At 38.2% G+C, this 72,089-nt stretch overlaps 1 protein-coding gene, 1 long non-coding RNA gene and 1 pseudogene across 3 annotated transcripts; 2 read left to right on the top strand and 1 right to left on the bottom strand.

Moving 5' to 3' along the window:
* The first annotated feature begins 8,665 nt into the window (after positions 1-8,665).
* On the top strand, positions 8,666-14,596 carry LOC101718561 (histone-lysine N-methyltransferase SETD2 pseudogene; annotated as a pseudogene).
* A 7,295-nt stretch (positions 14,597-21,891) lies between these two features.
* On the top strand, positions 21,892-26,423 carry LOC110346624 (uncharacterized). Its single transcript, XR_002390783.2, has 3 exons — positions 21,892-22,445; positions 22,808-22,897; positions 26,098-26,423. It is a non-coding gene; the product is annotated as an uncharacterized LOC110346624 (long non-coding RNA).
* A 7,029-nt stretch (positions 26,424-33,452) lies between these two features.
* Cd163 (CD163 molecule) lies at positions 33,453-57,135 on the bottom strand. 2 transcript variants are annotated; one of them, XM_021248018.2, is made up of 17 exons: positions 56,969-57,135; positions 55,831-55,917; positions 54,522-54,842; positions 51,346-51,666; positions 49,431-49,751; positions 48,588-48,905; positions 44,398-44,712; positions 43,987-44,301; positions 43,515-43,607; positions 43,121-43,435; positions 41,220-41,540; positions 38,826-39,143; positions 38,610-38,636; positions 38,310-38,417; positions 37,472-37,567; positions 35,707-35,762; positions 33,453-33,659 (listed from the first exon to the last, which is right to left on the bottom strand). In XM_021248018.2, the coding sequence occupies exons 1-16, from the start codon at positions 57,012-57,014 to the stop codon at positions 35,716-35,718; spliced, it is 3,369 nt and encodes a 1,122-aa protein (XP_021103677.1). In that variant the 5' UTR covers positions 57,015-57,135; the 3' UTR covers positions 33,453-33,659; positions 35,707-35,715. The 2 variants fall into 2 exon arrangements, with proteins under 2 accessions (XP_021103677.1, XP_087069641.1); XM_087213515.1 differs by having other exon boundaries at positions 41,220-41,545; positions 43,126-43,435; positions 56,969-57,134.
* Between the last annotated feature and the right edge of the window lie 14,954 nt (positions 57,136-72,089).

Genomic DNA, 72,089 nt, shown 5'->3' with positions numbered 1-72,089 from the left:
ATATGGTAATTGATTTGCAATACCCCACCCCTCACTACTTTCTTTAGATAGGTTCTTGCTTAGTCACTAAATTGCCAAGGCTGTACTCAAACTTGCAGTGCCATTAATTGCCGTGGGAAAAGGGAGATATTCACAATTTTTTTCTCTGATTCCACTTCCCTGTTTATTTGTATAGACTGATAAATAGTCCTTTACAGAGTTCTTTATTTTGGCAGTAATCTTTGTTAAAGATATTTCCCAGACCTGATCTGATATCAACAGTGTGTGTTTTTCTACACGATTAATGTTGTGTTGGAATGATCTCAGTCTGGGTCCTTAGCTATGCTGTGTTTTCACCTTGACCATCATTCTGATGTTTCTCAGGCACTCTGTTTTTCTCTGGGTCATAACTGTATCGAGACAGCAAGTTTACTGTTTCTATTTCTGTTTCATGATTCTCAGAGGAAGAAGGTCTGAGAGAAGAGAAACTCCTGAATGTAGAGGAGGAAACCAGAAGTGAGGATACTGAGCTCAGAGACTCGAGTGTCAAAGAATCAGTGTGCCTGAACTGAAACTTGTATATGTTGGTTCAAGCTAGGACTTCATTCTATGTTTACTATCTGTGTCTATATAGGATAATGCTACCCTCTGCTCCATTTTTACACCTCCTGTCCATAGTAAGCATTTTGGTGCTTCTAAACTACTTCTACGTAATCAAGAAATCCTTGTGAACATCTAGAGATGTCAACACAAACTGCTTTTACCATATTCATAACTTGGCTACTTTAACCCAAGTGTATATAGTCTTCTGGTTGCAACCCCAATGAGTGACTTGTAGTCAGACTGGGGAAGATGCTCACATAGTTCAGCCTGAGACCTGAGGTTTCTCTCCCCACAGATGAGCTCACAGTAAAACACTTGGCTATTCCAGAAATGTGCTATGCTAATGGTTTCATCTCTTCTTGCATAATTTTAACACTTCCCCCAGTGATTCTAAATTTTTTTTTCACATAGAAGCAGAAGCAGATGTGACAGGACTTTCCAAGTAAAAAGAAATAAATCCAAACTATTAAAACTCAGGCAAACATCTCAGGGAAATACTCAGAAGAGAAAAGTACAGAAATTAGTTGGAAGCAGAATGTTTTTAAGTTCTTAATGTAGAAACATTGGCTGTGATGAGTCTCAGAGCTGTGGTTATGGGTTACTGATTAAAGAACACATTTCTTACAGACTCTTTTATTTTCTGGTACTGGAGATTGAAACCACAGCCTTTGCACTGACTAACCCCCTCCACCTTCTTGAGACAAGCTTTATCTAAGTCACTAAATTGCCTAGGCTGCCCTCAGATTTGCAATTTTCTTGGCTTGCCTCTTAGAGTGCTGGGGTTACAGGTGTGGACCATGCCTGGCTATCTCATATGTTCTCAACCACAGCAAGCTTTTTAAATTTTATTTTATATTATTTGTAATTGTTGTGCTGGGAATCAAACTCAGGGCCTCATATGTGTTAGGCAAACATGCTACCACTGAGCTACACCTCTAACCCTAAAGTGATACTGTAAAATATTTTACCCCTTAGTACAGTTAGGTTTTAGCTGGGGAAACGATTCTCAATTCTCTGTTCAAACTTCCTCTGGCTATGGAAAAAGATGTGAAACTTTCATCTCTTGGTAGAAAATCGAAGTGGGGGAATTAGACTAGGGTCACAATGAGTGACATTCTCTAAGGTGTGGACTTTTCTTGTTCCCTCAGCGTGTTATCAGCATGAGTGTGGATGTTCTCCTCAACTCATATCCTAGAGGGCACTGATGCATGGAATGTTGGGAAGTGGTTCTACTCTAAGTAGGAGTTTTAATCTCTCTAAACTGCTCTCTATTTCAGTGTTGTAATTACTTGTTTAGAAAAACAATGAAGTAAATGTCTAGGTTCATTCTGTGAAGACGAGGAATTCAAATGATCAACTGGTAAGCACAATTCAAATGATAAACTGTCATGTACAGGAAGTGCCTAATCATATTCTCAAATTCCACCTGAGGGTGCACCTGTTAGAGAAAAAAAGTGGGGATGAAGTTGCTAATTTCTGACCTGCTGTAGTAGGCTCAATTAAATCACACATTGTACAGAGTAGTGCCAAATTTTCCACCCTTCTGATCTTGCAGGGAAAGTTGTTCTGCTACATAATATGACTTGTACATGTCTCAGTTCTCCAATCCTTCCAATAAGAAGTAAAGTGAAGTGCGAGCACTATGGACTCTCTGCAGTACTACTAATGGCTATGGGGCGTGTTTGGGAGGCCACACCTCCAACTACTACCTTCCTATAAGTGTGTTTTTGTTTAATTCTCAAGCTCTATTTTCTGCCGTTCCTCATGTTTCCAGTCTTGCCTCTGCCTTATCTCACCTAACATGTGTGGACATTTCACTGTTTCTTCTTACTCCAAAATATTACTTTAAAAGCACTTATGGATGTTTTGGTGTTAAAGGGCAAGTGAGAAAGAGTATACTCTAGGCAAGGTGGAAATATCAGCAAGCTAACCTGACCTTAATATCCCACTGCAGTTATTCCCCAGGCTTTCCACTCCAGCGAATTTCCTTGGATATCTTTTCTTTTTTACCCTGAGACCATTACTTTATACACAGTCTTCCCTCTTTCCTTTGGCCTTTCTTAATTACTTTCTTGTTTATGTTTTGGAATGGGTTCCATATAGCATTCTGAAATTTATCCCTGTTCCTCAGGTCCAGAGGGTTAACAGGAAAGTAAGCTGATAAAAGTTCTCCCCTCAGCAGAAGCAAAGCAGGAGAATTTTGCTTGCTTCATAGTGTATGCTTTGTTCACAGAAAGTCAGAGGATGGTTTTCTCAAACAGTCACTGCTTGGACAATCTTGATTCCCTGACCTCACATTTGAACATTCACAGACTGACCCCACTGTAGAGTTAGTGGATTTTGCTCATCTGGCTTTCTGCCTGTCTTGTGCTTCGGTCCAACAGGGACTTCCCAAATTTCTGAATAGGATCATAATATAGATTTAACAATCAGATCATTCTGGTTGTAGGTGCTAAAGGAAACTTTTTCCACATAGCAGATTTATTGTAGGAATACAAATCCAATTGTAATAATGGGACACTCACTGACTTCTTATATATTTATTTATTTATTTATTTATTTTTGGTACTAGGAGTCAAACTCAGGACCTTGCTCTTGTGAGGCAGGCATGGTGCCACTGAGCTAAATCCCCCCAGCCCACTGACTTAACATACAGTACGCATACGACATTAACTTTACTCTTCTCCAGAACCACTCTCTTTTCCTGAATGTAAAAATAACTACTGTTATTTCTTTTCTTTTCTTTTTTTTTTGCTACCAGAGGTTGAACTCAGGTCCTTGTGCTTGCGCAGCAGGCGGTGAAATCACTGAGCTAAATCCCCAGCCTACTGTTATTTCTTTTGATGTAGGAAAATTTTGTTACAAACCACTGTGGTGATAAATGTAAATGCATCTAATGGTGCACAAAAAAACATCCTGCACTTTGGTAGTATCTGATTAACAGTAATGCAAGAATAACGTCTTGCTGATCTCCACTTTGCAGGAAACTGTGGTATGACTCATATATTTTAGATTGCTCTGAAAGATCTACAGTATCTGCAGAATTTCCTGAACTAGCAGCCTCACCTTAGATGAATCATAGAGATAAAAGGGCATTTAATTTCATGAATTTGAATTTGATTTGCATAAGTGTATGAAGTTATAATGTTTCATGTAGTTTGGCTCAAAATTGAAAACTACTTGTAATATGCTAGGAAAATACATCTCAAGCGGGATAATTTGTTTCACATGCCATACCAAAAGTGTGAACTACCGGGGGCTGCCTACTGTAAAGTCAACTCTGGTGAACAGTAATGATAGGGAGTGAGTATCCAAAGAATTGATCACTCAGTGTGAGTGCAGTTTCTGGGCAGGGGAAGCCTAGATTGCCCCAGTGAGTGGAGGGCAGCAAGCTGGGCTCAGGCTGGTGAAAATCTCCAACCTGGGAAGCCAACTGCATGGGAAAGAATGAGTGTAGTAAGCAGGAAAGTTCTGATGCTCTATCTTCCCAATTCATTTTATCACTTGATGGTAACCACAGAAATCTGTGGCAACAATCTATGCTGCTCACTGTGCCCATGACTCACACTTATCAGGGAAGTACAAAGGTTACCATGTTTTGAAGTGAAGCAATAAAAAAAAAAAGTGTGATTGATATAGTTGAGTGATAAATTAGTGAAATAGAATGTAAATTTACCAAGCTGTAAAGAGAAAAAAGAAAGGTAGAAAATATCACTGAAATGGTAAAGAATATCGAGACAGCATCTACTTATCAGGAGTCTGAGCAGGAAAGAAACAAACTTGGTAAAACAACAACAATAACAACAACAAAAACAACAAAGAATTGCAAAGTTAATAGGTAGAAATTTCACAGAAAAACATGAAGTTCCATTTGAAAAGACTTACAGATGTCTACGAAAGTAAGGTAAACAAAAGCAATGACACATACATAAATTACAGAGATATTTAACAAGAACCTGAGTAAAATTTTCAAACAGCACATCCCTCTGCCAGGAAACAAGAACCAGATTGACTCTAACCTTGTGGCAAACAGCAGCCCTTATATGATGACAGGCCATGTCTCAGAAGCATTCCAAAAACAAGAACTTTGAATTTAACATTTTGTATAGCAAAAAACGTCATTTTGAAGTGAAGCAGAAATATAAACTAGATAAGTTCACAACTTTATAAAATACATATGATGCTGCTATCAAAAAAGAAAGCATGAAATTAATTCCTTAATAAGTATTAGGGAATCATAATATTTTTCAAAGATCAAGCTTAGTTAATCATAGGTGTAGATAAGATTTTTGTTAAATTTATTGCAGCTATTAATGAATAATTATTATTTTACACACATAGTAAAAATATCACAACAGAAAACAGAAAAAAAAGATTCTAGTTTACTTATTCTTGGCATGTCGTCTATTTTTATGAATTTATCCATTTCATCTACATTATCTAATTTTTGGCATACAATTGTTTATAAAATTTCTATAGAGTTGTCAATAATCCTCTCATTTTCATTTATAATTTTAGTAATATGCGTCTTTTTTCCTTTTTTCTTTACATCATCTACTTGACAGTTTGTCAATTTTATTGACATTTGGTAAAACCAAGCTTTTCATTTTATTATCATTGTCTATTGTTTTTCTACTTTTGTTTATCTTTTCTCTAATATTTATTATTCCATCACACTGCTAACTTTGGGTCTAATAGTTCTTCTCTTCCTAGATTTTTCAGTTGTAAAGTTATTTACAAAGTATTTTATAGCCTTGCTGTAATTACTTATTAGTTACAGAATTTTTTTTTGCTTGATTCTGTGGTAATTTGGTAATAAATAATACAATGATAGTTTGAAATCTTTCTTCTAATCTCTATACCTTTTATTTCCTTTTCTGCTCTTATCTAGGACTTCCAGGATGATATTGAAAAGGACTGGTGAGAGGGAGCATTCTTCCATGGCTCCTATCTTAGCGGGGAGGCATGGAATCTTTTACCCTAAGTTGAGAAAGTTTTACCTCTACCCATAATTCACTAAGAGAGTTTTAAAATTCTTTTCTTTCTAATCATGTATGAATATTATATTTTGTCAAATGTGTTTTCTGCACATGTTGCTATAATCTTGTGATCTTTCTTATTGATTATTTTGATATGATGCATTACACTAATTGATTTTTGGAGGTGGAATCCTTGTATACCTGAGATAAATCCCACTGGGTCAAATTGTACCCTTCTTTAAATACATTATTAGACACCACAGTATTTACTAACTTTACAGTTGTAGTCATGAGAGATCTTGGTCTTTTTCCCCCTTGTAATGTTTGTCTCTTTTGGTGTTAGGCTAATTCTGTACTGGGTTCACAGGATGAGTTGAGAAATACCTTCTGTCCTTTAGTCTTTTGGAAAAACAACCATGAGTCATAAGTCCCTGTTATTTGATCCATCTTGTCTGGCATTTTGTAATACCCCAAGTAAACCAAAAACCAAAGTTTTTCTGCTTACTCAGGCTTCTCACCTGGTGCTAAGATTATTATGGAAGCAAACACTTTTGCATTTGGACTTACAGGGTGGACCTTCTCAGCATTCATGTCTCTCCCGCCCACAGTAGCCAAGCTCTGAAATGCACCTGTAGTTGATCTTTGGTGGCTGTTTTATGCCGCTTCCTCAGTGGTTATCAGACCTCTTCTTGGTATTAGTGCTGGATGCTAGGACCAAGATATTTTCCAGCACATGTTACGTAAAATTTTCACTTTACTTTTTTAACAAGAACAAGGAAGTAGGTTTTATTTTGTTTGATTGATTGCTTAGTTTTTCTTCTTTGAAACAAGAGGCAGAGTTGTTTTGATCCCACTCTTTCCTCAGAGTCCATGCAAGTTTTGCCTGTCCCTTAAGGTGAAAGGTTGCTGCACCATCTCTGCCAGCTTAAGATTTTCACTTCTTACAAGAGAAAGTTTGGGAGAAGGCAGGGCTTTGCTTTTCTCTTGCAGGAATTGCTGATCGCCTCTCCCCGCTCCTGGGTCACAGAAGTCTATGTTAGGTCTTGTGCTGCTCCAGATCCTTCTGGTGAGCTCCCAGTGGAGACCGTGGAGAAGATCTTCTGAGTGGTGTGAAATACCTTGGTGTCTTGCCCAGCACCTCTGCCATTCCAGACAGACAAGGCAGCCTATGCTTTCTTTAGCAACTCATTAAACTTCATCTTATGTCCTATTATTTGAGTGGGCTGGTCTTCAGGAATTCGAATTACTTGGATAACTTCTGACTGGATTCAGAAGAATAAGCTGAGAGGAGAAAAATAGTATGAATTTGTGGTTGATCTTTTTTTTATTATTGAGGGAAGAAGAGCATTCTTTGTAACTCTCTAAAATCTTAGTGGAAGGGGAAGTCTCAATGATTATTATATTAAAGAATTTTCCCATTTCTGGAAGATTTTCATCTCTAAGTCTCTTTCTGTTGTATATTTTATGTCCCTCATTTTATCTATCCTAACTCTAGCCCTTGTATCATCATAAAAATCATATTTGATTAAATGCCAATTTTTAAATATAATTTTGTTCTGACTTGATATTACCTTCATTCAGAAAACAATTTTTCCTTTTAATTTTTTTTCTGTATCATATTCTTTTTATTTATTTATATATATATTAATTGGTACATTTTAGGTACAAAATACATTTACACTTATCATTGAGTGTTTGTATCAGAACATGATGTATCTTAGTTCTTATTTTTTCTCCCATTACCTGTGCACCCTTCACCCCCTCCACCCTTCCCTATTTACACAGAGTTTGATTCCATTTTTTTCCCTTTCTCATAATTTTTCCTTTCCCTTCTCCCCTTTCCCCTTCCTCTCCCACCATCCCCAAACCCTTGGACCTTTTTCTTCCTTTTAATTTTTAAGGCAGATAGATTGAATCAAAACAAATTACTTTGGGTGGTAATTTTGCTAAGGTTAAGATTATTTCTGGCTTATCTTTTGGGGATTCAGCTCTCCTGAAATTTCAACAGAATCTGGGGTTTAGGGGATTGGTACTTGAAAGATCATGAATTATAATCTTATTTTCCACAGTCTTGGGAGCCCACTGAAAACTAGTTTTTTTAAACTTTATTTTAATTGTAGTTGTCCACAAAACAACTATAACTTGGTTCTCTTATTTTATGGTTTGCATGAGCATGTGTGTGTGTAAGACATTTAATTATATAAATAATTATAATTTTTGTGTATTATTTCACAACTATTTTTATATTAAATTTGGTTAAGTTCACAGTAATACTCTGGGTTGCAAGCTGTGGCTCAGCTTGATCCAACTAAGTATACTCTTTCACACTGGCCATATTGGAAGCATTCCCTGAGGTTTGTTTAGCCATCAAATGTGCCCACTCTAGTTGTCTATTTTCCTGTTTTGTTGCTGTTGTTTGTTTAATCTATTTTCACTCTAGCATAGCCCTTTCCCTATTCTATGTTCCTTGTTACCCTTGTTAAAGATTGCCTGAATATATTTATGGAAACATATAAGCTCTGCAATGTTATTTCACAGTAAAAAGAGAAATTTTGTCATTTGTGACAATACAGATGAACCTCAAAGAGATTGTGCTAAATGAAATAAGCCAAATAGGGAAAGATAAATATTGTATGACATGTATGAAATCTAAAGAGGATGAACTCACAGAAACAGAGGAAAAGGGTGGTTTCCAGCAGTTGAGGGTAGGGAAAATGTTAACTAAATGGTACAAACTTTCAGTTATAAGATAAACAAGTTCTGGGGAAAGTAATGAATTCAAGTGGTAATGGATGTGCTAATTAATTTGGTTGTGGTAATCATTATATAATATATAATATGTCAAATCACCACATTGCATATTTGAAATACATTCACTCTCCTTGTCAATTAAATATTTTAAAATAAAAAGAAAGAAGATCATGGAATGATATTTCTGAGGTGATATTAGAAAAAAATTATCTATATATATATCTATATGCAATGAAAATATTATAGAAAAATAAAATCATATTAAAGACATTCTGTGTGAATGTGAAAAGAAATGATTTAACAGATTTTTACTATAATAAATTCTAAAGAAAATACTTCTGGCTGAACTTAATATGTCTACAGGAAGTAATGATGAGTGCAATAAATGGGAAAAATTAGAAACTATCAAAGAACTTATTTTTTTCTTATATGGCTTAAAATACATATGACTGACACAAGTATCATAACATTTATATATATATTACATATACAATAATAACTCTTAAGATATTAATAACTAGTATCCTCTGTTTTTTGTTTGTTTGTTTTTGGGGTTTTTTTTGGTACTGGGGATAGAACTCAGAACTTTGTGCTTGGGAAGCAGGCGGCAGCACCACTGAGGTAAATCCTCTGCCCCTAGTATCCTCTGTTTTAACATTCTTATATTTTACCTAAAGTGCAATAATATAGAAACTAAAATAAAAATATTTCACATATTAAATTAACACATAGAAGGAGAAAAAACTTGAAAAAGGATCCAAAGAGAGATAGCATACAGAAAATACAGACCAAATTAATAGCACTAAATCCAACCATATAATAGCTACATTAAATCTAAATTGACCAAATCTTCAATGTGTTTTAAACAATAACTTACTAGGACAGACAAAATAAATAATAGTGAAAATACTTAACTTTGGAGAGGATGGATTTCCCATATTGGTAATGGAAATATGGCTGATTGGGAAAACATTTTGGCAATTTCTTAGAAACTATATACATATTTATCACACAAAGTACTGATTGCACTCATAGGAATTTATTCCCAAGATATTAAAAAACAAAAACATTAACAAAAAAACTCATATAAAATGCTCAGAACAGGTGTATTTCTAATAGAGCAATGGAAAGAGCTCAAATGGCTTCAACAATATGAAAGGCTGAACTACTACATCCACACATTGGAACATGATAGCAATAAAAATGAAAGAACTATTCATACTTTCAATAATCTACCTGGACCTCAAAGGCATTATAATAAAAAAGTCAATCTCAAAAGGTATAATTCCATTTCTATAGCATTCTCTAAATAGCAAATCTACAGAGTTGGAGAACAAATTAGGGGAGACGGGAATTGGGGAAGAGTCCTACCTCTTCCATTTTCTGTAAGATGTTGGGTAGAATGATTGTTAATTCTTATTTTTTGTAGAACTCTCCAGTATAATAATCTGGGTATTGATAATTGTTTTGAGTGAGTTTTCTGAATGAAAACTCAATTTATTTAATTTTTATTTGAATATTGAGATGATTTATTTAATAAAAGTGAGTATACATATATTTTTAGGAGCGATTCACTTGATCTAGGCTGTAAGCTGTTAAATTCATCAGTAGGGCTTATCTTTTTACAAAAAATTTTATTGGTACATTTTAGGCATACTATACATTTAGATTTCTCATTGGGAACTTGTACCTGTACATGATGTATCTTGGTTGTTATTTTTTCCCCATTCCCTGCACTCCCTTCACCCCTCCACCCTTCCATATTTACAAAGACTTTCTTTCCATTTTTTCCATTTCTCATCATTTTTCCTTTCCCTTCTTTCCTTTCCCCCACCCCTCCCACTTCCCCTACCCCTTTGGACCTTTTCTACCTATTTCACATTATCAATTATTCATTCTAATCATTGGGACATTTTAGGTATACAATATAATGACATTCATCATTGGAAATTTGCACCTTTACATAATCTCTCTTGGTTCTTATTTTCCCCCCTTCCTCTGCCCTCTTTTCAACCCCTCCATCCTTCCCTATATACAAAGACTTTGTTTCCATTTTTCCATTCTCTCATATTAATTCCATTCCCTTCTTTCCTTTCCCCTACCCCTCCCACTTCCCCTTCCTTTTTGCCCCTTTTCTTCCTATTTCACATTATCTATTATACATTTTAGTCCTTATTTACACTTTCAGTTTCTCACACTAGAGAAACTATTTGGTATTTATACATGTGTGTCCTATTAATTTCACTTAAGAGCATTGCCTCAATGTGCATCCATTTAGCAATAAATGTCTCTAATTTCTCATTTTTTATTGCTGAGTAGTACTCCATTTTATAAAAAACCTCACATTTTCTTGATCCAGTCTCTGACAGCAGTTATGGAGTCTGTGGTGCACACAGGTATCAGCTAAGTGCAGAACAATATGGTGGGAACCGTAATTACTGGCAAGGCAATGGCTACTGGGATCCAAGATAAGCAGGTAGACCTCCTGGATCTGGGGTCACTTATGACCGAATTCAAGGGCAGGTTCCAGATTCCTTAACAGATGATGGTGAAGAGGAAGAGAATTGGGACCAACGGGGTGAATCTCACTTTTTAAGCCAGTCTAATAAATTTCTTCTGTCCCTTCAGAAGGACAAGGGGTCGGTGCAAGCACCTGAAATAAGCAGCAATTTCATTAGGGACTCTTTAGCTGTTAATGAAAGAAAAACTTTTTCAAAAAACCTAGAAAAAAGTGATATTAAAGATCGAGGGCCTCTTAAAAAAAGGAGGCAGGAAGTGGAAAGTGAGTCTGAAAGTGATGGTGAGCTTCAGGACAGAAAGAAAGTTAGAGTGGGTATAGAGCAGGGAGGGACCTCAGAGCCCCCAGGTTCAGAGCTGATTGGGCCTTCTTGTGTCATGGATGACTTCAGAGACCCACAGCCATGAAAGGAATGTGCCAAGCAGGGGAAGATGCCTTGTTACTTTGATCTTATTGAAGAAAATGTTTATTTAACAGAAAGAAAGAAGAATAAATCCCACCGGGACATTAAGCGAATGCAATGTGAGTGTACACCTCTTTCCAAAAATGAAAGAGCTCAAGGTGAAATAGCATGTGGGGAAGATTGTCTTAATCGTCTCCTCATGATTGAATGTTCTTCTCAGTGTCCAAATGGGGATTACTGTTCCAATAGATGGTTTCAGAGAAAACAGCATGCAGATGTGGAAGTTATTCTTACAGAAAGGAAAGGTTGGGGCTTAAGAGCAGCCAAAGATCTTCCTTCGAACACCTTTGTCCTGGAATATTGTGGAGAGGTCTTGATCATAAAGAATTTAAAGCTTGGGTGAAGGAATATGCATGAAACAAAAACATCCATTACTATTTCATGGCTCTGAAGAACGATGAGATAATAGATGCCACTCAGAAAGGAAACTGCTCTTGTTTCATGAATCACAGCTGTGAACCAAACTGTGAAACCCAAAAATGGGCTGTGAATGGACAGCTGAGAGTTGTTTTTTTTTTTACCACCAAACTGGTTCCTTCAGGCTCAGAGTTAACATTTGACTATCAGTTTCAAAGATATGGAAAAGAAGCTCAAAAATGTTTCTGTGGGTCTGCTAATTGCCGGGGTTACCTGGGAGGAGAAAACAGTCAGTATCAGAGCTGCTGGAGGGAAAATGAAAAAGGAACGCTCTTGTAAGAAGGATTCAGTAGATGGAGAGCTGGTGAAGGAAAATGATGGAAAATGGTGAAGGTCTTTCTGATAAAAACCAGGTGCTCAGTTTATCCCAGTTAATGGTTCGGATTGAAACTTTGGAGCAGAAACTTACCTGTCTCAAGCTTATTCAGAATACACACTCACAATCCTGCCTGAAGTCCTTTCTGGAACGACATGGGCTGTCTTTGTTATGGATCTGGATGGCAGAGCTTGGCGATGGCCAGGAAAGTAACCAGAAGCTTCAGGAAGAGATCATAAAGACCTTGGAGCACTTACTCATTCCTACTAAAAATATGTTGGAGGAAAGCAAAATACTTCCAATTATTCAGCGTTGGTCTTAGACCAAGACCACTGCTCCCCAATTGAGTGAAGGAGATGGGTATTCCAGTGAAAATACATCTTGTGCACACCCCCCCCTCAATACACCTGGTCCTTCTACCAAGCTGAGCACAGAAGCTGGCACAGACACTCCCAAGAAACTCGTGTTTCACAGACTTAAAATTATAAGTGAAAATAGCATGGATAGTGCAATCTCTGATGCACCCAGTGAGCTGGAGGGTAAAGATGGCAAAGAGGACCTTGATCAGCTAGAAAATGTCACTGTAGAGGAAGAGGAAGAGATGCAGTCATGACAGCCATTCCCTGAACAGCTGCCTGAATTCAAAGTTGAGAGTGAAACCACTGTGGAGGCCAGTAAACTTCCCACATTGGAACCAGAAGCTGACACTGAGACGGAGCCCAAAGAGAGCAGTGGCACCAAGTTGGAAGAACCCATTGCTGAGGAAACACCATCCCAGGATGAAGAGGAGGGCGTGTCTGATGTGGAGAGTGAAAGGAGCCAAGAACAGCCAGATAAAACAGTGGATATAAGTGATTTGGCCACCAAGCTACTGGACAGTTGGAAAGACCTAAAGGAGGTGTATCGAATTCCAAAGAAAAGTCAAACTGAAAAGGAGAGCACAGTAACTGAGCGAGGAAGAGATGCTGTTGGACTCAGAGATCAAACAGCTGCCCCAAAGACTCCTAACAGGTCAAGAGAGAGAGATCCAGATAAGCAGACTCAGAGTAAAGAGAAAAGGAAATGAAGGGGCTCCCTCTCACTACCTTCTTCAGCCTATGAGCATGGAACAAAAAGGTCAGATGACAGGTATGACACACCAACTTCTAAAAAGAAGGTATGAATTAAAGACAGCAATAAACTCTCTACAGAGGAACGCTGAAAGTTGTTTGAGCAAGAAGTGGCTCAGCGGGAGGCTCAGAAACAGCAGCAGCAGCTGCAGAATCTGGGAATGACATCACCACTGCCCTATGACTCTCTTGGCTATAATGCCCCCCATCACCCCTTTGCTGGCTACCCACCAGGCTATCCCATGCAGGCCTATGTGGACCCCAGCAAGCCAAATGCTGGAAAGGTGCTCCTGCCCACTCCCAGCATGGACCCTGTGTGTTCTCCTGATCCTTACAATCATGCTCAGCCCTTGGTGGGACATTCTACAGAACCCGTTGCCACCCCTCCACCAGTGCCAGTGGTGTCACATGTGGCAGCCCCTGTGGAAGTATCCAGTTCACAGTATGTGGGCCAGAGTGATGCTGTGGTACACCAAGACTCCAGCGTTGCTGTCATGCCAGTACCAACCCCAGGCCCAGTCCAGGGACAGAATTACAGTGTTTGGGATTCAAACCAACAATCTGTCAATGTACAGCAGCAGTACTCTCCTGCACAATCTCAAGCAACCATATATTATCAAGGAGAGACATGTCCAAGTGTTTATGATGTGACATCTCCTTATTCACAGACAACTCCACCAATTGTACAGAGTTATGCCCAGCTAAGTCTTCAGTATATCCAGGGACAGCAAATTTTCACAGCTCACCCACAAGGAGTGGTGGTACAGCCAACTGCAGCTGTAACTACAATTGTTACTCCAGGGCAGCCACAACCTTGGCAGCCACAACCTTTACCGCCACCTGAAATGGTTGTGACAAATAATCTACTGGATCTGCCACCCCCGTCTCCTCCCAAATCAAAAACCATTGTCTTACCTCCCAACTGGAAGACAGCCCGAGATCCAGAAGGGAAGATTTATTACTACCATGTGATCACAAGGCAGACTCAGTGGGATCCGGCTACTTGGGAAAGCCCAGGAGGTGATGGCAGCCTTGAGCATGAAGCTGAGATGGACCTGGGAACCCCAACATATGATGAAAACCCCATGAAGACATCAAAAAAGCCCCAGACAGCAGAAGCAGACACTTCCAGTGATCTGGCTAAGAAAAGCAAAGAAGTGTTCAGAAAAGAGATGTCTCAGTTCATCGTCCAGTGCCTGAACCCTTACCGGAAACCTGACTACAAAGTAGGCAGAATCACAACGGAGGATTTCAAACACTTAGCTCGAAAGCTGACTCATGGTGTTATGAACAAGGAGCTGAAGTACTGTAAGAACCCTGAGGACCTGGAGTGCAATGAGAATGTGAAACACAAAACCAAGGTGTACATAAACAAGTACATGCAGAAGTTTGGGGCTGTTTGCAAACCCAAAGAGGACATGGAGTTAGAGTGACCAGTGGGGCCAGGGTGGGAGGATGGCTGATCAGACAGGCCAGACCGGGAGAAGAAATTCCGTGGGCCTCTGTCCCACCCCCACCGTCAGGCTGTGCTACTGATGACACATCACCCTGGGAACTCAAGCCTGCAGGTGTCACCTGAAAGCCACAGATGACCCCTAGTTTCAAGCAGTTGGGCGGTGGTTAGAGGTCATCAGAGGGAACAGCCCAGGGAAGACCCTGGCCAAGCCTGACTCGACCCCACTTTCCACCTGGGTCTCCTCCTTGGCGGTGCTGTCAGTGCACAGACCCATGCGTGTCCTCACCCAAGACCCTTTACCCTGACAATCTGTATTATATTTTAAAGTATATGTGAATATATGGAAAATAATTTTTTTTCTTGGTTTTTGTTTGGTTTTTGTTTTGCTTTAGCCTCTATGTGCTACGATCACAGAAAGATTTTGTAAGGGTGGTTTAAGTTCTCCTGCAAGGTTTAATTTGTTATCGTGTGAATATTCCAAAGCAGGCTGCTTTGTGGTTTTGGCTAGCCCTGTGCTCTGTTGATAAGATTGATTTACTGCTTAAAATCACTTTACTTTATCCAATTTTTACTGAACTTTTTATGTAAAAAATAAAATGAATTAAAGGAAAAAAACCAAAAACACAAAGGGGAGGAATCCAACAACAAAAAAAGTCATGGAAATGATAATGCATATCAGCTATAACCATCAATATTAATGGACTCAATTCATCAACCAAAAGAAAGAGACTGGCAGAATGGGTCAAGAAGCAAGATCCAACAATATGCTGCATACAAGAAACACATTTAATTCAAAAAGAAACTCATAGACTGAAAGTTAAAGAGTGGAAAACAATACTCCAAGCAACAGGATCCCCCCCCCCAAAAAAAAAACAGGAGTAGCTAACCTCTTTGCACATCAAGTGGATTTCAAACCAACACTGATTATGAGAGGCAAGGAACGGCACTACATCCTTGTAAAGGGAACAATCCAACAGGAAGTGATCACAATCCTAAACATATATGCACCAAACACTAGTGCACCCAACTATATAAAACAAATACCAATGGACATGAAAAATCAAATGAGTACTAACATAATATTAGTGGGGGACCTCAATATCCACTATCACAAATAGATCAACTAGACAAAAAATAAGCAATGAAATACTAGAACTCAATCAAACTCTTGAACAAATGAACTCAACAGATCTTTACACAGTGTTTCACTCCACAAAATCAGAGTACACGTTCTTTTCAGCAGCACACGAGTCATTCTCAAAAATAGATAACATACTCACTCATAGAACATGTTTAAGTAAGTGCAAAAGAATTGAAGTTATCCACTGTATATTATCAGACCGTAGTGTGATGAAATTGGAGATCAATAGCAAAAGAAACTGCAAGAATTTCATAAACACATGGAAATTGAACAACACACTTCTGAATAACCAATGGGTCACAAAGGAAATTAAAGAAGAAATCAGACAGTTCTAACAATTAAATGACAATGACAATACAATATATCAGAATATATGGGACACAATGAAAGCAGTTTTACGAGGGAAATTCATAGGAGTGAATACTCATATTAGGAAAATAGAATGAGCACAATTAAACAACCTGTTGCTGCTGGGGATTTAGCTCAGTGGTTCTGCCAATTGTCTCACAAGCACAAGGTCCCAAGTTCGATCCCCGGTACCAAAAAACCAAAACAAAACAGAAAAAACCTTGATGCTGAACCTCAAGCTTCTAGAAAAAGATGAGCAGGACAAACCCAAAGGTCATACATGGGAGGAAATTATAAAGATCAGGGCAGAAATCAATGCAATGGAGACCAAGAAATCAATACAAAAAAAAACAATGAAACCAAGAGTTGGTTCTTTGAAAGAATAAACAAAATTGACAAACCCTTAGCCAACCTTATCAGAAAAAGGAAAGAAAAGGCCCAAATCCTCACAGTTAGAAATGAAAAGGGGGAAATTACAATGATCCCAGCAGAAATCCAGTGGATCATCAATACCTACTTTGAGAACCTATACGCCAATAAGATGGAACATAGAGAAGAAAAGGACAGATTCCTAGATACATATGAATTACCACAGATGAATGAAAATGACTTAAAAATTTTAAATGACCCAATATCAACCATTGAAATTGAAAATGAAATTAAAAACTTACCAACTAAGAAAAGCCTGGGTCCTGATGGCTTCACTGCTGAATTCTACAAGACATTTAGATAGGAACTACTGCCACTACTGTTTAAAATCTTCAATGAAATTGAAAGGGAAGCAATACTCCTGAATTCATTCCAGGAAGCAAATATCACCTTGAACCCCAAAGCAGAGAAAGACCCAACTGAAAAAGAGAACTATAGGCCAATCTCACTAATGAACACAGATGCAAAATTCCTTAATAAGATACTGGTAAATATAATGCAGAACATCATCAATAAGATCAAACAACCTGACCAAGTGGGATTCATCTCAGGGATGCAGGGATGGTTCAACATCTGCAAATCAATAAATGTAATACATCATATCAGTAGAGCCAAGGAAATAACCTTATGATCACCTCAATAGATGCAGAAAAAGCATTTGACATAATCCAACATGCATTCATGATAAAAAAAAGCCCTACAAAAATTGGAATAGACTATCTCTATCTCAATATGATAAAAGCCATCTATGAAAAGACAACAGCCAATATCAAACTAAATGGTCAAAAACTGAAATGCTTCACACTAAAATCAGGAATAAGAACAGGATGTCCACTATCACCACTCCTCTTCAATATAGCGTTGGAAACATGAGCCACAGCAATTAGACAAGAGAAAGAAATAAAAGGAATAAAGATAGGAAATGAAGAAATCAAATCATTATTTGCAGATAACATGATACTATATATAGAAGACCCCAAGAACTCCACCAAAAGTCTTCTACACTTAATAACCAAATTCAGTAAAGTAGCTGGATACAAGGTCAACACACAAAAATCAATAGCTTTCCTCTACATGAAAAACAGACTCACTGAGAGAGAAATAGGGCAAACAATTCCTTTCACAATAGCATCCAAAACCTGAAATACCTAGGAATCGAAAGAAGTCAAAGGCCTCTTCTCTGAAAATTATAGCACTCTGAAAAGAGAGATTGAAGATAACATCAGAAAATGGAAAGACAGACCTTGCTCCTGGGTAGGAAGAACCAACACAGTGAAAATGGCCATACTTCCAAAACTGCTATATAGATTCAAGGCAATCCCTATTGAAATTCCAGCAGCAAACTTCATGGACCTTGAGAAAATAATTCAAAAATTCATTTGGAACAAGAAGAGATCCAGAATAGCAAAAGCAATTCTAGGTAACAGAGATATGGTAGAGGGTTTTACAACCCCCAACTTGAAACTATACTAAAAAGCTACTGAGATCAAAATAGCATGGTACTGGCAAAGAAACAGACCTGAGGACCAGCGGAACAGCTTAGAAGATAGAAACAACTCCACACACACTCAGCCACCTCATCTTCCATAAAGGAGCCAAATACCCTCACTGGAGGAAAGATAGCCTCTTTAATAAATGATGCTGGAAAAATTGGGTTTCAACTTGCCAAAGATTAAAACTAGACCTATATCTCTCACCATGCACTAAACTAAAACCGAAATGGATTAAAGATCTAAATATTACCACAGAAATGCTGAACCAGCTGGAACAGAGATTAGGTAGCACTCTTGAAGACATTATTGTAGGAAAACGCTTTATGAACAAAACCTCAGTTGCCCATGAACTAGCACAAACAATCAACAAGTGGGATCTTTTCTTATTAAAAAGCTTCTGCACAGCAAGGGAAACCACTGGCAGTGTGAAGAGACAACCCACAATGTGGGAAAAAATCTTCATCTGCTTTTCCTCAAAGGTCTAATATGTAGAATATATAAAGAATTTTAAAAAATCAGACCTCCCAAATTTAAAGACCCAATCCAAAAATGGGCATCTGAAGTGAACAGACATTTCTCAGACAAAGAAGTAGAAATAGCAAATAAACATAATGAAAAAATGTTCAACGTCACTGGTCATTTGAGAGATGCAAATTAAAACAACCCTGAGATTCCACCTCACCCCAGAAAGAATGGCTGCTATTATGAAATCAACCAATAACAAATGCTGACGGGGCTGTGGGGAAAGAGGAACCCTGCTCCACTGCTGGTGGGAGTGTAGACTGGTGCAAGCAATGTAGAAATCAGTTTGGAGACACCTTAAAGAAGTAGGACTGGAAGTCCCATTTGAGCAGGTATTTCCCTGCTGGGTATCTTCCCAAAAGAATTAAAAGAATCATACCACAGTGATATATGTGCATCCATATTCATAATAGCAAAATTTGTAATAGCTAAAACTTGGAAGCAGCCCAATTGCCCATCAACTGGAAAGTGGATAAAGAAAATGTGGGGTTCCCCTGGGCAATTGCTCTGTGGTTTCCATAACTGTAGATCAGTTTCCCTTGGCCAGTATTGAATCCAGAGCCTTCACACTGAGCTACATCCCTGGCTCTTTTGTTTTGTTTTGGTTTGTTTTGTGTTTCAAGGCTAGGTCCCGGTCACTACATTGCACAGACTGGGCTGGAACTTTCAATCCTCCTGCTTTAGTCGCCCAGAATGCTCATCTTCTGGAGTAGCAGTTAAATAACAGTTTACATGGAACGTGGAAATCAATATATGGAAATATATTCAAGCTATTTAGAGACTGAAAGTGTGAAAAAAAGTTCTAAGGGATCACCTCTACTGTCCAAACCAGATGGGATCATCTATTGCCAGGTGTGTTCATTGAGGTGCTCACCCTCTCCTGTGTTCAGATGTCTCACAAAGGTAACAAGAATCTGGAAATGTGGGCAGAGGGAGGGAATTTAGTGGCCAAGGTCCAGGAGGCTGTGGAGGACTTAATTTAACCCTTGGAGCCATTATCAGTCTTGCAATTATGAATCCCTTTTTCAGTAAAGATTTTGTCAGGTGGTTGGATCTTCCCTACTCCTCTGGAACTGCCCTCGCCTTCCTGGGTCCCCACTTGGACTGTGGAGGCTTCCCACAGATGTCTCCAGTCCAGAGCCCCCCATGACCCCCAGGTGGACTGGGAAAGGGTGAGTCCAGGCCCAGTGGCCATGCTGAGACTCTCAGAAACCAGTGCCTTTGCTTGGCCTCAGGAAAACACCCAGCTGCAGGGGTTGGAATGTGACTCTAGGAATCCAATGAGAAGGGCTTGGGTGGGCGGGGCCCACGGGTCCACTGAGAATGGTGCCAGATGGCCAGCCCTGGCCAGAGTTCGGGTCACTCAGGGAGTCCTTCAATATGTTGCTCTCTAACACATCTGACTGTGTTAGCCCAAATAGAAAGTTAAAATGACCTACAGAGAAAAATATAGATGATATTTTTATAATTCTTTATTAAATAAAAATATAGTAATCTCCAGTGTTACTTAAAATAGAAAATTAAAATGACCTATAGGGAAAGATTAAGACAATTTTTGCATAGCTTTATTCATTACATAAAATATATAAGTTAATATAATTACACGGTGAGGTACCTGGGGCTTTTTTAAAAATGATTTTTGTCTTTATCATTCCCTACTTTGTGTGTGTGTGTGTGTGTGTGTGTGTGGTGCCATGGATCAAACTCAGGACCTTGCACTTGCAAGGCAGGCCCTGTGCCACTGAGCTGAATCCCCGGCCCCCTTGGCGCATCTTACAGCTAGAAAAATATGTTGAGGAGAACCAGAAACACTGTACAAGGGCTCTCTCCAGGCTGGCTCATCCATCAACGCATTGATTGAACACAGTGGCTTTGCTACCTTGTAGCCGCTTCGCGGGAATCACACTGAGCAGCTCAGCAGTGGAGACACGTGTGGAAAACACTCAACATGGTCACATTGAAGCGGTCATGTGGTGGAAAGTGTTGTGCTGACATCCACATAGGAAATCTTAGCTTAACATCAATATAGCTCAAAAGAACCCTAAATTATTATTGTAATGTATTATGCTACATTAATAAATTATGATAATAGTTAACTGATATGAGTAAAGGAAATTCTAATGATCATATTCCTACTAATATTTTTAAAAGAATTCTTTACAAAAGTTTGAAAGTATATTTAATAAAAAGAGAAAACATTTTAAGAGCATAATAAAAAAAAGAAAATGTGGGGTTTTTTATAAAATGGAGTACTACTCAGCCATAAAAAATGAGAAATTAGAGATATTTATAGCTAAATGGATGCATATCGAGGCAATAAGATCTTAAGTGAAATAAATAGGACACACATGTGTAAATACCATAGCTTAGCAAGACCCTGTTTTAAAATAAAAATTAAAAATCAAAAAGATTGCAAATGTAGCTCAGTCTGAAGGCCCTGGGTTAAATCTCTAGTACTGCTGCATACATACACACATACATACATACATACACTCATACATATACATATACACATACACATACATACATACATACATACATACATAATGTTATCTTGCTTTCTTCCCTTCTGCAGTGCAAAGACTCCAAAAATATGGCTCCTCGACCTGGGATTTCCCAGCCTTCCAAAATCTTTATGCTTTATAAATTACCCAATTGGTGGCACTCCATTACGACAACGGGAAGCTGACAACCAGGTGATGTTATGGCTTCATCTCTGCCATCTTTCACTTCCTCTTCTCGTTCCCTAATTGTTACCAAGGAAAAGGGAGCATGTTCTGGTGATGTTCACAGAAAACCACAGACTGATAGCCTGCTTAGATCAGAAGGTACCTGCTCTACCTTGTATCTGGGTGATCCCCAAAGCCTCATGAGGTCATCAGTGGGCTTTTGGAGGTGGATGGGTCTAAGGTGTGTGTTGCTGGGGTTGATTCATGGTGCAATGCTAGGATGAAGGCTGCCTCGCCCTGGGTGTGAGCGCTGCCCACCCTAAACTTGCACAGCCTGGTAAGATGTAAGGGACAGAAAGAGAGTTGCTGCTTGTTGCTAGTTTCTTGCTGCTGCTTGTCTTTTCCCCTTTCCTGCCTGTTCTGCGATGCACTTCAGCCATGCCACCCTGCCTTGGAGCCAGCTGATTAGGGACTGAAAACTCCATTTGGCTAAAACTGTGAGTCAAAATAAACCTTTACTCCTTTAACTTTGGGCATAATTATTTTGATTCAGCAATGAAAAAGTAACTAAGCATCATAATCTCCATCTTGGAAGATAAACTCTTCTCTCCCGATTGACACACTTGACTGCCAACATATTCTTACAATCTGTTGGACAAATATGGTATTCCTGATATGAATAAGTACACTGAGAGAGAAAATGTCAGAAATTCTAGGAAAGAGCATAAAATCTTTTGTGGCGACAATATATTCTTTCTTGGTTGTCCCAGTTAGGTGTTACTCTGCTGAATAAGACCAACTCCAAGGCTGAGAAGTCAAGAGAAATAGGCCCTTCCACTTGTACATGTGAATGTGGTTCCACTGCAGCCAGACGCTCTTCTTGAGTAGCTATGCGGTACTGTGCCCTCTTGGTCATTCATTCTAGTATTTTAAGTTTGGTGAAGCTATGGAAGCTATCTTTGTCCCTTGTACAGATGGGATGAAGCTTACCCAATCCCCATCCAGATCTTCACTGCTCCCATTGTGTCAGCATTTGTGACCTCATCACTGTGGTCACCTAGGGGATGAGAAGTAGCTGGGGTAGAGAATTTCATGCTCTCTTCCATCCCAATGGCGGAGATTGAACCAGGGACCAATTTATACCCAAATGATTCTCCTTGGTCCTTTGTCCTAATTGTGATAATACATGTATTATTTCTTTGTCAGTTATACTCTCTTTTGGCCTTTGTGATAGAACTCTGCATTGAAAATCGTAAGTACCATAGGGGCCTTGGAGCACAGGATAACTCTAGTGACAGATGTCTGTATGGAGGGAGAGGGAGGATGTCTATTATACTGTGGGAAACAAGAAAACAGTGTCTGCTCTTCTCTGATCTCTGAGATCCAGTGTCTGGAGGCTGAGAGGTTTTAGAAATCACAATCTTGAATATGCAAGCAGACATAGAATGGGACTGGATTGGGAAGTTTTTTGTTGGTTTACTTGTAAGCCTGAGGAAGCAACTTGCTGACTGAGAGTAACAGGACATTATAGAGAGATGAGGAACCCTGTGTAATCTGAGGATATGTGAACAAGTTTCCGGACAATGGACTCTGACCAAAGGTGCTTTGTTTTAGTCTTGCTCTGATTCAGGCATGCTCCACATAATACAACTTTTGAGGACAAAGATGGCAATGAGATAAAGATGGACCATCTGGAAGAGCCAAGTAAGCAAATTTTGCTGCTTACCTCTGGATTCTTTTGGCCATAGCTGGCCATTCTAGTCATTTCCACAGACTCTGCTGGGTAACTGGGCATTCCAGGTTCCACGCAAGACCCAATGAATTCAGCAGGCTCTTCCTGTTCTGCACGACTCTCCTTTCCCTATGCTTAGCTTTAGGGCTGTGACCTTTATTTCTAAAGAAATTTGCTTTTAAGCAAAGGTTTGGTTCTGAGCCCTCATTAACTCTTGTTGGTTGAAATGTTTCTCTTTTGTCATCTATACATGGGATTTATTTTAATCAAAATTCCCTCCTAAGTGAGTCAGTGACTAAGCCAGAATTGTGTATGTTAGAAAGTGGAAGAAAATAAGGCTGTTCTCCAGAAAATGTCTATAAATTTACCTTTGTGATAGAGAAGAGGGAAGAAGGACTTTGTGAAGATGAGGTCATCATGCAAGGATATTGAAAATCTATTTTTCCTGGCTGACATTTTGAATACTTCTTGCCTATAACTCTTGCAGATAACAGGAACTTTTTTTTTTTTTCTTTGCGGCTCAGGGCCTTCAACATGGAAATAACATTCTTCATCACTGAGATACATCCCTGGCCTGCGATCACAATCCCCACAGGCTATGTGTTATGGAACTTGCCCCTTTGTCAAAAGTTAGCTGTGCTCACTTTTCCCTGTTTGAGGACTCTTGTGACATCACAGGAAGGGAACACCTGTATTCTGGGGCTCTCTGGCCTCCCATGACTTTTTCTTCATGAGCATGTCCTGTAGACACTCATCCCAGGTTTCCCTCATGTAAAATGAACATGCCTTATCTCCAAAAGTCTATTGTGCTGCATTGAGGTATTAAAAATAAGTGAGTTGAGGCCAAGAATTTAATTCAGTCGTTCCGCCACCTGCCTTGCAAGTGCGAGGTCCCGAGTTTGATTCCCGGTACCAAAAAAAAAGTGATTATCTGAATACATATTTAGACTTGGGAAAAATTTTTTGTTTTTAAACTTCAGGGAAGAATGATATTCTATAGTTGAATTTGTCGCATTCCCAAACACAACTAAATTAGGCGATAGCTTTAGGTGAACACATTCAGAATGTTTAGTCCCAAACTGTCATTTCTGTAAATGATAAAAGGAGGTATGATAAAAAATATGGTGGAAACTTACTTTTTATTAGAGATAAGGTCTTGCTATGTAGTTCAAGCTGACCTTGAACTCACTATATAGCCCAGACTGGCCTCAAACGCAAGGTGATCCTCCTGCCTCAGCCTCCTGAGTGCTGGGATTACAGGCATGTGCCATCACACCCAGCACTTACTTTTTAAAAAAGTTACAATAAAAGATACATTGTCATTAATCACTCTCAAAATACCCCCCCACACACACACTTTGAACACACTTATTCTTTCCATTTTCTGAAGCAGTTCTGGAAGTCCTGCTTCATGTCTCTGTTTGAGCTGTCTGGCTGACTTGATGTTCTGAATCAATTCAGAAGATTTACAAAATGGAATTTTAATGTTGAAGGAAAGTTCCATGTGCCGTGGTGCCAGATCCTGCACACCCTAATATTGTACAAGCCTGCTTTTCTATTTGATAGCACAGTAGCAGCATTCATATATTTTTTATCACACCTCATAAAGACACAAAAAATTTTTAAAACTGCTTCCAAAATTGGCAATGATGAGAGATAAGCATATTGGGAAAAAGGGAAGGCATTTTGAGGAAGTTTAATGGCAGTGAGTCTTTTCTGTAATAGTTGTTTAAACATTCACCATATATTTTGATCATGTTGCACATATTATGAGAATACATAATTTAATGCAGTTGGCTAATTTAAGTAAATTGCCTCAAAACTTACACGAGTTCACTGTAATTCTCAGATATTTGTACAAATGCCTCTACTATGTAATCCATAATTGAATTCCACCCTCTGTTAATGTTCTTGAGACCCATCTTTGCCCTTAGATACCAAAGCCAGAAAATTAAGGGTTAAAAAGAGGTCAAGAGGTAGGATTTTATCTGAAACTTCCTATTCCAGCAATTTGTGAATGGGCATTTAACCCATGGAAAGGTAAGGAGACATCAATTTATTATTATTATTTGTGTGTGTGTGTGTGTGTGTGTGTGTGTGTGTGTGTGATACTGGGGATTGAACCTGGGTCCTTGCGCTTGCGAGGCAGGCAGTGGAACCACTGAGCTAAATCCCCGGCCCCAAGGAGATGTCAATTTATGACCTAGGGCTTCTTGTACCTGAGCAAGGAATGGAAAGATGAGTACAGCTGTTCTTTCTAGGAGTTCAGAACATGACGGGGCTCTTACCTCTTTGATGCAGTTTTCCCTTTGCAAGGCATTTCTCGGGATTCTCTGTGTCCTCGCAGATGCTGGGAAATCCTGGGGCGCTGGATGTTATGTCCCCTCCTACACTATTCTCAGTGCTGATGCTGCACACAGCTTGTGCTACGAAGAGCACATTCCCCAAATTTGAGTGTTAATTTTCTCGACTATCGACTGGTTTTTTACTAATTATGTGAACCAAAATATAGGGAGTTGGGTGAGCTACTAAAATATGGGCATTCTGGTGAGATTTTCCTCTTATGCTCACCATTACCTCTAACACAATAGATTGATTTTTGTTATAGATAAATAGCACTTTGGGCTAGAGGGGGAGAGCATAATTACATATTTTCTTATCAACTAATAGAGCTAAAAGCACTGGTGCTTATATAGACAACATTAGCTATAATATTTTTAATTAGCTAATGCAAAAAAATTATTGTTTTCTCTTTGCTGTGGAAGTAAGATGAAAGTTGTAAGCTCTTTGATGTCTACTGACTTCTAGATTTTAGAGAACAGCAACTACTTAGGGACAATTTATAAACATTGGCATTGTCTGCAGAGAAATCTGGAGAATCAGAGCAAAATTACAAAGAAGGATTTGGTCTTTTATTGGGGGATAGATAACCTGGAAGTATTTTCTTTCATCCCATTTGTTCTGTATTCATCTTATAAAATAATAATTTTCTGGGACAAGTATTTGGCAGACTATGGGTCAAAGGTCGTGTTGTCCTATGCTAAGAGGAGTTCTCTAAGTGTCTGAAGGTACAAAGACATGTTGAGTCTTTTGCACATTTCTACTCTCTAAGATCAGTATCTTCCTTCTTCCGGCTCATATATGTAACCAAGAGACTTTCTTCTTGTTTCAGTGTGTCCTATGGAGTCATTAAGCACAGAAGTTCTGAGGAGAAAGGAAGATGAGACTGGAAAAGAACCCTCGATACTCGTGAGAATAATAAGAGCGTTCCGGGATTCCAAGGCTGAGATCTGCGCTCCTGGGCCATCAGTTTGAGAATAACCACTCCTGTAATGAGTCACCTGTGGCAGTGGGTCACAATCAGGAGTGAGATTCTGAGTTCTCCCATTATCTATGCTTACGGGGGGAAAAGAATGTAATAAATATTTTGAAACTCTCAAAAAAGTTCTATTTTACAAGGAAATTTCTGTAAAATTTCTGGCTTCTTCCACTGTTTTATTCAATCCAAATCTCAATCCAGGTGAAACCGCAGGTGAGTGAGTGACAGGCTGTCTTCTGATGCTAGACCAACTCGCAGAGTCATTCCTGCAGGTAAAGATCAGGATCACTCTATAGCTAAGCAGCATTAGAATCCAAAACTGCAGCTTTCTTCTCTCTGATCAGGATGACCTCATAGCACCATCACTTAAACATTTAAAATGTTCTGTCTAGGTTATATTGTTTTCTTATATGACTGCTATAATTCTTGCAGTAGAATATGGTGCCATGGGGATGGATGGGGGAGGAATTGCTATAGATTTTCTTTTCCTCTTCAAATTGTGATGGCTCCTATGTTACTCAGCTTCCCATCACTGTGTCAAATGCATAACACTTAGAAAAGGATTATTTTAGTTCCCAGTTTTGGACCAGTGCATGTCTAATTGGCCCTGTTTCTTTTCGCCTATGGCAAGCCTGCACACCATGGCACAATTGCATGGCAGAGCAAGAACATTTACCTCATAGCCAAGGAGTAAAAGAGAGAGAAGGAGCGGGTGGATGCCCTTCAAGGGCAAGACCCCAATTATTTGAAAACCGCTCACTAGGCCCTACCTCTTAAAGTTTCGCCTGCCTCCCAATAGTGCCAAGCTGGGGATCAAGCCCCTGGGGCATAAGTATACAAACCATATCACCCTCCAAAATCTTATTTCTTGACTATCCAGTGAAATGAAGTTTTACCTCTCCTCTGTCAGCACAGATGTTCTTTTCATGCAATTTCCAACATATAATTCACTGTCATGTTTACATATCATATATATGTTTGCCTCTGCTTTTCCTCTCTTTTCATCTTTTAACTATATGCAATAACTGTGTTATCATAGATTATTAGGTCATCCAAGTGGAAATCTCTAGCAGATGTATTAGAGGTATAATAGGGACTGGAGGAGGGACCAAGGGAAAGGAGAGAGAGAGACAGACAGATGGACAGACAGAGACAGAGAGACAAACAGAAAGAGAGACAGAGACAAGAGAGAGATCCCATAGAATAGTTTTGTGAGGTGAAAGGAACTTTTTGTAGTAGAAATATAAAACTTCTGGTCCTCTCAGAAAAGTTCTATGAGAGGTTTCTACATAAAATAGGAAGTTAAAATAGTTTGGAAAAGTCTCTTCATTCTGATAATAATAACAATTTGTGATAAGGAACCACAAAATCCAAATTCACTCTAAGATATGTAAAGTGGACGTGGGCTATTAGTCTCTTGTGTCTACATCTGTTTGTTTGGGGTGTGTGCCATTTTCTACATTCGTATGCTATCTTTTTCTCTTCATGTGCCTGAGTTTTCTGGAGGCATTTCTTCTTATTCACCTTACATTTTATTTTACATTGCCTTCCATTTCCATGTTTTTAATTAATAGTTATTGATTTTTTTGAAAAATCTTAAATAATTTTTCCTATTCTCTTTATTTGGAGGCTTATGTTTGTCTATCTATTACTTTGTCTCCTAGGGGTAATTCTTATTGAGTAATTTCTTTTATACTCTTTAGTCTATACGATCAACGAATTTCTTACCAATATTTTTCATTCTTTGTATTTCTCCACTTTAAAAGGAGAAAATGAAAGTCTGAGGCACTCTTGCCCCACTCCCCAAAATGAAATTTTAGAGTAATGTGATTCTCCTGAATTCAAGGATACCAGAGGCTTTAAAATCAGACATCAAACTAACAGCTCTTTAGGTATTTACAGCAGGAAGTGGTTTACTACAGAAAATTAATACACCTGCATCTTTGTGAGCAAGTTCCAAAACCCCCAGGAAGCCACTGTGAGAGATCAGAAAGAGCCCTAACTAGAAACCAAATTTACTAGCAACACAGTCATAGCAATTCTAGCTCCAGAAAGTACATTTCTGTCATTTAAGTCATCCATTCTACGGCACTTTGTTGCCAATTCAAGGAGATTAATACAGATTTTGATACTGAGAAGTGGGGTGCCGTTTTATCAAAGCCTAAAAATTTGGAAATGGCCTTGAAAGTAATGAGTAGATGCTAGAACAGTTTTGAGATAATATGCTATAAAAAAGGGGATTGCCTTAAAGAGGCTATGGGCAGAGAAAGAGGATGCTAAAGGCAACTCTGGTAAAATCTCAGATGGAAACAGGGAACATATTATTGGAGAGGTATTACTTTAAAAATTCATTAAAAATGAAAACACACTTGGCACAATTGTGTCCTCATGTTTTGGGGAAGGTGGAACTTTTGAACAATAGCCTTGGCCATTTAGATGAAACTGTAAGCAAAAGAACAACCAGGCTTCTTCCTATTGCTTCTGGTGGAATGTGATAGGAGGAGGAGAAATTAAAGAAATCATTAAGTAAAAAGAAAGAAGGTCATGAAGATTTGGAAAAGTCTCAGCCTATGCAAAACTCAAAAAACTCAGAAAGACTATTGTGTTGAGAATATCAAGAGTGTGGGGGGAAAGCCCCTTCATGGAGAGATTATCCATGACTTTAAATGGTCACCTCTGCAAAAGCCAGTACTAGAGATTGAATTTCACCAGCAGAGGCACTATCATCTTGGACCAAAGGGAAGAGAGATGGGACAACATTTTTAAAAAAGATTATTTGACTTTTTGGATCTTTATATTGGAAAAATAAAGATATTTGACTATGAACATCCCTTATTCTTCAAGAAAAGATAAGACTGATCCCAATATGATTCAGAGTTCATGAAGGTATAACAGAAAGATGTTTCTCTTAATTTCAGGGGATGGGAGGAGTTACTCAGCTTCAATATTCCAGACTTCTCCAGCCCAGCACCTGTGGGGCAGGGAGACCAGGAATGCTGAAGGGATGAAGCTACTACCTAGGGCTCTGAGAGCAAAGCTGCCATCCCAGTGACTACACAAGGAGGATTATCATCAAGCCTTAAGACCTGGTAGAATGTGCCTTGCAAGGTTTTGAACTTGGTTAGGACCCATCACTCTTTCCTTCTTTCTTATTTCTTCCTTTGGGAATAGTGATGTATATTCTATGCCTGTCCTACCCTTGTATTACAGAAGCATAAAACTTGTCTGCTTTGACAGGTTCACAGCTGGAGAATTATTTTTCCTCAGGATGAATTGTACTTTGACTCACCTCTATCTAAGGTGAAACTCTGGACTTTAAAACTGGTGCTGGGATGAGACTTTTTAGGGTTGTTGTCAAAGGGTGAATGAATTTTACATGAGAGAAGAACAGGAGTCTTGGGGAGCTAGATGCAGTAATGGTACAGGCTGAACTGTGTCCCTTCCAAATTTATGAGCTGAAGCCATCACCCGCCATGTAGCTGTATTTGGGGATAGGTTCTTCACAGAGGGGATTAGAGTTAAATGAAGTTATGAGAACCAGACCTTAACACATGCATTGGTGCTTTTATAAGAAGATATGCTAGGGATCTCTCTCCACATGTGCTCAGAGGAAAGGTGACATGAGAAAACAGAGAGAAAGCAGTTGTCTACAACCCAGGTAGAGACACCTCCATAGAAATCTGATTTTTTCAGCACTTTGCTCATGTACTAAGTATCTTAAGAGAAACATATTTATGTTATAGTTCTGGATGACAGAAATGTGAGGTAGTGTCTCAGTGGGTTCATTCCCTCTTTCTGCTGGTCGCTGACTGTGCCAGACATCCTGGGCCACCTCACCCCATCCTGGGCTTCTGTTCCCCCCAGCATTCCTCCCTGTGTCTTTGTACTCACATGTTCTTCTCACGAGGAAAAATCATCTTAATCCCATCAAAATTTATTGTAACTTGATTACATCTGCAAAAATTCTGTTTCCAAATGAGGTCACAATAACAGGTACCAGAGGATAGGTCTTAAACATGCCATTTTTGAGGGGGAAGAAACACAGTTAGTAATATAATTTTTTAAATTTTGAAAATGTGCCATGGTGATGAATGGTGATGAAATCAGAAAAAGTTGAAAATAGTCAAGCAGTAAATGAAAAATCTTTATTATTTTTGCAACTTATTTGCAAATCCTAAATTATCCCAATATAAAAAATTTGTTAAAGAGAGAAATGAAAATGTACTTTTGTGAAAGGATGCCTGTAAGAATTTTAAGGAAATATGCTTAAAACAGGAAAATTAGAAAGCTTCCCTACATCTGTAACACAAACATACTCTGTGTAATTATTGTAAGTCTCCAAAATACATATAATAAAGGTTTTTAATTATATAATTTCTCATTAGACATCTTTGCATGAAGCCTTTATCTTTCAGTGTGATCACAGTAAATCAAATTATGGTAGTAGGTGAGAGATTCCCTTTTACTTTCCATCTATGTGGCCTCATGATAAATGATGCAGCAGAAATTCAGTGTAAACTCTCACGATGAAGAGGAAGCAAGAAATTGTAAGTTCAAATATATACAAATATTTTCTTTTTAGTTTTATAACTTTTATTCTTAACTGAGAGACCCCGAGAGAAAATAAGAGCATAAGTGAAAATAGGGTTGCAGATGTCAGGGATATGTACAGGCTATTTAGGTCTGCCTGTCAGGGGACACTAGGGCCCTCTCAACAAGAGACAAGTCTGCGAAGCATGTGGATAGCAGGAGGATAAGGCATTTGTTTCCAGTCTGAGAGACCAAGAGTGGTTACAGAAGAGCACGTAGAGCTACAAAGATCTAGAACCCCCCTTGGCCAGGCAGGAAAGTTCCTATTTATGAACCTGTTGGGACCAATGCTACATAATTCTAGGGAAAAATCATTTGGTTAGCCTAGTTCTCTTGCCTACAGCCCAGCTACAGAATAACTCCAGTTTGGCCTCAGGTCACAACTGAGACGTCAGTGATCCAGTGATGCTGTGATTCTCCAGGACAAGAAACAGCCTGGGAGAACAAACATCTGCTCAATTCCTCGTTGTTCTTGGACTGTTAACATCTTGTTTGCCGGAGATGTACTGAACTCTCTGCAAGCCTTCCGTTACACCTTGTTTATCCCAATGTGAACTATTGAACTCTGTGCAAGTCATTTGTTACATTTGTTTCTCCCGATGTACTGAATTCTCTGCAAGTCATTTGTTACGAGGTACTGAGTAAAAGGTGTGGTAAACTGGGGGCTTTTGTTTTTGCTGCCCAGAGCAGCACTGATCAGACCCAAAGCTCAGCTTCTTCTCCGTCTCATTTTTCTACTTTTCTTGTAATTCGCTGTGTGCTGCCGTGGCTCGCAGGAGAACAGGACTCACTGCAGAGGTTCTGGTAATGTCCCCTTCCCCTGTCCCCTACATGAACCAAGCTGGAGAAGTGAAAAAGTCAATAGCAGCACCACCAGGTGATACAGTCATATAGTAACTTACGGTAAGACAACGTCTGTATCTCTGACTCACTCAACACCCAATAAATGCATTTGTCTGGAGTAACAATGTAGATATTGTACATGCATGGAAGTCTGGAGTGAATGTGCTAACGTGGCAACTTTATGTACTAAGCCACTCAGTGAGAGCTCACTGTGGCTACAGCATGTTAAAATGATCACCCAGTGTTTGAAGATTCGTATTTTCAAGAGAATCAGAAATTTAGATATCAGTAATAGTTCAGTTAACAGTTCAAAGAAAAAAAGCCACATTTAGAATGACAAAAGGAAACTACTTAAGAGGCAATTAATTAAAATATTAGAAATGGTATAAAACAATGTGAAACAGAGAGAGCACTGTACACACTTCTTGAGAATGTTGATGAGCCCAGTCATCATGGAATAATTTATGGATGTTGTTCAGAAAAACAGAAACAAAATTACCATAGATATCACAGTGTTACTTCTAGATATATATTCAAAGAAACTAAAATCAATATGTCCATGGAGAAATCTACACAGCCACGTTCATAGCAGCACTGTGCACAATACCTATGATATGAAATCAAGCAAGATGTTTTCATCAGATAAACATAATGTGTATGAAAATACAGTGTAACACTCTTCAGTCTTTAAAAAAAAAGAAACCTTATCATTTGCAACAATGTTTAAATGAAAGACACATAGCAGAAGATCTCATTTATATATGGAAAGTAAAATTGGTGAACTCATAGGCTAGAGTAGCATGGTGGTTATTAGGGATTAGAGGGGATGTCAGGGAAATGTTAGATATACAAAATATCAGTCACATAAGAGGAATACATTCAAGAGATCTATTATACCACATGGTGACTCTAGGTAAAAATAATCTATTTTATCCTTCAAAATTACTAAAAGAAGTTGCTTTAAGTGTTCTCAATAAAAAAACATGATAACTATGGGAAATCATTTTTGCTAATTAGCTTTATCTATTCTTCAATGTATACATATTTCAAAATATCATATTTACATGACAAATATCTATGTTTACCTGCCACTGAAAAACATGAATCAATTTTAAAAATCAATTCCATAGAACACTGATATTCAACAAAAATCTAAGCTTAGTTTTCAGCTACTTTAAAGTTATCTTTTAAGTACATTAATATTTAACGTGGATAAGTTAATTTTAGTAACATATGAACTTACTCCATACTAGTTCAGAGAGAAAAAACATAACATATGCACCACTTCAGCTTCAGAAATATATATTTTTTCTTTTCTTTTGGCACTCAAGATCGAACTCAGGACCTTTCAGGACCAAGGAAGGCAGCAGCACTGAGCTAAATCCCCAGCCCCTCAGCAATATTTTTCTAAGGAATAAGGAACTAAAACACTGTGACTTTTAGCCTTACTGTTTCAAGTGATGTTATGCATTTCATGTCAGTGAACATAATTATGTTACAAAAAGCAGCTAAAGAACCAATGAAAGTCATTCCTTGTAGTCATTAGATCCTTCACCATCATTAACTTTCTCTTTCTTAAAAAATGTTAAAATAAAAAAAATTATTTTTTGTTATTTGAAAATTGTTATTTAAAGCAAACTAGAAAACAACAAATAGTATATGCAAATAAGACATCCAATGAAGACATTCTACTTTACTTAAGAAACCCTAAAAGACTCATAAAACGCAATAAGAAATTCTAAAAGTTAAAAATGCGAAGTCAATACAAACTCAAATTAGTAATAATCTTTTTTATTTAATCCCCTGCAAAGTTTTGCATATGCTACTAAGAAGTCACATTCACAGATTTAATTTTTGAAAGTTCACCAGCAGTCTTTGCAATACCAAGACATAAGGGACTTTATACAAATACTACTGCAAAGATCAGTAGAAGAGATGGATTTTGCACCATTCAGTGGGTCTTCACCAAGGTATCTGAAAGGCTGAACAAAAGCCATAAGTAGAAGAATGTTATTTTTCTCTTTATATACATTATAAATAAATAAATGCATTATACTGTAATACAGACACACTCACTTATATAAAATGTGTACTACCCATTGTAAGCAGAAAACCAGAAATACGATATTTTAATAATTTAGTGTACATAAGAATCACTTTGATACTATGGAACCACACTGGAATTAATAAAGGCCAATTTTTCTGTGATTCTGAAGTAGTTATGAAGTAGTGATTTTTTTTAATGAAAAAAGTAGCTTAGTCTGTCATATTAGAAAGTATTCAAATGTTTGCATTGTAAAACAAAAGTTATTCATAGTACTCATTTCCTAATGCTGTTAGAATTATATATGCATATATATATACATATATATATAGTGTCTAGTATAATTTGTAGACATAAACAATTTTATTAAGTGTAGTCAATAATAATCTCATAAATGGAATCACATTACATGTTTATGAAGAACATTTTCCTTTTTAGTTGGCTAAATCATAATTTTACAGACACTATTCCATTAATTGACATTCACTTTGTTTCCAGTATTTTTGTCATTACTAACAGCACTGCAAAAATAAAGCCTTAAATGGATGTCCTTATTTTAATTGTATGAAAAAATTCTCAGGATTAGAACTGTTGGGTCAAAGGATCTGTGAGGCTTTTTATTATTATTGTTATTATTATTATTTTGTCACAATATACTAGATTATGTCTCCAAAGGCCAATACACCTCTTTCAGTAGCAGTGATTGAAATAAACTTTTTCTCTATGTTCCCATCAACAACAAATGTAATCTGCTTTAAAATTTAGAGGCTCATCTATATAAAGTGATATGGCAATTTTAGCTATAATTTGAATTCTCCAGACATACTGATGAATTTGCATGTTTTAAAAATGTTTATTTGTCATTTGACTTCGTTTTATGCAAATATTCTTTCCATAACTTTTTTCAATTATGTGTTGAATATTGTTTGCACACATATAAAAGGTACACATATATTAAACTTTTTCATGCTATATGCATTTTATAAGAATAAATATAACTAACTGCATTTTATAGATATGAATACTTGACATTTTAATTTTTTTGCTTAAATTCTTTTATTGGTACATTTTAGGTATACAATACGTTTACATATATAATTTTTGTTGTTGTTGTTTGCAGTGTTGGAGACTAAATATTACATTTCATATACTTATTTTTCTTGAAACTTGTTATTGGACCCAAGGCCTTCCAAATGAGCTATATTCCCAGCCCTTTAAAAAATTTTTATTTTGAGACAGAGTCTCATTAAGTCACTAAATTGCTCAGGGTGAGCTCAAATGTATGATCCTCCTGCCTCAGCTTCCCAGAATGCTGGGATTACAGACAAGCAACAGCAGTTGGATTACATTTTATATACTTTGAGGAGCTCCAGCTTTAACTTTGTGTCAGACTGTTATTTCTTATATGTCATATGTAATATTTCTACAATGAAACCCTACTTTTTCTATTATTTCTAGATATCTAGTCCTCCCTTAATTATGTTTTAAAAGTAGAAAATACACCAACTTTTCACCAAATTTTCATTTTGTTACGCAGCTTAACAAATTTTTCACCTTTTTCAGTTTTTCAACTTTTTTCTTTTGTTATACTTTCCTCATAAATATATTCTATATGTGCTTTTGAATTGTAAAAAATTTATTCTCATTTCTGCTATGGGAAGAGTCTGTGATATCCTGTTTCCCTGAAGTCCCTATCTTTTCATCATTTGTAAGGTAATAACTTTAAAATATTTATTCACTTGTTACCCAGTTTTTTCTTAGGTCCTGGATGTACCATGGTTATTGCTCAGCATACATATGTAACTTATAAAAGGATGAGTCACATTTGCCAAAAGCTGTTACGTGTTCTGACTATGGGTATGCACTTATAAACAAGCACCCACATGCACAGGAAAACAAACATGAAAATGGATTCTTTGTATTGCAAGAGGGGCCAAAGGAATGCACCTGTTTTGAACAATAACAAATGCATTCCCCTCACTTACCTCACTGGGTTATAGATTCCCATTCTCATCACTGTGCCTCAGAGCAGCTGCCTTATCTATTCCAAACACAGAAAGATATTTAGACACTGAAATTAGTCCAACAACCTTAAAGCCATTCTGGGAGGAAGAAAATAATTTACTGGGAAATACAGCACACCTTCCCTCAAGTGCCTGAGAAGCACTCTGAGCATCTAGAAAGACTCCCTCCAACAACTGTGAGACCTAACTAACTCCATTTTAAAATTTGACTCCATCTTGAAATAAGACAGTAAAGTGGCCTTGACATAAATTCCACTTCGCTGGAGTCAACTATTCCCCTAGTCTCCTTTGTGCCCATAAAGTAATGATAAAATGTCCTTGCTCTGGGACAACAGATTAAAAAAAAGACACAGTTCCTAACTCAATCCTCTGTCTGCCCAGAAAACAGATGTTCCCAGGGCCATTATCTATAAAACATTGTGTCAATGTGCTGATTGTTCCTTTTCCCCATAAAATCTACATGTAGCCACCCCTCAACCCCCCCCACCACGATGTACACCCCATACTTGCTAAATATCAACCAATCATGTAACTGCTAAATGAAAAATCCCCAAACCTTGCTGTAGCCACAATAAAAGCCCTGCTGATTTGAAATTCGGGGCTCTCAATCCTGATCCGCTACATCGGTGATGGTTGAGTGCCCCTGCTCGAGCTTAAATAAACGACCCTCGTGTGTTTACATCAGAATCGGCTCCTTGGTGGTCTTTGGGGACTTCGCGATCTGGGCACAACACAACGAAGGCAAGCAGGTGCAATTTAAGGCACAGAAAGCCTTTGCTAGCCCTTAAATATGTTTCCCAAAGTTGCAGAAGCTATTGCCAAATTCTTTGGACTGAACGAGACTGGCTCCTCTCACACGCTAAGACATCTTGGTGCAGTAAGAAACACGAGCACTGAGGTGTTTCTCCCAACCCCACACAATTATGCTGCCTAGATGTACTCAGTGCATTGGCACAAGATGGAGGTTCAAGGACAGAAAAGGGAGCACTATGGGATGAGGGAGCACCTCGGTATTTCTGGGTCCTCTTGGAATAAAGATATGGAACATTCAAGCTTTCACACTTTCAGGAAAAATATAACAAAACATCAAGGTCAGGAAAGGAAACCAAAACTGTGAAGAAAGACTTAGGTCAGAGGATATGAGACAGTAGAAATGTAGGCTGAACACATCCAGAGAGCTAATGTCCAACAGGAGCACTGAAGCAATGCCCTGTGCACTGGATTCCAACTAAATGAGTTGATTTTACCTGTTCTTGTGCCCCAGATCCATGTGAGTTAAGGAATACTGTAAGTTTTGCTTCATAACTAGTGACATTTTCCTACCTATGTGTATCCCATAACATCATGCTGTGTACCTTAGATATACACAATAATTTTCCCCAAACAAAGAAAATGTAAAGTGTCACCTTAACATTCTTTTAGAAGAATCATTTCTGTTTTAATAAAGGGAGGTCCCAGTCATAATATTCTCCTGCATGGTCGTTGGTACCTCTGTCAGAAATAACCATGGGCCTGTTAAGCTAGAGGCCTCCATAGGGTTGCAATATATTTTGTTCTCTGAAAATAATTTTCAGTTCATTATGGCCTTTCCCCCTTGCATGGATCATAAACTTCTTATCATAGGTTTTGGATCATGTCCTACTGTTCATTAAAGTAGAATATTCAGTTTGGGCTGCAGGCACCAGTCTGAGCCCCCCAGCTATTGGTTCTCGAAGAATACACTGACCAAAAGAGGTTGGCAGGTCCAGATCATCCACCTGCAGGTTAGAATTCATCTCTTCGTATCGAATGTGGTGGACAGAACGTTCTCCTCTTGAGAAAACTGACAATAGAGGTCCTGGGTTATGGATCAGCAGACCATACAGTATAACTTTCCCTCCTCTCTGTGTGCCTTTCTCAACAGTGCAAAGGAACCCAATCTTTATCCATCCTGTCACTTCCCTGCTTTCCCCTTAGAATGCTACACACTTGAATGAAATAGGCACAAGGCTAAGTCACCCCTGGTGTCACCATGTAACAATCACCCTTCCCACATGAAAACAACAAGGCCTTCATAATGCACTGGAGGGCTTTCTGAATCTTTCCAAAAATATTTACTTTTCCTTCCATCTCCCTATAAAGTGCTTTTCATCTTTCATCTCAACTGTTTCAAAATGCCATTCCTGTCTTTCTTATATCCTATTGTCAAAAGATCTTCCTAAATTTAAGCTAGCCTGGCCATCTTACTTGCCTACTTGATACTTTAATGACTGTGAGTCATCTTCCCGGTGAATATAAATGCTTCATAATCTGTCCTTCCCTTGCCAGCAGCCTTTGTCTTTACACTTAACTTTCACTGCAGAGCAACCAATGTGCTGTCCTTTACACTCCTTCACACTTTCACATGTCTGTCCTTCTCTCTCCCTACAGTTCACCTCGCTCACTTCTTTGAACTCCTATCTTAGCACCTACTTCCTGTTCATTTGAAACTTGAAGCTATTTCTGTTGTTGGTGTTGATTTGTTTTTCTCCCAAGAAAACCCTTATCCTGTAGACACATTAGAAAGACCACAACTTGGCTCTGACCTGTAAGCCTCTGTATCTGTCTCTTTTTCAAAATCCATGTGAGGAATCCAATGAGAAGTGCCAACAGAATGATTCCAAAGATCACAGAAACAGCGAGAGCCTTGTGCCCTAAGAAAAAGAAAGCACCGAGAGATGACGATATCTGAGCTGAATGATCCGGATCCTAGTTACTAAATATCTCTTTCCTCAGGTACAGGACCCCAAAGTAAATCCAAGTCCTCAGGACTCCTTTGGACCCAAACTCTCTGCACAAGAAGGATGCCGCTAACTGGTCCCGAACTCCTGAGCCCCACGCTGTACCTGGTGCTGTTGATGATTCTGAAGTTCCTGTAGGAGAGAAGAGAAAGATGGAATCTGGGAGCCACAGAGTAAATATTTCTCATGCCTTTGGATAGAAACAGCAGGCGGCATCCCCACCGCACCCCCTGGCCTCCGTCCTGGCTTTACAGGACACACTGCAGTGCCCACCCTCTTCAGTGGCCAGTTGGTCTAAGCTCCCGGGTTCCTGCCACTGACCTGGGAGGCACCGCACTGCAGCGTCTTCCTTGTGCCCACAGTCACTGTTCCCCCACCGTCCTTCGGGGCAGTCCCACAGGGAAGACTCGTTTCCTCTGCACTTCACCTGGCTGAGCCACACAGGTCCTGTCCCCCGACCGAACGCTGCCTCTTTCAGTGCCACCACAGCCCGGCCACAGCCCAGCTGCCTGCAGACCACCTGCGCATCGCTCAGGCCCCAGGAGTCGTCGCACACCGAGCCCCAGGAGCCGCCGTGCCAGACCTCCACGCGGCCGGAGCACTGGGCCAGATGGTCCTGATCTTTAAGCCTTATCTTGTCTGAAAAATCAGAGACACCTGGATTATTTCTGAGAAGATTGAGGCTTCTGCAAGACTACAGGAGAAGATTTAAAACCATTTTTAAAATGTGTTTAAAAACTTTATTTCATGTGCACAAGTTTTTAAGAGTTTATGTTGTTTACAAAATTTACCTTCTGTGAAAGTGCATGTCCTTTCAGTAAACTCAGTGTATTTCATGCATAAGAATCATAGTGAGACTCAGAAAATGTCAAAAGAACAAAATTAACATTGCAACTGTGAAGTAGCCATTTTCCCCAACAGGCAACCTACCAAATGGGGAATATTTTTGGCCAGCTACTCCTCCAAGGACCAACATCTAGAATACATACAGAACTCAAAAAATCCTAGATACCTCATATTTAAAAACCCAATAAAAATGGGCATCAAAGTGAATAGATACTTCTTAGAGGAAGAAATGCAATCAGCTAATAAATATATGAAGAAAGGTTCAGTGTCAGTGGGTATTTGGGAGATGCAAATTAAAACAACATTTCACATTATCTACCAATAAAATTAATTAAAAAAACAACAAACAACATTAAGATTCCATTTCACCTCATCAAGAAAACAACCAATAATAAATGCTGGCAAAGTCGTGGAGAGAAAGGAACACTTCTTCACTATTGGTGAGAGTGTAAACTGAGACAATCACAATGGAAATCAGTACGAAGATTTCTTAAAAATCTAAAAATAGAAATTCCATTTGAACCAGCTATTCTTCTTCTAGGTATCTTCCCAAAAAGTGAAAAATATCATACAAGAGTGATGTATGTATACCCATGTTTATAGCACCACAATTCATAATAGCTAAATCTTGTAAGCAGTCTACATGCTCATCAAAGGATAAATGGATAAAGAAAATGTTGTGCTTATATACAATGGAGTATTGCTATGCCATAAAGAAGGATAAGCTTGAAGCATCTGCAGGAAAATGGATGCACCTTGAGATCATAGTGTTAAGTGAAATAAATCAGACACACAAGCTTAAACTGCATGATTGTACTTATATTTAAAAGTTAATAAATAAATATGAAATAGATAATAGGAAAAGGGAGAGAGGAAGAAAAGGTTACTGTATTCTAAATATATTTCTGCTGTCAATTCCTAGTTTCACTCCAATATGATGTGAGACCTCCCTTTGCAGCATTTCCATTTCTTTGGATATCTTAAGGCCTTCATTATTGCTATGAGCATGATCTATTCAGGTGAATATTTCTCATGATTTTGAGAGGACTGACTGTGTGCTCTCCAGGTTTTGCATACAGTGTGGTGCTCAACTTGAGGCGAGATGTTGCTGATTTTGACTCCAATTGCAGATCTTTGTACCTTCTTTAACTATCAGTTTCTGAGGGAGATGCTTTGAAATTTTCAATGATATTTGAGGATATATGATTTTACCTTCAGTTTCATGTTTTTGCCTTATATGGTTGGGTGTTTTGTTTAGTAAAGTATGTATTAACAACTGTGGGTTCTTGTTGGAGAACTGCCTTTTATATCATTATATATATAATCACTTTAGTCCTTGTTTGTGTTGAGGTACGAGTGGAATAGTGTCAAATTAACACACTTTCAGGGCATTTTTTTTGAGTCAATGGTAAACATGTGTGTCTATCTGTATAACTTTCTCTTTGATGTGTGTTTTTATGTTTACCTTATATTTTTTGTGGTTTTTGAAATATTTGTATACTTTTAAATTGACATATACAAGCAATTTATTAAAAAATAGACAAGAGTCTGGGAAAATGCCAAGTACATTCACAGTTTAAGGAAGTGTAGAACTGGAAAATACTGCAGGATTGATTTTTTTTGGCTGCTTTTTTCTTATATCAATGTAGTAAGATAATATCTGAATATTATTTGCTAAGATTTGGTAATAGTTGAATATTCAATACACTGTGCAGATAGAATAGAGATCACGCAGAGTTCACCCATCCTGCTGAATAAGTTCTAACAAGGTAAGGTGATGTGGGAATAGGAAAATAAAGCCTAAGGTGCTTTCTCTGAAGGGGACCTACGCCTGCAGGGTGGGATCCTGTGGGACCAGTGAACACCCACCGTGACATACGATCCAGGTCTCCTCGGCGGGGCTGGCCAGTCTCCGCCTCCACGGAGAGGACGTGCACTGCCACAGCGTGTCAGGCCCTGCTGGGCATCGTACCTCATCCAACCACATCGGCCTGGCTGGCCTTTTGTCCGGAGATGCAGGTTCGATGGTTCCGTTGTCTCCACAGCCGAGCTGCTTGCATGCGATCCCCACCGTGGCCAGGGACATGGCACTCCTGCCAACGCTGCCCCAGTCTCCACTGTAAAATACTTCCAGACGCCCGGCACAGGCCCCTCTGCTGCGTTCCCCTGCGAGCCTCAGAGACATAAACTCTGAGGTGAAACACAGCGTTAGTAGTTTCACACCTCTTGAGATCTGGAAGAATCCCTCCCTTTACTCTGAGTAAGAAGGGCTTTAAAAATAGACCTGGCTTGTCAATCTCTGGTATGTGTTTAGTAACTTCTGGATAATATAGTTGATCTTAGTGAAATATAGTATGTATCCTATGCATACCTTCTGATTTTCTAGTCTTGGATTTTTTTTTGTACTTTGTGTCTTTTTTACAATGCTGTCAGTGATGTTTCCCAGATCCAATTAAAACCTCAGAGATTTTCTTTAATTACACAGTTTGGATTTTCTCACTAACTTACTGTAATGTTAGCTTCAGTGATCTCACTCTGTTCTTGTTTATTTTTAACTGATACATAGAAGTTGTATGTGTTTTAGGGGCAGAGTGTGATATTTCAATACATGTGTACATGTTTTTTGAGCAAAGCAAAGTGTTACCACGTGTTTCACTTCTGTGTTTCTTTTTCTTTTTTTTTTTTTGACAACAGTCTTTGACCTTAAAAATTTAGTGAGACACAGGTACTGAAACTAATATTCTGTGTACATTGTCTTAAAATGAAATACAATAAGTCCTCTACTTACAAACACTTGGGCTGAGAACTTTCACGGATATGAATGGACCTTGCATTACCTTACCTTAGTAGATGTGAACAAATCATGGCTGTAGCTCACTTTTCTGCTAGACACCATCACAGTTGTGCAGCTGTGTGCTTACTGAATAGTGTGATAGTGTAAGTGGCTCAGTACAGTCAGGGACTTACTGTATTTGTCTTTTTTTTAATGCTTTACATTGTATATTTGTGTCAAAGGTATATAAGACTCCTTTTATCAGACTTATGAAAGCATCCAACTTACAAATGTTCTCCCAGAAAGAAACTTGTTTGTCAGTTGGAGTCTTAGTGTATTTCCTATTCTGAAACTTCAGATTTTCTGTGCATGTCCTATACCAGATTTATGTCATTAACTAGGAATCAGTCATTCTGGCTGCAGAAGTGTTACTCAGTCATGGTATTGTTTTCCTCTCTATATTACAACTGAGGATATTTCTCTATTTCACACCAGCTTCTAAAGTTTGTCATGTATACAAGGCAAGAGCAGTGACCTCTCAAGATAGTTCTTGCAGCTATGAGAATAGAGTCTTGTTTATCTCACGGAACAGCTACTTAGGCATGATGATTATATTTGTCTCTGTAGAATGATGCATGGAATATATTTCTTTTTGATCCTTTTAACCTACTTTAATATTATTTTTATTAAGTGTTAGCCTGTAATTCTTATTGAATATCCAGTTCTATATCTATTCATACAACAATTTTATTATTAAAATCTTCATGATATCCAAGTCCATTTCTGGATTTTGGTCTTTATAATATTACACTACCTTGCCGATGAGGCAGCACTAACTTGTCAAACTCAGACTTCTGGAATCTTAACTCTGGCAATTATCTCCTTGAATATGATTTTCAGGGAAATCTTTCAAATTACTGTAATTTCCTTCACTACCCTCTGTCCCACCTCAGTCTTTTTTGATGTAATTGTGACCAGGCTTATGTGCAAACTGTACCTGAGCAGATAACTCCGGCATCTTCTTTATGCCTGCAATTATGCTGACCCCAGCCGTGGGAATGGCACTGCCAGATATGGGCTTCTTTTCCATTGCAGTTGATCTCATCCAGCCAGATAGGTCCTGTTCCTTCCCCAAAATGAGCAGAACCAGTAGCATTAATGGCCACTCCACAGCCCAGCTGTCTGCAGACTACATGGGCATCACCCAGTTCCCAGCTGTCGTCACAGATGGTGCCCCAGGAATCCTCATGGTAGACCTCCACTCTCCCAGCACAGCGGCCTGGTCCATCTACCAAGCGAATGTGATTGCTTTCTGGAAAAAGGAACAAAATACTAACGAAAAACATTCTTAAGGGTTGAGATCATTTTCAAGGTTGGCAACTGTTTCTCACCTAGGCAGGTGACAGCACTTTCTTGTGGACTGGTAGAGCTGGTTGGCATCAGAGATGATGAATTGCATGGCAATAATCTCTGGGACTGGTTTCCTGCAGACACCAAATTGGTCCATCATATATGATGCAAAAGGTTAGGGTGAAGAATGGGCCTCAGATGGATGTGACACAGATGAGTTGAGGACAAACATGGCTTTTAGGAGAGGGGAAGGTGGATGGGTTAACCAGGGAGAGGGTAAAGCAGGTGCTCTGAGAAGAGCTTGGGCCACTGTGAGCACCCAGTAGCAATGAGGTTCATGAAAACTAAGTGTCGTCTTCTAACAAGACAGGGGAGGTCACTATTCTGACACAGTCCTCATCACCCTCAAAATGAATGATTTCCTGTTACTTCTGTTGTCACTGGAGGCACACCTGGTCATAAGGCACGCCACCGTGGGTGAGGCTCATCCCAGGCTCTCCTTCATCCTCTTACCTGAGCAGATGACAGAGGCCACCTGCCCTTCGGAGCACAGCGATGCACCCAGAGCAGTCACAGGACAGTCTCCCATGTGCTCCTCAGTCCCATTGCAGTGGAATATGTGCCTCCAGGCCTGGCCATGTTCTCTGCCAAAATGTGCTCCTTCTGGGGTAGAAAGGGCGATTCCACATTTCAGCTGCTGGCATAAAACGTGAGCATCTTCCATGTTCCAGTGAGAACCACAGAGGGATCCCCAGACTCCAAACACCTTGAGCTCCACTCTTCCCTCACAGGAGGACTTGCCGTTGGCCAGGCGCATTTCTGTGTATCCTAGAAGGAGACAGAGCTTTAGAAAGATGACTGTGCCTACTGAACCCTTCTCCCTCCCAGCAAGAGAACAGAATGGTGATGTTCTCAGGTTCTCACTTGAGCAGACTACGCCAACGTCTCTGCTGTGGCCACAAGTCCCATCTTGGCCATGTGCGAGCGGACAGAGTGAAAGGTGGGACTCATGTCCTTCACACTGAAATTCCTCAGCCCAGATCTGTCCTTTCCCTTCTCCAAAGTGAGCTCCCCCTAGGATGGAGATGGCTGAGCCGCACTGAAGTTCTCTGCACAAGACACTCGCAGCTTCCAGAGAGAAGTCGGAATCACAGACAGAGCCCCACCTGTCCCCGTGCTTCACTTCAACACGCCCAGAGCAGGGAATGTCCCCATCGACCAGCCTGGGCTCCCTGTGGGCTGGAAAGCAACAGCATTTCAGTGAAGAAATCATGATTTCCATATGTTCTCTCATTATGGGGTGAAGAAGGGGAAAATGGGGATGGTAGACCAGGGCCTACAATGATCTTCATACTTGTTCCTCTTCAATTTTCTGCCTAGAGGTGAGCATGGCAAATTCCAGCTGTCCCCATTCCTCACTGGGCTTCTCCTAGAAACCGGGGAGTGACTGTTTCTGCAGCTAACTGTACCTGCCCAGAAAAAGTTGCTCTTCCCACTTACGTTATTCACACACAAATGTACCTAGCTACTGTCTCTCGGTTCTCTCCTCACTGCAGCCTGGAGTCTGCCTCAATCTTTTCAATGGTTTCAATGTAAAACGTTTCAACATATTTCAGTTTTTGAAATGAACAGTAGACTTCTTCTCACCAACATCTATTACACTTCATATGTGTGAACTTCCATTCTCCCGTTTTCTGCTTTTTCCTTTCTGATCTCCATTCTTCAGCGTAACCTTTTGTGTTAAAACTCCCCCTCGAGTCAGAGTTCTCACCTCATTGTTCTCTGTTCCACAGACATCTCTCAACTGCCAACAGATACATTTTTGGTTTTTTTGGGTTTTTTTGGTGCCGGGGATTGAACTCGGGTCCTTGCGCTTGCGCAGCAGACTGCGAAACCACTGAGCTAAATCCCTGGCCCAACAGATACATTTTTATACATACTTTTCTCTTCACCCTTATATGTACCTGTTTTGATATCTGAAAGTTAAGGTGCTAAAAATTAAAGGAAGTATCATATGACAAGCCCACAGCATTCTTTTCTCAATTAATAATATCCAAACCAGTTTGGAATCACTGTACGTGAATCTATTTTTATATCACCACAAATTGTGGCAGCAACAATGATACAGTGAACATATGTGACTTTGATAAGCATTTAACAAACATTATATCAATTAATCTTTAAAATTACTTTAGAGTATAACTATGAAGACAATTCCAGTTTTACAGACAAGGAAGCTGGAGCCTAGATGGGTGTGTGAGTTTGCTAAGGTCACATACAGAGTTAGGAGAGGTCAGAATTTGAAGTTAGTAGTGCATTCCGGAACTTAGGACCTGAAAGCTTACAGTGTTGGCCAGTTCTGCTCACATTTCTTCTTTGTATACTGCCTTCGCTTCAGTGTTTGGTCGTCCTCTGTCATGTGGGCCTCTGCAGTGCCTTTCCAAGTGGGCTTCCTCCCAAATCCTCTTTCCAAGAAATCTACCCCATGATTATCAATGTATTACTAAATTCCAAATATTTTCGGATTATTTCCTCATCTTCAACATAATCCAACGTTTTCTTACCATTTGTACAATACTTTATCCTTCCAGCAAATATTATTACCCACTTAAACTTTGTGTTAGGCCTTTGAAGATGGGTAGGCTAAAAATGTCTGTCACAAAGTTCAGTCTATCCTTGAAGATGGAGCATTTTAACATTAGTCATTATAATTACTACCACGGCAGCTCATAATTATAACTTGCTGTGTGATTCCTGTGAGGGTGGCATTATTGTTACACTGATTTATTTGGGCGAGGGTGAGTCAGATGATGATACATAAAGCTTTAGATTCCTCAATGTCTGGCAGCTATTAAAATTAAAGAGAAATGATAAACAGTAATTTCTGAGCATATTTTATTACACTCTATGCTGTTTCTTAAAAGCTTTAATATCTATTACTCTATTAATCATACCCAATGCTCCAGCCAAAAGATATTTGGATGTGCTCTAATTTTTTATGCTTTTGTGCCTCTACCAAAACTTTTCTATCTATAATGTGTGCACCTTCCTGGAAAAGGCTTCCGCTCAATTTCTCTGTAAGATTGGGAATTTTCCAAATAAACAAAATGAGAAGAAGCATTTAAACAATGCAGTCATAATATCACGTGATAGAATTGAGGAATTATAAGTCATTTAGTGTACTTAGAACTTAAAATGTAAAGAAAAGGCACACCAAATACAATAAATGGAATTCTGAGTATAAAGGTGTCTGTGTCAAGCAAAAGAACACAATCATCAAGATAAGTACTTGCTTCCCTTAAACTCAGAGGCAATTTGAATGATTTAGAAAATACAGATAATTTAGGGCCAGGGATTCAGTTCAGTTGCCTCACAACCTCAAGGTCCTGAGTTCAATTCCCAATACCAAAGGGGGAAAAAAAAGAAAATACAAATAATTTAAATTCATTTAAAAAAATGAAATCTATGCAATGAATATAAATATGGTGCTAATTTTAACATCTAAAAAGGAAAAACAGTCTAGCATAAGCTCTTTGCAGATGCTTGCTCTCCAGCGTCACTCAGCCTCATGAGTCCCCTGCTCCTAGCATCATGGAGCACCATGGATGGATACAGCATCAGCCTTAGTTAATTTTTCCAGTCTGGTTTCTCTTCAGATCACATAAATCTTTCATCTTATTCTAAAATGTAGGTCAAACTGTTCCAGATATGACTATATTCTGCATTATAGCAGTATAGAATACCTCACCATTTCAAAATCTCACCAAATAGCTATTAAATCTCTCAAGACATATTTGAGATGAAAGTGTTGGCTTTTAACTCATAGCTCAGAGTTTAAAGCAAATGATGTCTCATTGATACAAATAATAATTCTTCAGTTCGGGAGACTGGATAAAGAAAATGTGTTTTTTTTTTCTAAAATGGAGTACTACTCAGCCATAAAAAATGAGAAATTAGAGACATTTATAGCTAAATGGATGCACATTGAGGCAATAATCTTAAGTGAAATAAATAGGACACACATATGTAAATACCAAATAGTTTCTGTAGTGTGAGAAACTGAAAGTGTAAATAAGAACTAAAAGATATAATAGATAATGTGAAATAGGAATAAAAGGGGCAAAAGGGAAGGGGAAGTGGGAGGGGTAGGGGAAAGGAAAAAAGGGAATGGAATTAGTATGAGAAAATGGAAACAAAATCTTTGTAAATAGGGAGGGATGGAGGGGTTGAAGGGAGGGCAGGGGAATGGGGAAAAAATAAGAAGCAAGATACATTATGTAAAGTGCAAATTCCCAATCATGAATGTCATTATATTGTACACCTAAAATAAAATTTAAAATAATTTAAAAAATAATAATTTTATAAATTATAAAAATAATTTTAAAAATAAAAAACAATTTATTTTAAAAATAATAAAATTAATTTTAAAAAATCCTTCAGTTGGAAGTCCCTTAGCTTCTTTGTTTAGGGTTGTTATATGAGCATGAACTTCCTGTAAGGCATCATCGATTGGAATGAAGCCAATCCTGTTACAAATGTGGACAGCCCTGAACCCTTAAACAAAGGTACCTCCTTAGATCAAGCCTCATGTCAGCTTTCTTGTTTCTTCTGCTTCACTCGTCTGGAGCGATTTCAAGCAAAATAGAACACAACCATTGAAAAATAGACCCCAAACAACCTTTTTCTCTTCCATGATGAAAACTTGTTATACACTTGAAAACAAGTCATTTCTATAAGTATTTTCATTTCTTGTCCCCGAAAATCTTTGAGTTTAGGACAGAAGAGAAATTCTTCCACCCAGAAAATGACTTAGACTCCTTTTTCAGCCTTTATTTTACGAATCTGCTAAAACATGTCTACTCATTTTTGTATATCAATACAAAATAGATGCTCACATTGAATTTGTATAGATATTTTCTGGTTTTATGACAGACCAACGTTTCTTTTCAGTTTCAAAATATTGCTAGATGTTAATATTCTTAGACTTAAGCTTCTTCTTAACAAGTAGATTAAAAGTCTTACCAGGGCTGGGGATTTGGCTCAGTGGTTCCTCCACCTGCCTCGCAAGCGCAATGTCCTGAGTTCGATCCCCCATACCAAAAAAAAAGTCTTACCTGAGCAGGTAACTTGGGCTCCTTCAGAGGGACAGTCCTGTCCACCCCATTGCCAATTCTTGCAGTCCCAAAGAGAAGTTTCGTTTCCTTGGCAGCTGCGTATCTCCAGCCAGGTTTTTGCTGTTTCAGTTTTAGAGTACAGTTTAGCAGATGTTTGAACTGCAGATCCACATCCTAGCTGTCTGCAAATAATGTCAGCTTCTTTTATTGTCCAGCCTCTGTCACATACCTTCCCTGCAAGTTTCTGAATTTCTACCTCCACTGTCCCAGCACAGCGGCTGCCTCCACCTGTAAGTCTCAGATCCAGATCTGATCCATCTGAGAAAGAAACATAAAGTAGACTATAAACTCCTCCTGTTTAGCAACCAAAGAATAGTCTTAGTCTTCCTCCTTCTCAGATACTGAGACACTGGAAATTGTGGCTTAACCTCTTTTCTGACATTTTAAGAAACAACATGTATAGACCATGAATTTGATTAGAATTCAACGATATTTTAAAATATCAATGGCCGAGAAACACAAGCAATTCTGTCATAAACGAGTCCTATAAAACTATAACTATAACTATATAACTATATAACTATAACTCTCTGAGCTGCAGGTAGGGTTAGAACTTGAGGTTTTAGTCCCTAACAGAATTCTAAATAATTATTGCAGAGAATAGAATGAGACAAACTTGCACACCACTAGAATGAAGACTGTGTCAAAGATTTTTCACCACAGTGAAGTAATTTCCAACAACGGATTTGTTAGGTATTTCCATTGTTTACCTCTCAAAAGCTATTCCTACTCTGAAATAACACAGGTCCTTTCCTGTGTGCTTTTCTTTGTGTTTTCACTTACCAGAACATGTCACACCAGCATCTTCGTTATGATGGCAAAAATGTCTTCCCCACTCATGGTGTTTACAGTACCAGATGGCAGACTCATGTCCATCACAGGCAACACTGTCAAGCAGAATATTTCCCGACCCTTCGCTGGCATTTGCACGACCCATGGGAGTGACAACAGTGGGACAGCCGAGCTGCTTGCACACCACACTGGCATCACTGCTATCCCAGCCATTGTCACACACCGTCCCCCATTCTCCTTGGAATTTCACTTCCAGTCTTCCAGAACATTTAGAGACTCCGCCTGCCAATCTCAGGCCCATATCTGCTCCCTCTGTCACAGAAAACTACAAGTTAGTTACAAAGAGACAAGAATAAGGGTGACTGTAAATACCACAAAGGGGAGAAATATGTGGAGGCAGAGATCATCATGATATCCTTCCTCTGAGAATCACTGAAGACAGAAGGAGAATGGGTCAGGTTAGAAGACAGAACTTTCCAGTCCAGAGAGCCAGAGAGCATTCCTAACAGGAGGTCCAGAGCATGAATTTTGTGTAAGATCTGCTTGTTTCATGATCAGGGTGTTTTGTTAGAATTGTTTATATTTTTTGTTAAAATATATTTGCATGTGTTTAGGTTTATCTACAAACTCCATTTGCCTCAAAACTTAACACCCCTTTGTTCCTCTGGCCACATTATCCATCTGCACAGTCCGGTTTGTGTCCTATGCCTGCCCTTATTCTTCCTCCTTTTAAAAATAGTGCAGATAGAAAGAGGCTCCATCATTACTCCTTTCATCTCCTCCAATCAGTATTTCTTAAAGAAAAGACCTTGACTCTGAAGAGTATCCTATGATATGAAAATAAACTTTTCCTCTCTATAATTTCATTTTTGGCCACAATTCTTGTTTATTTTGATTCTTCAGCATGTGTGAAACACACTATGAAGAAATGCACTAATCAAGGCCTAGAAAGATGTGAACTGAAAGTGTTTTTTCCCAACCAAATCCCCTTTGTTCTCTTCAGTTAACAGAATCCATCTTCCCTGTGGGAATCTTATTCTTTGTGCTTTGGGCTACAGATGGTCATGTTGTCCAACAAGAAAAAGTCAATTCAAGAAATGGAGAGACATTGGACATTGCAGCCAGAGGACATTGCTCAAGCACCTGAATTCACCCATGCATGAAACTAACTATAGCCTCTGAATTCCCCAGTTTTATAGCCAGTATTCTCTTATTTTAATATGGGCTTTGAAGTGAACTTTCTTCCATTGCAGAGAGAAAGAAAAGAGGAGACCACTGGCGAAGATAGGGATATTTTCACTGTAATTATATTTCCCTAAGTGCTCTTGAGTATTCAAAACACACTAAGTCCCTTTCAAACCAAAAGGTCCAGAAAAACAGAAAGAGCAGTGTCTGTGTGTATATAAACCCTGAGTCCTGTTCCCAGGTCAAAGTGTGGAGCATGCAAGTCTCCAGGCCAACCAAAAATAATGGCACCTTGCTTCACGAGCTTGATTCTTTTCACAATTCTAGTCATGAACTGAGCTGCACAAGAACTGAATCAAATTTCCCCACAAGTTCAACATTGAACATAGCCAATGAATTTGATTTGGTTCTCTTCCAACTTGCTTTGTAACCAGAATAGTGGAAAGGATCAAGTTCGTGAACTGAGGTGCCAGTGTATATGCTTGTACCATAGCCTTAGCATAAGTGAAGTTTGAATAGGAAACCAAAATGTTGGGAGGTTTTGTTTTTGTTTTTATCATTTGTGAATTTGAATTAGTGATTTGGGAAGAAGCAATGTGATGTTGCCAAAGAGGAGACTAGAACCCAAAATGCATTGGTGCTGAGGTGACAAAAGGAAGTTCACTCTATTTTAAGGGTGCAGGTTTTGAAGAGAGAAAGGAAAGAGAGGAGCAGTCCTTACCCAAGCAAATCACTCCAACATCTTCACCATGGGCACAGTTATGGCTTCCCCATCCTCGGTGACCGCAGTACCACAGAGCTGACTCATTTCCATGGCAGGAAACATCATCGAGCCAGATCGGTCCAGAACCTGCTCCAAACTTGGCTGATCCAGAGAAACTGATGGCACCTCCACATTTCAGTTGGTTACAAACCACAGAAGCATCATCCATGTAGAACTGATCATCACACACTGTTCCCCACTGCCCTTGGAATTTGACCTCGACTCTTCCAGAACACCTATTGTCCCCATTCACCAGCCTCAGCTCCAGTTCAGATCCATCTAGAACAAAGTTTAAGTGACACACATTCTTAAGTGTTTTTACAAAATCGGTTTTTTCAGGATGGTTAAGATTTCCTGTTCTTTTAAAAATTTTATCAGATTTTGGATATTGCCCTGCTCCACAAATTAGAGAATTTTAACCTATTAGAATCCAGTTCAAAATTAGGACTTTCCTTTACGTCTAGAGATTAAAGTTTTTACACTTTGTATTTTATTGTCTTTCTTTCCAACACTGAGAGAAATTAGCACCTTTTTTCAAAGAAATATACAAAATTGACTCAATATATATTTAGAAAATAATTTTATTTATAAAGCAATAAACAAATTAATTAATTATTAAATTGGCCCATAAAATTAAGTAGCAAAAATGAAACACTGGCTATTCATTGAACATTTAAAATATTTATTTTAACCTTTCTTTGTTATAAAAAGTTCAGTTTAAATAATTAAAGTTGGATTTGAAATTAGAAAATAGGAAAAAGCAAATATAAAAAATATGTACAATGAATAAGAATAATAGTTTGCAAAAGCATGTTGTGAAATATAAAATTCTTAAAATTAAAATAAAAAGTAATCAAATTACTTTATTTCTTCTCATTCCCACTGAATCAAAGCCTTTTCACCCCTCTCCAAAGCATCTGGCACAATTGTTGGCGAAAAGCAGCTTTGTTTATAAGGAGATTTCTTTCTGCACATTATCTTTCAGATTTTCTATGAGCACTAAAACATATGAATAAAGAAGATTTTGAATGAAATTTTGGACACTTGAAAAACAAAAATCATGTGTGGGTTGACTAAAATACTTAGCTTTTTCTTGAAATACAATTTAATCTTACAAACTTTAAAGTCCAGGCAAAGACCTCTACTTAATAAGACTTATTCTTATTATGGTCAATTAATAATTAGAAATAACAAGAGCTGGTGACAAAAATATGCACATTCTCTTCTAAGTGTATTGCTTGCCATTTTCTTTATTCCTTACAACTGTATATGCTATTTGTTCCACTTCACAGAAAAAAAGTCTGCGATTAAATTATTAGGACAGAGTCAAACATGGACAAAATGGTAGAGCTGGGATATGGAGGCAGGGACCTAGCATCACAGATTGCCTTCTGGATTATTGTAATATATGCCCTCAATGCCTGTGCTAATGAGCTAGAGGGTCTGAAAATTGACCATTAAATAGGGTCAAGAAGCTCAGAAAGGCAGACATTGCAGTTCGATAAAACTAGCACATCCTTGAATAGCTATAGACATTTTCTACTATGAGGCTCCAGTTGTAGTTTTAGGTATATAAACTTCAGAAAGTTTGATTAACCCCATCCTTAGTTATTCAAAAACAAAACAAGAGCTAAAAGTACTATCTTAGCTGATCAGCAGTTCTATAGTCAACAATAATTACCATAAGAGCTCATTAAACTGTGTTACGGTTTTAAGCCTTGCTGTAGATTTTACTTTTGTTATTCTGTACTTTTTAATGATTAATAATAAAAAGGAGAAAGGAAAGGAGGAAGACAACAAGGAGGTAGAGGATAAGTGAAGAAGAAGGAGGAGAAGGATGTGGAGGAGAGGAAGCAGGAAGAAGGTAAGGAGGGAGGAGGGGAGGAAAATGAACAAAGGAGAACTGAGTCATCAAGGCAAGGAAAGGCATGAAGCCATGAAGAAATTAACATTTTCAGCATCTATGACATAGTGAACAGATTACCAATCATTCTACATGTATTACATAATTGAGTCCTCATGAAATTGAACTTTAGAGAGATTTAACAACTTTTTATGAAATTGTAGCACTATAAATGTCTGTGCTAGAACTTGATCCAGCATTTCTCTAGATAATAGCTAGCACTGTTCCACTCCAATGCGTGGACAGTGACCAATTCTTTTTTTTCTTTTAAATTCTTTTATTGGTACATTTTAGGTATATAATATATTTACATTCATGATTGGGAACTTGTACATTTACATGATGTATCTTGGTTCTTATGTTTTCCCCCTTCCCCTGCCCTCCCTTCAACTGCTCTACCCCTCCCTATTTGCAAAGGTTTTGTTTCCATTTATTTCTTATCTCATATGCCAATTCCTTTAATGCGGGTCCTGTAGGAGAGGTGACTGTAAGGAGAGACTGAGGGAGTGAAAAGATTGCATGAAAGTCAACAAAATGAGCAGGGAGAAATGGGGAGCCCAGGAATCGGATCAGGGTCAGACATGTGAGATTTGTCAGCAGAAAAAAAAAGTGACACATAATTTTCTGGGTTATTGTTACATCACCAGAGATAAAAATTATAAAAATGTCTTATAATTGAAAAACACAATGCAAATGAAATGAATATTATTAGACACCAAGAAAAGCAATTGTACTATGAAAACATCCTTCTTCCAATAAGGTGGGATTAGTTTTAGTGCTGGAAATATTTGTTTCTTGTCTAAGTAGGCAGTTTTTGTGTAAAATGTAGTGATCTACAGATCAAATCTAATATATCAATATGTCACCTGGAAAGGGGGCCAGAATGAACTTTGAAATCATGATACTCATATGCTATGGTATGATTACTGAATAGAGAATTGATACCAGCCACTGTATCGTTGACCATGGTGTCCAGAATCTGTGTTTTTTTTTTTTTAAGTTAGGTTTTCTCATGGGTTTTTTTTTTTAGAGTGGGTGTTTGCTCAACAGTGGGTTTGATAATTTTATGGATGGGGCTGCATAAATTCTATAAAAGTGGCTCATTTTATACACTTTTCCCCCAAGCATTTTATAATGTGTATGACATGCTCATAAAAAATAAGGAACCCAAGAATCTGACTTGAATTGGGAATGCACCCTTCTGATTTGCTTGTATTTATGCAAGTCTTACCTGAGCAAGTTACTCCAGCATCTTGCTGGTGAGTACAATTTTGGATTCCCCATCCATTATGGTTGCATTCCCAAAGAGCAGATTCATTCCCTCTACAGGAAACATGGTCCATCCAAATACGTCCAGAGCCAGCACTGGAATTAGTCCATCCCGGGGCTTTGACGGCAGTTGGACATCCCAGCTGGTCACAAATCACAGAGACTTCCTCCATGCCCCAGTCATGACTGCATACCGTGCCCCAGTCTTCCTGCACTTTCACTTCCACTCTGCCACTACACTTGTTCTCACCATCCACTAGCCTCAGCTCCTTTCCTGTTCCTCCTGCAACAGTCAAGGTCACAAAGATCCAGTGGGAAATTAAAATTCTTCATACTTATTTATCCTTCAAAGTCAGATTTTGGAATCATCCTGGTCCCATCCATTGTGTAAAGAAAGAACGTTATTTCATAGGCATTCAAATATAACCATCGATAGCACAAACTTCAAATGAAGCAATGATATAAAACCAGTAAAGCTAAGTAACACAAACTGCACGATATATTATTTGATCATTGGATTTTCTTAATAATGGCAATTTATATAATCTCTATGGGGAGTTTACTAGTTAAATAAGATTCTACAGACTTTTATAGGGATAGACTACATATGATTCTCTTAAACCTTAAGATCACTTAAAAGAGGCTGACAATGGAATTATGGGACAAAGACCAGTTAGTTATAAGGAATGAAATACTCATTTCACACATACATGTAAAATAGCATGGATCTTAAAAACAATAGTTGAAATCTGATCAAAACTAATGCACTTAAATGGATTTTGAGATGGAGACATTTTCCTATAATCTTTCTACTATATATAAACTCCTCTCACATAACCCTTCTCTAAATTATCTCAGCTGCCATTATTTGAGCATAACTTAAAAAACTAGTTTTCCCTGCAGCCTGCATTTTTTCAAGACATTCTTAGATAAATGTTGGCTTTTGCATTGATTAAAGTGTCCCTAAAATTCCATTTTGTGCCAATAATTCTGAAGTTTCTTCTCCTGTGTATCCTTCTTCTTTTTCAGCTAAACTTTATTTCCAAGCTTTAAATTACATGGCTATTTTTCCTGTGAGTATATTTTATTGGGAAGGAGAACCAGCAAATATTTGATGTCACACAACTTGGTTGTTATTGTGTGTTTTTAATATTTTATACTTTCAAACCATGGAGCATAATTTTAGATGATATTCAATATATAGAATTACTTATTTAACAATTCTTGTGAGAATGGACTAAGACTTAAAGTGAACTTTACAAACTACTCACCAAGACAACTGGTTATGAGAGAGACACTGAGAAGTGAGACCACAGCAATAGTGAAGGGACTCAAGTGGACTAAATGTCTTCTGAAATCTGTTAAAGAAAGAAAGAAGGCAAAAATAGAGCCTTCCCAAACAGAGACTTTGGAAAAAACAGATGGTGGAGAGGTTTGGAGTTAATAAAGAAGATCAAACCAAGAAAGGAAGCTTTTCCTTCTAAATGGAAAACAGGAGAAATTCATACCCAGGATCATATAGTCTCACTGAAATCACTTTGAAAATGTTTCTATTAGTAGGCAACCTAAGGATATGGAACTAGAAGAAAGGAATTGCAAAGACAGATCTTAAATCTGTGGAATTGAAAAAGGTATCAATGAAACTAAAAATATATAGGTATCCCTGAAAGTATAAGACAGATTTCCTGAGACTTCTACTTTCTCCTATCTCCTTAATATTCAATTATTGATACCCTTACCTCTATGTCTGCCCAATCCACACTGTTAGACAGTAGGTTCTGTGAGGGAATAGATTATGTCTACCGCATTCATTGTAGTGTAACCAGTACCTGGCACACTGTTTGCTAAATACATTAATATAATACAGTATCACTATTTATGTCTGATACATTAATATAATACAGTATCACTGTTTATGTCTGATAAATCCAAATACTAGATTTTGTCCTCTCTAGATATAATATAAAAGAGCCTACATTTTTGTCACTCTCCTTTCCCCTTAATATTCTCACCCAACATTAGTTTAAAAGTGAAAATGACAAATTATTTTAACATGTCCATATATATCATGAAATGGATTTCAACACTGAGGTGTTATATTAAGTTTCCTCTAAGCAGATATCTTTAAATCAATAATTGTTCCTATATATTCTATTTTTTCTAACAACCCTGGGTTTTAGACTCAGTACACTTCAGTGTAAGCTTCAGTTCCTGACAAGCTCATCTCAATAGTTTTATAAATCCAGGCAGCTCTTGTCTCTTTCTCATGCCTTTCATTTTGAATCTATGACAGATCAAAATCAGTGCTATCACCCCTAACTGCTCTTTTTCCATTCTTACTCTCTTAGGCTGTCTGAATAATTCTAAACTCAATTAAGGGTGAAAAGCAGGAAAAATGAAATATTTTACCAGCAGATCCAGAGTCTTCAGGAAACATTATTCTAAATTTGTCCATTCCAAAATTTTATGATTTCAGTAAATCCTATCTTCTCATATTATTATTCCAAAGAAATGTTGTCCTAAAGAAGTAGAAGACTAAGAACTCAGAAGAATCATCTTGGTCATATAAAAGCGAAGGCTATGGATTGGAGGTGGGGTCAACCCAAAAGGAGAAGTCATTGAAAGAGCTGACTCTTTTCATATTCTTGTTTTCTTCTATATAGCAGATAAAACTACCAAAGGAAATTGAGAAAGACTATCCACAGATTTATAAAAACAGGGAGAAATGTTAATTCATATACCATTGAATAGTTTTTAATTTTTGAATGTTTTTTTGGATTAATATTTTAGATGCATAAAAATAATAAATGTGTAAACTATGTGAAAAAGCTGAAGTAAAACCGGTGAAATGTAAATAACCAAAGTTTTATCATTATATTCACTGTTAATACTTTCCCCATAATTGAGCACATCTAGTGAAAAATTTGTGTAGGCTGTACGTAGGCTGCAATTGTATTTTTTTCTAATGGATGAGCCACATCAATAGAATTTGTCATAATTATCAATGATTCCACAATAGTGGAACAAAAATTAACAGAACACAGTTTTCACTCTAAATAATCAGGAGATAGGCCTGAAGGTCTCAGCTTTGCTGTAAATGCTGAAGCAGACCTGTGACTCAATTGTAGCCCCTCGAAACTATGGACAGAGGAAGTACTGGCAGCCCAGGGACCACTCAGGGACACCACTGGAGCCTTTCCAGGGATGGGGGAAAGCCATGCCTATCTATGACCCTGATAAGAGGCCCAGCATCTGCAGACTCCAAAGCAGACACTCAGCCTAGTTCAGCTTTTCAAACCAAGGTTCTAGAGAAATCCAGTCACCAAAAAACCAAACAAGAATCACTCCTACCAAAGTTCCTGGTATCAAGCTCACCAAGCACAGACACCATGGTGGACCCAGCAACAGCCACATGAGCCACCTCCAACCCATTTAAACTCAGTCCTAGAGGCAATTCCATCAGCCTGATCTCCTAACAGAAGAAAGCTTTACCTGCAATAGCAGTCTTTAAAAACTAAAAGGGAGGTTTGTTCTTTCAAAAGCAAGGACACCAATGCAAGGCTATATAGATCATGAAGAATTAGGCACATGTGAGACCACCAAGAAATTAATGAAGCCCTAGGAACTGACCTTAAATAAATGGAGACTTATTAATTGCTTGAAAACAATTGAAATTAATCATCTTAAGTTCAATGAGACAATAAAATTGTGTAAAGAAACACAATTAAGTTAAATAAAGACAAATAGGTTCAGATTTATGATACCACATAGTAACTACTAATAACAATGTGTTGTATCCTTGAAAATTGCTAAAACAGTAGATATTAAATGTTCTCATTACAAAAAAGACAAATGTTTGAGGTGATGCATACGTTATATTGATTTAGTCATCCCACAATGTATAAATATATAAAAAACATCATGTTGTATATACATGATTTTGATTTGTCAATTAACATGAAAGAAACAAAAGTATTCTTAGCTACAGGGGAAGAAAATAAAAAATAAATGCATTTTATATGCACATTTGCAATTTTTAATATAAATATATTCTGAATAAATTCTATCATGTGTTTGTATACATACATGTAGTGAAATTAAAACAATGCTTCATAACTTGACCCAATTAGTACATATTTGGCAGAACTAGCCAAGAGGTAAGACCTTTTGGGTACGTTTTATTGTTTCTCTCTCTCTCTCTGTCTCTCTCTCTCTCTGAAACCTATGGACTCAAGCTGATCCAAACTTGTTTAATTTTCTTGCCTCTCTCTCCCCTAGAAAACCTAAGCTGGGGAACTCAAGAAACTTTCTCATGGTGGTCAGAACAGTTTCCAGTCAGTTCCACTGTGTTGAAAGGAAGAGTTTTTCCCAGCTGCTCTGAAGCCCACAGGTCCACCTCAAGTTTATTGTCCCTTTTCTTTCTTTTCTTTCCCATTCCCAATCACTAACTGCAGTAAAATTCAGCCACAGGGCCTGTTATTAACCATGTCACAAAACAGTGTGTATAAATCTGATACCCATTCTCAATAAAAACTCTTTGAAAACTAAGAATATAAAGGACACCTATAAAAGATTGACAGGTAATGTAACACTCAGTATCAAAGGTCATTTCTTTCATCCTGAAATCAAGAGCAAGACAAGACTGTATTCGATATTGCTCTGGACACATTATCCGATGCAATCTGGCAAGAAAAACATACGCAAGGCAAGCATAGAAAAAGACAGAAATAAACTGACTTTGATGGGAGATGACATAATTATATGTGTAGAAAATCAGTTTGAGTCTACAAAAATGTCATCTGAACTAATCATTGAGTTGAACAAATTTGAATGAACAAGGTCAACATGCAAAAATCAAGCAATAAAATATCAAAATAATTTTTTTGAGTTCCACTTGTTATAGTATCAAAATTACATGTTATATTTAGGGTAAAATTTATGAAAATCCTGTACATTCTAAATTATCCAGCAATGGAGAGAGAAATTAAAGACTTTAATCAATGGATAGTCTTGCATAAGACTATTATTAAAAGAAGAGTGCACTTACAGTCGATCTATAAACTCAATGAAAATCAAAAATTATTATCTTAGCAGGCAACTTTTGTACAAGGTTTTGGCAAATTTATTTTCAAATCTGTTTAAAAATGAAAAGGATTTAAAATAAACAAAACAAATTTGAAAAAGATAAACCAATTGGAGGATTAACATTGTATTACTTTAAGATTTATTATAACAGGCTCTACTGAGGTCCTGAGTCGTGCAGAACACACCGAATCAGCCCGCTGCAGACAGGCAGGTCTGCCCACGCACTACCAAGGTCCCCAGTCACAGGGAATACGCTGAATTAGCCCACTGCACACAGGAAGATCTGTGCACGCCCTACTGAGGTCCTGAGTCACGCGGAAGACACCAAATCACCCTGCTGCAGACAGGCAGCCACCTGGTTCCACACTACAAAGATGCAGAGGACACCAGACCACCAGACCAAGGTACTGAGTCCTGCTGTTCCCGGCCCAGAGGTACGGGCTTCTGAGCTGTGGTCCCACTGCTCCTGGTCCAGAGGAAGGGACTTCCTGGTCACCATCCCTCCCGCTGCTCCCAGACTAGAGGAAAGGGATTTTGGGCCACCTTCTGTTGCACTGCTCCTGGCCCAGAGGAAGGGGCTTCCGGGCCACCTTCCCTCCCACCACTCCTGGCCTGGAGGGCGGGGCTTCTGAGCTGCCATCCCACTGCTCCTGGTCCAGAGGAAGGGGCTTCCCGGCCACCATCCCTCCCGCTGCTCCCAGCCCACAGGAAAGGGCTTTTGGGTCACCATCCCTACCGCTGCTCCTGGCCCCTGTCCTACCTCACCCAGCTCAGAGGAGGTAATCCTTGCAGGTGCTAACAGACCCCCGCCCCAGTCGAAATGAGAAAACAGGTAAATAAGTCTCAAAACCAGACTTCCAGATCACCTACAGCAACCCCAAAGGGAAATGAGATGGAACACTGTGATACTCAACCACTTGGACCCACTGAACTGGCAACCAAAGGGGATCTGGAAAAAATGAAATCAGAAATCATTTCTCAGATAACAGGAGAAATTGTGCCCCTAGTGCAAGACATGATTAATAAATCTAGAGAGGAGCTCAGGAACATGATGGAATCCCAACACAGGAAACAAATGGAATCCATAAAAGAGATGCAAATAGATTTCCAGGACATGAAAAACTCTATTGAAAGTCTACACTGCAGAATGAGCCAATGTGAGGACAGAATTTCAGATATAGAAGACAAGATTCCAATTAGTGACGAGGAAAAGAAAAATTGCTTCAAAATTCTAAGGGAACATGAGAAATCAATCCAACAGCTGCTAGATGATGCAAAGAAGAATAACATAAGACTGATTGGGCTCAATGAAGAAACAGGAGAGAGTGCAGATGACATAAAAAATCTCTTCACAGAAATAATGACAGAAAACTTCCCCAGCAGGGGAAAAGAGCTTGACATACAGATAAGTGAGGCATATAGGACTCCAAATAGCCTTGATCAAAAAAAAATCTACACATAGGCATATAATTGTTAAGATTCCAGAAACTCAACAGAAGAACAAAGTTCTCCAAGCAGTCAGAGAAAAGAAACAAATCACATACAAAGGAAAGCCCACCAGAACCACAGAAGACTTCTCAACACAAACCATCAAGGCAAGAAGAGCTTGGAGTGACATATTCCAAGCCCTAAAAGAAAACAGCCTCCAACCCAGATTGATGTACCCTGCAAAACTATCTTTCAAAATGGATGGAGAAGTAAGATACTTTCATGACAAAGAGCACCTTAGGAACTTCGTGAATACCAAACCAGCACTCCAAAGAATTTTACACAATATCCTAAGAACAGACATTGAGGATCACAACCCCAGGAAGCAAAGCAGAATGAACCCATCTGGCATGACAAGAAATTAAATGTAAAGGGGGAGAACCCAGCAAAAAGAAAAAGTCATGGCAATGACAAGTCAATATGTTTCAGTTATAACCATCAATGTTAATGGTCTCAATTCACCAATCAAAAGAAATAGACTGGCAGAATGGGTCAAGAAGCAAAATCCAGCAATATGCTGCATACAAGAAACACACTTTAATTCAAAAAGAAACGCATAGACTGAAATTTAAAGGGTGGAAAACAATACTCCATGCAACAGGAACCTGAAAAAAAGCAGGAGTAGCTATCCTCTTGGCAGATCAAGTAGATTTCAAACCAACACTGATGAAGAGAGATGAAGAAGGACACTACATCCTTGTAAAGGGAAGAATCCAAGAGGAAGAGATGACAATCATAAATATCTATGCACCAAACACTAGGGCACCCAACTATATAAAACAAATACTAACAGACATGAAAAGTCATATATGCACTTATACAATTGTAGTGGGGGTCCTCAACACCCCACTGTCATAAATAGATAGAGCAACTAGACTAAAAATAAGTAATGAAATACTAGAACTCAATCAAACTCTCGAACAAATGAACTTAACAGATGTTTACAGAGTCTTCCACCCCACAAAATCAGAATACACATTCTTCTCAGCTACACATGGGTCATTCTCCAAAATAGACCACATACTCACAAATAGAACATGTTTAAGTAAGTGCAAAGGAATTGAAGTTATCCCCTGTATATTATCAGACCATAGTGTGATGAAATTGGAGATCCATAGCAAAAGAGACTCAAAAAGTTTCATAAACACATGGAAATTGAACAACACACTTCTGAATAACCAATGGGTCACAGAGGAAATTAAAGAAGAAATCAGATAGTTCCTTCAATTAAATGACAATGACAGTACAACATATTGGAATCTATGGGACACAATTAAAGCAGTCTTATGAGGGAAATTCATAGCAGTGAATATGCATATTAGGAAAACAGAATGAGCCCAATTAAACAACCTGATGCTGCACCTCAAGCTTCTAGAAAAAGAAGAGCAGGACAACCCCAAAGCCCATACAAGGGAGGAAATTATAAAGATCAGAGGAGAAATCAATGCAATGGAGACTAAGAGAATGATACAAAAAAAATCAATGAAGCCAAGAGTTGGTTCTTCGAAAGAATCAACAAAATTGACAGACCTTTAGCCAACCTTGTCAGAAAAAGGAAAGAAAAGGCCCAAATCCATGCAATTAGGAATGAAAAGGGTGAAATTACAACAGACTCAGCAGAAATCCAGAGGATCATCAATACCTACTTCAAGAACCTATATGCCAATAAGATGGAAAATACAGAAGAAATGGGCAGATTCTAGATAGGTGTGAATTACTAAAGTTGAAAGAAGATGACCTAAAAATTCTAAACAACCCAATATCAATTAATGAAATTGAAAATGTAATTTAAAATTTACCAATTAAGAAAACCCGGGTCCTGATGGCTTCACTGCTCAATTCTATGAGACATTTAGAGAGGAAGTACTGACACTACTGTTTAAACCCTTCAATGAAATTGAAAGGGAAGCAATACTCCCAAATTCACTCCTGGAAGCAAGCATCACCTTGATCCCCAAGGAGAGAAAGACCTAACTGAAAAAGAGAACTATAGGCCAATCTCACTAATGAACATAGATGCAAAAATCCTTAATAAGATACTGGCAAACAGAATGCAGAAGATCATCAAGAAGATCATACATCCTGATCAAGTGAGATTCATCCCAGAGATGCAGGGATGGTTCAATATACGAAAATCAATCAATGTAATACACTATATCAATAGCACCAAGGACAAAAACCATATGATTATCTCCATAGATGAGGAAAAAGCATTTGACAAAATCCAACATGCATTTATGATAAAAACCCTACAAAAAATTGGCATGGATGGTCTCTACCTCAAACTGATAGAAGCCATCTATGAAAAACCAACAGCCAATATCATACTAAATGCTCAAAAACTGAAATCCTTCACACTAAAACCAGGAACAAGACAAGGATGTCCACTATCCCACTCTTGTTCAATATAGTTCTGGAAACATTAGCCACGGAAATTAGACAAGAGAAAGAAATAAAAGAAATAAAGATAGGTAATGAAGAAGTCAAATTGTCATTATTTGCAGATGACATGATACTCTATATAGAAGACCCTAAGAACTCCACCAACAGTCTTCTAGACTTAATAACCAAATTCAGTCAAGCAGCTGGTTACAAGGTCAACACACAAAAATCAATAGCTTTCCTCAACACCAATGACAGACTCACTGAGAGAGAAATAGGGCAAATAATTCCTTTCACAATAGTATCCAAAAAACTGAAATACCTAGGAATCATCCTAATGAAAGAAATCAAAGACCTCTTCTCAGAAAACTATGGCACTCTGAAAAGAGAGATTGAAGATGATATCAGAAAATGGACAGACATCCCCTGCTCCTGGGTAGGAAGGATTAATATAGTGAAAATGGCCATACTTCCAAAACTGCTATATAGATTTAATGCAATTCCAATTGAGATCCCAGAAGCATACTTCATGGACCTTGAGAAAACAATCCAAAAATTCATTTGGAACAAGAAGAGACCCAGAATAGCAAAAGCAATTCTAGGGAACAGAGACATGGCAGGGGGTATCACAATCCCCAACCTGCAACTATACTACAAAGCTCCTGTGATAAAAACAGCATGGTACTGGCAAAGAAACAGACCTGAGGACCAGTGGAACAGATTAGAAGATGCAGAAACAACGCCAGACACACTCAGCCATCTCATCTTCGACAAAGGAGTCAAACACCTTCACTGGAGGAAATATAGCCTCTTTAATAAATGGTGCTGGAAAAATTGGGCTCCAACTTGCCAAAGATTAAAACTAGACCTGTATCTCTCACCATGCACTAAACTAAAATCAAAATGGATTAAAGATCTAATTATTAAAATAGAAACTCTGAACCAGTTGGAACAGAGGTTAGGTAGAACCCTTGAAGACATCGGTGTAGGAAAAGATTTTATGAACAAAACCTCAGTTGCCCATGAACTAGCACAAACAATCAACAAATGGGATCTCTTCTTATTAGAAGGCTTCTGCACAGCAAGAGAAATCACCAGCAGTGTGAAGAGACAACCCACAATGTGGGAAAAAATCTTCACCTGCTCTTCCTCAGACGAAGTTCTACTATCTCAAATCTATAAAGAACTTAAAAAGATCAGACTTCCCAAATTTAAAGACCCAGTCCAAAAATGGGCATGTGAAATGAACAGACATTTCTCAGACAAAGAAGTAGAAATAACAAATAAATACATGAAAAAATGTTCAACATCACTGGTCATTCGAGAGATGCAAATGAAAACAACTCAGAGATTCCACCTCTCTCCAGAAAGAATGGCTGCTATCATGAAATCAACTAATAACAAATGCTGGCGGGGATGCGGGGAAAGAGGAACCCTGCTCCACTGCTGGTGGGAGTGTAGACTGGTGCAACCACTGTGGAAATCAGTATGGAGATACCTCAAAGAACTAGGACTGGAAGTCCCATTTGACCCTGCTATTCCACTGCTGGGAATCTTCCCCAAAGAATTAAAAGAATCATACCACAGTGATATATGTGCACCCATGTTCATAGCAGCACAGTTTGTAATAGCTAAAACTTGGAAACAGCCCAAATGCCTATCAACTGGAGATGGGATAAAGAAAATGTGTTTTTTTTATAAAATGGAGTACTACTCAGCCATCAAAAATGAGAAATTAGAGACATTTATAGCTAAGTGGATGCACATTGAGGCGATACTCTTAAGCAAAATAAATAGGACACATATGTATAAATACCGAATAGTTTCTCTGGTGTGAGATACTGAAAGTGTAAATAAGGACTAAATGTATAATAGGCAATGTGAAATAGGAAGAAAAGGGGCAAAGGGGAAGCAAGTGAGAGGGCTAGGGGTAAGGATAGCAGGGAATGGGATTAATATGAGAAAATGGAAAAATAGGAACAAAATCTTTGTAAATAGGGAGGAATGGAGGAGTTGAAGGGAGGGCTGGGCAAGGGTGGAAAATAAGAACCAAGAGAGACTATGTAAAGGTGCAAATGTCCAATGATGAATGTCATTATATTGTATACCTAAAATGTACCAATGATTAGAATGAATAATCGATAATGTAAAATAGGAAGAAAAGGTCCAGAAGGGTAGGGGTAGTGGGAGGGGCAGGGGAAAGTAAAGAAGGGAAAGGAAAAATGATGAGAAATGGAAAAAATGGAAATAAAGTCTTTGTAAATAGGGAAGGGTGGAGGGGGTGAAGGGAGGGCTAGGAATGGGGAAAAAATAAGAACCAAGATGCATTATGTAAAGGTACAATTCCCAATGAGAAATGTAATTGTGTTGTATACCTACAATGTACCAATAAAAGAATTTAATACAAAAAAAAGATTTATTATAACATTAACAATGAGAACAGGGTCATATTATCTTAAAATATGGATCTAGAGAATGGTGTGGAGTTGATAAATAGACTAATGCATATATGGACTACTTATTTTTGACACAAAGCAATATTTTTAATAAATGGCACTAAATCAATTTATATATATTTGCTGTAAAATAATAAAATGAGCCTTTCTCCAAACACTAGATCCAAAGTTAATTCAAAATGCATCATAGACTAAATCTAAATCTTCAAGCTACAAAAGTTCTAAAAGAAAGAAAAAGGAAAATCTTCAAAGTTTTAAGACAGACAAAGGTTTCCTAAATACATCATCAAAAGCATGAGTCATAGAAAAAAATGTATATGTTGGACTTCATTAAAATTTTAAACTAAAACTCTTCTTCAAAGCCAAAAAATAATGAAAAACCAAGCCATGTTCTAGGAGAAAATATTAGCAATCATATATCTGATAAATGACCTGCATTCAAAATTTAAAAGAATTTTTAAACCTGAACAATGAGAAATCAACCATATTTTAAAAACTGGAAAAACATTGTACAAATACTTCACCACAGGAAGGGAAAAGCATGTTGACACATAATCACATGAAAAGATGTTTAACATCATTGTTCATGGGGAAATGAAAACTAGGTCCACAGTGAGACACCATTGCATACCTACTAAAATGTCTGCAGTTTAAAAGAATGATTACAGCCAGGCATGATGGCACACACTTGTACATCCACCACTTGGGAGGCTGAAGCAGGGGAATTGCCACAAGATCGAGGCCAATCTGGGCTTTATAATGAGTTCAAGGCCAACCTGAACTATATAACAAGACCCTGTCTTGCTGGGGATTTAACTCAGTGCAACCACACCTGACAAGCACAAGGTCCTGATTCCCAGTACCAGAGGAAAACAGAAAGACCCAGTCTCAAAAAAAAAGAATAATTATACTAAACATGGTTGGCAATCATGGCAAAATAGAACTCTCATACAGCCCAGTCTTATTATAGGAATCTAAAACAGGGCAAGCCCTTTCTACAATAATTCAGCAATTTTTTAAAGACATTAATCCATTAAACAACTTATACATGAATACTCATGCCAATTTTACTTGTAATAGGCAAAAAATGGAAACAACCCTGCTGTCTTTCAGCTGAAGATTGGATAAACAGGCTGTGGAATATGCTCAGCATTAAATCGGATTGAACTGTTAACACATACAATAGTGTGCATGTATTTCATGATTCTATTTATATAAAGTTATGGAAATGCAAACAAACTAATAGACTATGGCTAGAAGCACTGCTTATGTAGGAATTGGTTGGAAGAAATAGAAAGAGAGATTACAATGAGAGTGATCATGGTGAAACTTTGGGGGAGTGTAAACAATATGTTTATTTCCTTGATTGTTTTGAGGGTTTGCATAGATATACATATATACCAAAATTAAAGGAACTGGCCACCTTAAATTGTGTGAAAATTTTATATCAATTATGCATCAATAAAACTATTTTTAAAAGTCTTAGTAATTATTAGTGGAGGAAAAATAAAGAAGAGATGACTAATATCAGCCCAATCCTTCAGATCTCCAACAACACACAATGCAGAGCAAACCCTTCAAATAAGGCCAAGTTTGGGGTAAACTGAAAATATGAAAAAATATGAATGGGTCTGGAAGTCAAAAGGCAATTTTTTGTGAAATGTGGGACATTTTTATAGGGATTTGTGCATGGAAAATGAGAGAAGGAAGAAGAATAAAGGAGGTGGTACCAGAGTTTGAAATTTTTTTTTATTTTTAGAGAGATTTTTGGTCTTATGAGTAAAGTCATTGTCTCCTTGTCCCCAGGTATACTTTCTCTGAATTTAGTCATTGCTTTCATCAGAACCATCCAAGATTTTATAATAAAATAAGCTCCTTTATTCCTGGGATGTGAATTTGTACAGTAAAATGCAGGTGTATAATTTTATTCTATAAATCATAGAACAGGGCCAGGGATTTAGCTCAGTTGTTCTGGTGTCTGCCTTGCAAGTGCAAGGTCCCAAGTTCGATCCCTGGTACCAAAATAAAAATTTTTAAAAATAAATAAATAAATCATAGAACAAAATGATGCTTTTTCATGAAAGTAAAGGTGTATAGTGTCGCTGTAAGTCATGAAATAAATTGAAACTTTTTATTACACTGTCTTTTATTACCCACCCATATAGAATGTCTGTTCTTGTCCTCACTAACCCAACATATAGCCTCTCCAGAATGTTGAGAAATTCAAGTTCCAATTTTTTTTATGTGTTCTACCAAACAATGAATAAACAGTTATATTAATTGGCTAGTTTTCTGTTTTAGCCTAGGGAGAATACTCATCTAGACCTAATTACTCTTTGTGATAGAGTGTCAGGACTCCTTTCATTTCAAATACTTCAACTGTTACTTTTTAGCAACTGTGTAAATTTTCTCATCTCTCTATCTGATTTTTCCCCTCAAAAGCTCCTAAAGAATTGTCTCCTCATTTCTCTGTACTTTTGGTCTTAATTAACTCAGTATTATTCTTTATCTCAGGTTATTTCATTTTAATATTCTAGCATATTAAATACAAATTTAAGCCATACATTTGCAAACTCAGACATTTACATGGAACACACAAAATGAGTATGTTTGCATAGTATGGAATTCTTACTGCATGTGAATAATCCATTCCAGGCTGCTTACTGACCAATAGTTGACGCTGATTCCAGCATACTGATTTCTTTTTTTTTTTATTACTCATTCCAGAAACTGAACTTCTGCTTTGTTCATGCCTATGACAAATATTATATCAAGTACAAATTCCAAGAATTTCTCCTACCATATGACCTACTTATGCCTTATTTGCTTCTTTATTTTTCTTTCCAGATCAGTGAATGCTTTATTACTGGAGATCCTGGCCTCCAAAGCATATTTATAGCAACAGAACATAAGATATCAAGGAGGACCCTAAGAGGTGATAAGCATGCAACTGGTATGATCAGTTTTCTGTTTTAAATAATGAATCTGCATAGAGTTTGAAAAAGGAGCTTCCAAAAGGGCAAAAGTAGACATATTCCCGGTAGGAGGTTCACAGGCAGTTTTGTGAGAAATGATATATGGTAAAGATAATAGAATGAAGTTGATAGCTCCACCACAATGTAGTTATTAGTAGAAATCACAGATTATATATATATATATATATATATATGTATATACATACATACATACCAACTATAGCAATATGTCATTATCCCCAAAATATGATTAATTTAGTTGTGTCTATTTTAAACACAGAAAAGATGGAGTACTGGATATATGGAAAATATGCCCTGGTAGTCTAAATGGTCAACTTTGATGAAGAGTTGTGGGAATTCAGAGTTTTGGAATGAACAACAGTGTAGATTATCATTAATATGGTAAGAAACACTGAGGTAGTAGGAGATTTAGCAATAAAAAGCATTGAGTTAAGATTGAATATATGACAATTGAAGTCTGATTCAGTCACCCAAAACAAGTCAATAAGCAAACAATTACATATGCAATTAGGAATCTTGGAGGAGAAATCTAGAATTGAGGTAAAGTCTGAAAGTGTAGTGAATTACTCAATTGTTTGCTGCTTTGGCATCCATTGTGCATATGAGATTTTTGTCATACCAGAAGATTTCGGTCACCCTTGACAATTCTAGCTCCTCACCTGCTCCTATTTCCTCAAGGTAGTTGATCCAGGTGTCTACTTCATACAGCCACCTTCTGATAACTGCATTCCTTTGGGTCGGCTAGATCAGCCTATTTGACTGCTCCTATTGATCCCCATACCCTCCATGGACAACCCAGATGGGCACAGTGGCCACCTTTCAGTACAGCATGACCACAGAGCTCACACCCACCTCTTCTGAACTTACCAATCACAACTGCCCAAGGGAAACTTGTCCAAGAAATAGCCTGAACCCAGGGAAGGATTTGGCCCTCAAATCCTTCTTTTCCCCAACCAATGGTTGAGTGAAAGTATGTCAGACAGCTACCCTTTTCCTATTGTCTCTGTCCTCTTGTCTTTGGAATATGTGAGAAATACACCACTTTTGTTATTTTGCATGTTGCATTGTACTGACTCCCGTGTGTTTTATCTGTCCAATGAACCTGAACCTAACTCCGGTTCTGCCAGTGTTCTCCTGGAAAGTGGCTATCTTGGCAGGAATAAACCAGACAGTTTAGATAAGAACCACAGGGGCTTCAGCCAATACAGACAAGTTTCCTGTGAGAGACACTTGGTCATGGGTCAGACACTTAGGCACTCAGCTGTCTGCCAGGGTAAAGCAGTATCCAGTTCAAAGGACCATGTAATCACTCACAACCGCCTTCCTGCAGGTGAGTGGGGCAGGGCTGCAGTATAGCCGCTGTTCTGAGAAAGCTGAAGCCAAGTTAGAGGAACATCCCAATGGGGTTTTGTAATGTAGCTGGAAGGAGAAGATATAGAAGTCAAAGAGTTCACCTACAAGAAGAGTCTAAGTAATGACTGACATCAATGAACCTGCAGTATGGACAGGATGAAAGGAGGAAAGTTTTCAGAAGAAAGAAAGTAGGAATGATCAGATATGTGAGAAAATCCCAAAGGTTGAGTCCCCATAGCCAAGCAAAGAAATATTAGAAACAAAGAAAGAGGCAACAGTTTATCTCTTGAATAATATTCAAATAACAAGTAAGATGAAGACACAAAAGTCTTCTGTATTTGTGAGTTTGGTGAGAAGAATTTCAGCAGGGCTGTGCTTTCTGAAAAAGATGAATTAGTAGCATAATATGGATTATGGTACAAAGAGCTGATGACAGAACTGAGGGCTCAAGAAAGGACAAAGATCATGATGTAAAATAGTTTTATGTCAACACGGTTGGTATTTTTAAAAATTTTGTAGCACTGATCGCAGCCATCAGAGGAAAAGAGAGCAAATTCAGTGGCAATATCTCTCTGGGTCACCCACTCAAAACTTCCCCATCACTGTGTGTAGCAAATCTTTATGCTTACTAATTGCAGAAGCAACTACACTGCAACTGTGCCGAGAAATGACTCCTTTCATTCTTTCCATCCTGTTATTAAATTTTTTCTTAGCCAGACCACTGTCTGTAAATTTCTAGCCTCTGGGAAACACTGTTACAGAAATGCTGTAGATGACAAGTTCTTTTCCTACTCTTAACTGGCCACAGCAATTTACAGGAATATTGAGAGTCAGCAATGAAAAAGAAAGCCAGATATCAGTGTTTTAAGGAAGGAGAGTAATGTTTTAAAGACAGACTAAAAAGTGAACGTTTCAACTTGAAAACTGAAGACAAAGTGGATAATTTTAAGTTAATCTTCCACTAGACAAAGAGAAGACAGTAACCTGCAGCCAGAGAAGTCATTCCTTGAGTGTAATTTTCAGCCCTCACAGGTCTACAGCTGCAGAGAACATCCAGAAACAGGAGAGGATTCCCCCTGACTTCCTAGTGCCCTTTTCTGAGAAGTAAACGGAATCTCCATGAACATGACTTTGAATCCTTGAATGCTGTGTTGGGTTAGGTTAGGTTAGACTTTCAGGTTCTTAGTTTAAGTCGGGGTTGGATTCTCATGAAGAAGCAGGAGTCATGCAATTCCACCATAGTACTTGAAAGATCATTCAAATCACAGTCCTTGCATTTTAAGAAAACTCTTTTAAAATCCACAATCATCTACTTTATGTTTATGATTCATAGCACCTAAATCTTAGTTCTTAATATGCAAGAAACACATTTTGAAATCTTTTGTCTGATAAATTTTATTTTTAATTTAGCAAAATGGTTCAGCAGAGTTTTGTTTTTGTTTGTTTGTTTAGTTTTATTTTTGAGAAAGGGTCTTTCTATGTAGCCCAGGCTGGCCTCAAACTCATGGTGATCCTCCTGCCTCAGCCTCCTGATTGCTGGGATTACCAGTGTGCACCACCACTCCAGGATTTAAACACATTTTTATTTGCTTTTACTATTATTTCATTTAATTAATTAATTTATTTATGTATCAGACTGATTCCAGGGCTCTGAGCTACATCCCCAGCCCCCTCCCCCTTTAAATTTTGAGGCTGGATCTCAGCAAGTCATTAAGTTGCCCAGGCAGGGCTCAAATTTGGAATCCTGCAGTCACAGACTCCACCCTTTTT

This window comes from Heterocephalus glaber, unplaced genomic scaffold, assembly GCF_053883595.1.
Source record: "Heterocephalus glaber isolate CG9 unplaced genomic scaffold, H.glaber_assembly_v1.0 deba00001444, whole genome shotgun sequence".
In the NCBI taxonomy this organism is placed as follows: domain Eukaryota; kingdom Metazoa; phylum Chordata; class Mammalia; order Rodentia; family Bathyergidae; genus Heterocephalus; species Heterocephalus glaber.
The sequence above is the reverse complement of the archived record's forward strand: the minus strand, read 5'-3'. Positions and strand labels throughout refer to the sequence as shown.

Bases quoted from the DNA above. Each gene is read 5' to 3' on its own strand.
- Cd163 (XM_021248018.2), bottom strand. From the start codon at position 57,014: ATGGACAAATTTAGAATAATGTTTCCTGAAGACTCTGGATCTGCTG. The intron at 54,843-55,830 runs GTGAGTAGTTTG...TGACTGTTGCAG, and splicing joins TCTCATAACCAGTTGTCTTG to GAGGAACAGGAAAGGAGCTG. The intron at 39,144-41,219 runs GTGGGTGTTCAC...CTGATTTTTCAG, and splicing joins GACCTGGATCGTATGTCACG to ACAAGATAAGGCTTAAAGAT.